General features: G+C 52.5%; 1 protein-coding gene across 6 annotated transcripts; it reads left to right on the forward strand.

The window, feature by feature from the left end:
- The first annotated feature begins 5146 nt into the window (after positions 1 to 5146).
- Positions 5147 to 41792, forward strand: LOC123025187. Of its 6 annotated transcripts, none has more exons than XR_006415072.1 (9): positions 5147 to 6619; positions 22222 to 22416; positions 27571 to 27684; positions 28075 to 28186; positions 28986 to 29151; positions 30868 to 30979; positions 33739 to 33880; positions 37611 to 37746; positions 40909 to 41792. XR_006415072.1 is itself a non-coding variant. In XM_044433707.1 (9 exons), exons 3-8 carry the CDS (start codon positions 22320 to 22322, stop codon positions 33834 to 33836), a joined length of 699 nt encoding a protein of 232 aa, XP_044289642.1. In that variant the 5' UTR covers positions 5148 to 6619; positions 21107 to 21432; positions 22222 to 22319; the 3' UTR covers positions 33837 to 33880; positions 34930 to 35302. The 6 variants fall into 6 exon arrangements, 3 of the variants coding, with proteins under 3 accessions (XP_044289642.1, XP_044289640.1, XP_044289643.1); XR_006415071.1 differs by lacking the exon at positions 40909 to 41792 and adding an exon at positions 39024 to 39222 and having other exon boundaries at positions 37586 to 37746; XR_006415070.1 differs by lacking the exon at positions 40909 to 41792 and adding an exon at positions 39024 to 39222.
- Positions 41793 to 61345: the final 19553 nt, after the last annotated feature.

The raw sequence follows: 61345 nt of genomic DNA on the forward strand, positions 1-61345 counted from the left end.
GACTGTCCTTTGCAAATGTGGGCGGACGGCAAAGCGCCCGCCTGTCCCGGAGTGGGGCACAGGCTCCATGGCTGCAGCTGGAGGAGAGCTGCACTAGATGCCTTGCCTGCAGAAGGAGGATTCCAGGGTGCCATCTCCATTCGAGAGGATTGGGCACCTAATCATGCAAAATGCCTTACTCCGCGTGAGGCTCCGGAGAACTTCAGCCAGTCAGAGCAGACGGGCCCTGGGCTAGGCGGACAAGACCTGGCCCGGGAGAAGGACTTTCCCAGTGTGCCGTGACCGTCTGTCAAGCAAATAAAAGCTTATAGCACAAGTCAAAGCACAAGCGTTCCAGGTTTGCCACCGGGAATGCGAGTTATAGAGGTGGCTGGCCGAGACCTGTGTCCATCTGTCTTCCCATCAGGCCGATATCGCACGAGTTCTTTGCCTTCCCATCTCCCGCTTTCCCCATTCTGGACAGATAATTCTTAACGGGCTGGAAAAATATTGCAGCCCACTCTGCAAAATACATAAATAAAGGGAGGGGGACAGAAAGAAAAAGGTTTATTCAATGAGATCCCCTGTTAATATTCGTCCTGCCCCTGCTTCTTTGGTACGGTTTAAGAACATCTGCTCTCGTGATGGAAAGCTTTCATCCCAGTGTAAAAACATCAACCAATTTCAGTCTGGCTATTTCAGCCAGTCATTTGAATTCCTCCCCTCAGCCTTTGCATCAATTCCATATTTTTCTGCATTGGTTTTGGTACGAAATGTAGAAAATTCTACATTCAGAAGAAAGATAAACGATGCCTATCTTTGCGTTCTCAAAACAAAAGCAAACCCACTACAAATATTCCCATTTTTTTCTGTTTCAGGGATGCTTCCCCCCTCCCCCCTTTGCTGTGGTGTTGGTTTCTCTGTAGATCTTGTGCAGAAGTTCGGTTTGTGCATCACAGGGAAGGTGTTTGGCCAACAGGCACGGTCAGGTTAATATCGCTACAGATACTTACGACATTCTGCTCCGAGCTGCTTATGTGCTGGTGCCCCATTCCTTCTACCAAAGCAACTTGGTTAGGCTGTACAGAAAGAGAGGGCTGAATCCCATCTTCCCTCCTCCCCAGCTAAAACATTGCATTACGACATGACTGACATTTGAAAAATAAATATTTAAAAGGGAATACAGAGACATTGGAACAGAGGACCCCACTTTCACACACTCGTGAATCAAGCAGTCTGGATTAATTGATTAATTGGATTAATTTGCCTGCAGATGCTGTCTCCCTCAGAGCCTGTTAATATCTCACTCTTGCTGACATTACTTGTTAAACACCCCACAAAACCCACAAACTATCCCATTGCCTGTTGTCTGCTCGGCAGGTCAGGAAGCGACTAAGTCGCAGAATTTGGGGAGTTGTGGGCTTTTCTTTGCCACCCCACTGTCATTTGATGAACCCATGTGGACATTACGTTACACGTTGGTTCCTGTTGATGGTTTGATACTTATGATATTTAAGGTCCTCCTTTTCTTTTTCTCAATGCAATACAATGTCTGAGTTTGCTAAATAAAAATGCATGAAAAGGCAGCCAAGGAGCAGTTCGCTCAATCCACAAGGCTGGTTAGCTGTGTGTTGTCCTTAGACGAATTGACTGTTATTAAGCCAATGAGAGAAACTGGTTCATTTTTCCATTCGAAAAGGTCCTGGTCGCCTTGGTGGCCATAACATAGGGTAAGCCCGTAACTGGAAGTGGTTCAATCAGAATGGGTAAAACATAAAACAGCTGCTTTTATGTAGTCACTTAATTTCGAATGGGAGGGGGGAATCCTATATTTCCCACCCTTGACTAAGTCCCATGGTAGGATCACAAACAGCCTATTTGCTCCCATAAGGGAATCCCACTGAAAAGATTTTGCGTGTGTCAGGCTGGAAACAAGGAAGCTAAAGCAGCCTTCCCCAGTGGGGGACCTTCGAAACGTGTTGGCCCATGTTGACTGGGACTGGTGGGGGCTGCAGTCCAAGGAAGGGGAAAGCTGATCTATTACATAAAAGCAAACCAGATCATTGCAATGCATGGCTGTGAGAGCTGGACCAGAAGGAAGGCTGAGCGCTGGAGAATCGAGGCCTTTGGATTGTGGGGCTGGAGGAGACTCTGCGAGTCCCCTGGACTGCAAGGCGATCAAACCGGTCCGTCCTAGAGATCAACCCTGACTGCTCTTTAGAAGGCCGGATCCTGAAGATGAAGCTCAAATACTTTGGCCACCTGATGAGAAGGAAGGACTCCCTGGAGAAGACCCTGATGCTGGGAAGGATTGAGGGCAAAAGAAGAAGGGGATGGCAGAGGATGAGGTGGCTGGATGGGGTCACTGAAGCAGTCGGTGTGAGCTTGGGTGGACTCCGGGGGATGGAGGAGGACAGGAGGGCCTGGAGGAATGTTGTCTGTGGGGTCGCGATGGGTTGGACACGACTTCGCAACTAACAACAACAACAACCCAGATCAGCTTCAGCGTGCAGTGACCGCAAAAGCTCCATGAAATGAGCTTTAATTAGGAGCCACTTTGGGTCATACATACATCCCTGATGAGCATTCTGCTTCTCTCGACTGTGGCAGGAGACACAATCACCGGGACAGATGAGCGACGACAGCAGTTGAAGGGGGTCCAGGCGGCTCGTGTTTGCACTAGCCCCTCTTCTTCACCAGGTTAGAGAGATTTGCTACGGCTCGGCTTCTTGCTGGCTTACTCAGCCGCCTGCCCCACAGCTGCAGCTGAGAGGGCTGCCCCTACTGTTGTTGTCCGGACCCAGAATATGTGCGGAGGTGAGGGCTACACAGGCAGTCCTGACCATCTGGACAAGCAATTGGCTTTCCATTTTCTTAGAAGCAGAGAGTTGTGGGTTCGATAGAGTGCCTGCTGGAAGTATAAGCCAGGAACTTGTCGTGATTGCATTGTGGCGTTGTAGGGCCAGGTCACACTGATGGAGGGGAACGCTGCCTCTGTGGAGGACTCCTCGGTGAAGAACCGTCTCCCCTTCCCCTCTCCCAGCCTTTAGTGCATTTGGTTTGCTTTCTTGGCATTTCTGGGTTACTTTTGTCTTTAAACGTGCCATTACTTGCCACGGTGACAGCCCTCCCTGGAAGGAAACAGAAATGATAACTAAGATAAATAAATCAAAACTCCCATGGCCTCATGATTCTTCCTGGTATGGCCTCATCTATCTTACTATGCTGGGAGGAGGATTTTCAAGGAAGATCACGACAAGTTCGGTATGTAAGGAAGCCACTTTGTGGAAAGACGGGGGAAGGAGCCGCCCTTCAGGACACGGCAGTGCAAAGCACACGGGCCTCTAGCACATCCGTTTACTGGGGAACAAATGCGCAGGCCGCAAGGAACCCCGGCCCTTTTGGGGGTAGGTCGGAGAGCCTTGTTGAGAGTGGCCACTCAAAACAGAATTAAGAGGAGGACGTGCATCACAGAAAGGGAGAGGATGAATGGGAACCTTGCGGACACGGTCAGGTTGCCTCCGAGTTGCGCAGCCTGTGAATTCGTGTCCCCCAGGCGCCCCTTCCTTGGCAGCCCTGCACCGCTTTTGCTCAGGCGAGTCTGGGGGTCTTTTCAAACTTTTTCAGTAGGGGGCCACTTGAAGGGCAGCGGTGAGGGGGGTGCCTGGGGATGCAGGTCGGTAAGGCGTTGGGCACGCGCAGCGGTGACTCGCTCGCTCCGAGATGTCCCGGTGAGTTCAAAACCATCTCCGAGCGAGCGAGCGAGCGGACGGCGGCACGGGCCAGATGACAGGGCAAGACGGGCCGGATCCGTCCCGCGGACTGCAGATTGAGGACCCATGGTCAAGGCCGTGGCTTCCTTGGTGGAACTGGTACCTCTCACGGTAGGTCCTCCTCCTCCAGCTTCAGTTTCCCCGGCGTGAGTCCCCTCAGGGAGTCCTCTCTTTTCACTATGTGCCCAAGGTATGATGGCCCTTGTGACCCTTTGTCTTTCTTCAAACCCACCTTGGACTGGGCAGTCCTGCAAACAGAGGACCAGCTGCGGACGCTCCTTCCGGTAAACTCTCCGCTGCAGAGTTCCAAGGTCAGCCACCCTGCACGACACCCCACGATCTCTTCTTTACCCCCACTGCTTTTTGGCCACCCTAAGGGGAACAATATATTAATTGCATGAATGAGATATTTCAGAAAGTGAAATGGCAGTAACTCTTTAGCTTTATCAAAAGATAAAATACAAAGTGAGGTGGTTATGCCGAAACTGACTTATTCTGAACGAGGAGGAGAGACAAAAGCAGGATAAATTCTTGTCTGTCTGGAAAACTTATTGTGTAGAGGCTGTGGAAGCCCCGTTTCTAATGATGTAACTCATTAATATTTGTTGTTATCACATTTTGAATTAAGTACATTTTGAATTAAGGCAGGTGTAGAATGTATTACTGTTGTGTATTCTAAAATGATAAACTTGACATAGTTCAGGTCTCGAGAAACGGGATGCAGCTGCTGGTGATTTGCGTTGTTTAAAAAGCCCAATCAGATGTGCAAACAAGCTATGATAGAGCTCCGCGCCACGGAGCCAGCATTTTATTCGTACTCTCTTCTATCCGCGTCCGGACGCCCGCTCGGACGGCCGCACGGATCTAGGCGCCAGACGCGACGCCTTGCAAGCCCCGCGAACGCGAGAGCGTCGGCACTGCGACTCCCGTGGTGCACCGCGCACCGAGCGGAGCCGTTTTCTCGCAGAGCGTGCTGGGAACAGTAGTCCCAGCCTCGGCCCCGCCCCCGGCCTTCCCCGCTCGGTCGCGCGGCCGCTTCCCGTTCCTGGGGCCGCGCGGCGGGCAGGTGCGCGGGCGCGTTCGCACGTGATGCCGGGCGCCCTGGGGTCGGGCTTCCACGCTGGCCCGTCTCCCCGCAGGCGGCGGCGGCGGCGGCTCCGGCTCGGCTCGGCTCCACGCTCCCCGGCTGTGGCCTCGGCCAGCTGCCGCTTCCTCCTCCCGCTGCTCGGCGAGCAGGCGGCCCGGCGCGGGAGCAGCGCTGCGGGAGCTGCACGGCCTGCTCGTGCCAGCGTGCCCGCGCTCCCACCCACCCGCGCACCGGCACCCCCCCCTCCTCCTCGGCTGGGCGCGTGCCCATGCACCCCCAGCTCCCCCGGCCCCGTGCAGGGCTCGCTCGCTCTCCCTGGAGTCCCCTCCACCGGCATCCAGGCGCGGAGGGTGCGTGGGCGGCCAGCGCTTCCCCGGGTGCCCCTCTGGGCCGCGGGCGGATTGCGAGGACGACGACGTCTGTCTGGCCCCGGGGCTTGTTGGCAGTCGCTGCGGGTGCTGGGCTGAGGCGGGAGGGGGGCGGCCGGGCTGCTCATGGCAGTTGCCCCGTGGCGATGCGTGCGCACAGCCCACGTAGCCCTCATGCAGAAGGGTGCCTTCACACGAGGAGGCCACCCGTCCCCCTAGATGCCACTCCAGCCAAGCGCAGCAGTTGGGGCGCCAAGCACGGTGCCTCTGCCGAGACGCCCCCTGCTGCTGGGACACCTGAGCTGCGGATCGGCTTCAGGAGGGAAGCTCGCTCGCGGACGCAAAATTCGCGCCAGGCGGCTGCCAGAACGTGCCGGGCTGTGGCACACGCCTTGCGGGGAAGGACAGGATAGCGGAAAATGCAGGCTGGAGCGTCTGCCGCGGTTGCAGGCGCTCTTGCCATGCAGCTTTATGGTGGGAGCGCAGGAGTCGTGCAGAAACAGGCAAGTGAGTTTGGGCAGGCGAAAAGCCAAGACAAAGTGCCCAAACCGTGCAGGAGCCGTAGTTTCTCTGAGTGGATCCGCAGAGATCGAACGCACCCAGCCCCCCATGGGTGCCAGGTTCCGATGCAACGGCGGGCCGTGCCTCCGTGGCCTCCGCTGTGGCTTGCCATTGCACGCGGCCCACCCACGGATTCCAGCCGAGCTGCCTCACAGGGCTGTCGTGAGGGCAGAATCGGGAAGTGTGCAAGCCACCTTGGCTTCCTTCTAAGAAGGAAAAATGAAGGATATGCATGTAATAATTACTATATTGTGATAGCGAGTTGCGTGTTCCTAATTGGGTGCCGTGATCTTGATCTGTTGTGCCCCCGCCTGCATGTGAAATGGCAGTCGGGGAGAGGTGCTCCGTCCCTGCAAGCGTGCAGCGCGCCTGCGTGGCCTTCCTGCCCCAGGCGCCGGCACGGCCTGATGGAGGGCCGCAGGGCACCTGGCTGCTGGGCAGGCAGCACTGATGCACAGCCTGTGGCTCAAGCTGCCGGCAGCGTCTCCGTTTTACTGGTGCTTAAGAGCTGCAACCGACAAGATGAAGGCCCCGCTAGTGGAGCGCTGTGCCCCCGCGGTGCCCAGGCGGGTGGCTGTGGCAAGCCCACGATGGGGGTGTGTGCGCTGCCGTTCTCTCCTTGAGGCAGTGGCTGCGTTTGTGTCGGTGTTTCACCACTGCTCCCCCACAGGACATTGAAGGGGCCCGGGAGTTTCCGTGCACGTGTGTTGCATCCACACAGACAAGCAGTCGCTGTCCCGGGTTTCAGCCGAACCCCGTCCAATCCGCTCAAGATGCCAGAGGCTGAACTCCGTGGGTGCAGCTTCTCATTCACGGACGCTTCTTCTGTAGCACTCTGGATGTGGATGCCGGTGAGTGAGCGTTATGAGGGGTGTGCGTCCTTGAACGTCTGTACATAAATGCCCCCCGAGGGTGGTGCGAGGTGCCCCATCGGCCCTGAGTCCACGTTCTCAGGACCCTCCCAAAAAGCACACGGGCGTGTATTTCATTTCCCCGTCTCCATCTCTTTCCCGCTTTCCCTGTGCGTCCTTAGCACTGAACAGCCTTTTCTCCTAAGGCCATCCCTGCGTGCGACCAAAGGAGGCCTGGATGGGGTAGAGGAAGGCACGGGATTTCAAGGAGAAAGAACAAGCAGAACGATTCAATGGGGAGGGGGTGGCAGGAGGCGAGACACGTAGGGCAAAGAGCCGGCCAGGGGGATCGGGGGCACGGACCAAGGATGCCAGAGGGTGAGGGAGGCAGGCAGGAGCAGGGAAAGGATCCGGGAAAGGAGCCAGGACATGCCTCTGGGGCAAGGGGAGGCTCGGCTGCACCACCAGCCCTCCCAGCCCTCTGCATCTCTCCCCCCCTCCCCTCCCCATCCCTTCGCCTTGCATGTTGAACCTCTTCAGACAGTCGTTTTTGCTAATTAACTGCAAGCCACTCTGGGAGAGCCCTTGGGCTGAGGAGCAGGATATACCGTGTTTTTCCCTCTATAAGACGCACCTGACCATAAGACGCACCTAGTTTTTAGAGGAGGGATCCATGGAAAGCTTCCTGATGATCACAGGCACATTCCCCATCACTTCCCCATGGGCTTCATTAAAAGACGGGTTGCCATTTGAAAACACGCACCGACCTGTGCTTGACAGCTCTCACCTGCGCCGGGGGGGGGGGTGGCGGAGCAGAGCGCGCTGAGCGCCTGCCGGCCAGGTGTGGTGCAGCCGGGCTGGTGGTGCTCTTCTGGGCGGCGCGGCAGCGGCGGCGGCAGGTCTTCCCGGGCGGTGGGGGTGAGCACTCCATCTCTCTGTGGGGCCAGCGGGTTAAAGGCTGCGGCTCCTCCTCCTCCGCACGCCTCCCCCTGAGCGGCACAGCTCTCACCTGTGCCGGAGGGGGGGGGCAGAGCAGGGCACGCTGAGCATGTGCCGGCCAGGTGGTGCCACGGGGTGCAGGCGGCCGACAGCGTCCCGGGCGTTGGGCACACACACATTCGCTCTATAAGACGCACAGACATTTCCCCTTATTTTTGAGGGGGGAAAAGGTGCGTTTTATAGAGTGAAAAATACGGCAAGCTCTCTCTCGTCTCTGGTCTTCTCTTGCACGTATATACCAGAGATCGTCGGGGCTCTGTACCTCTGTTTCAGGAAACATGCAGTACAGATAGCAGGAAGGTGGGGCAGCATGTCTCCCAGGGCTTTGGGGTGTGCCCCCCAAGAGCCCTGCTTCTCTGGCACTTCCCTGGTGCCTTTAAAATGCTTTAAAGAAGCCGTAGTGTGTATTTCCGCTGTCTGGACGGCTCTGCAGCAAACTAGCACGGCCAGCCGCCCTCACTGGAAAGGTGCAGTATGGGTGAGCGCACGTGGAAGCGGAACGGGGATTTGCCCGATGACCTGATAGGCCCCTTCCGGCTCCTGTTCTCTCCTCAACAGCAGTTCCCCCTCCTGGTGCCTTCCGGATGTGTTAGGATACAATTCCCATTATTCCCAGCTAGCACGAGCAGGTTGAGAAAGGCTGCCTGCTCGGAAGAGTCTGGTGTGGGTGGTGAACACAATTTCTGTGTGACTTGGCCAGCGGCTGCCTGGGACGTGCTGGGGGACGTGGGACTTGCATGCACAGGGTGGTGTCCAGAGAGGCCCTGGTGCTTTCGAACTCTGCCTTGGGGGACCTGCTGGACACCGGGGGAAGGTGGAGGGAACCTTTTCCGGAATAAGCTAACAGACGAGCAAACGGCTTGCCTGGTACTGTGAGCTCCTCCTGGTGCCCCTTGGGGCTGGCAAAATTGTGGAAGAGGCGGGAATGGACAGGCCTGTGGGTGCTTGAAAGGCTCCGGAGTGGAACAAAGCAGGAGGAAAGGGGGCTCGGCGGGACAGCAGCTCTTACGGTTGCCAGCCAGCCGGCCGGCCACCCTCCCTCCCAGGCAGCAGGGCTCCCGTGCTCTTACCTGTGGCCTGACGGACGGACGGACGAGCCAGCAGAAACTTGGTCGAGAAGCTTTTCTTGCCGATCCACCTCCCTGCCAGCTTTTGAAAGGGCAGAGCTGTGCCGCAGGAAGGTCACAAACAGCACAGCAACTTTAGCGCATATCCCGATCCGAGGGATCCATCAGTTCTGTGTTCTTGTGCAGGTCATTCATTCTGCTCCTTTTCAAAGACAGGATAGGAATGGGCTTGACGGGAGATCAAGCGGGGGGCCTTCAGCCCGGTTTGAAGGCAGACCGGTGAGGAGGGAAACGCATTGCCTTCAGATGAACTCAGTTGAAATGGAAGTGAAGACTGGCTATAGTGATATAAGAGGGAGTGGGGCGGTATTGACACCAGGGCCGCTTCTCTTTAAGTGATCTCACACGCTGTGTGTGGGCAAGGCCAGGTTTTGCGGAAAACGCCTGTTGGTGTCTACTCAGAAGTAAGTCTCATGGCATTCACTGGGGTTTATGCACAAGAAAGTGTATCCACAGGATCGCTGCTTTGGTAACTAATGTGTTAAGAGAGACAGAAAAGTTGCAAAAATTTGCCTAGAAAAGTAGCATGTGCTTTGATGAGAGACTGGCTATAGAAAGATTGGATCATTATGCTAAGAGGTAATTCTCCAGTGCCTTTTCATCATAATGGAATACAGTTCAGAAATGTGTGGAGGACTAGAAGTTGTGTATCACAGTAAAAACGTGGATTGCGAGCTTAATTTGTTCCAGAAACATGCTTGTAATCCAAAGCACTCATATATCAAACTGTATTTCCCCATAAGGTTCAATGTAAATAAGGTTAATCTGTTCTGTAACTTGTTTTTTTAATCACAAAAGGTTGCAGCGAGTGCGCTTGGAGGTGGGGACAATTGCAGTCGTGCTGCGGGGGAGACGGGCATGATAGCGGGGGCACTCGGGAGGGGGCGGGCATCATCAGGACACGCTGGGGGAGGCGGGTGCAATCCCGGCGCGCTCAGGTCGGGCGGGGAGACGCTGCTGGACTTGGACCCGCAGCGAGAGAGAGAGAGAGACCGGTGCTCAGTCGTGACGTGACGCTTGTACTGCAAGACATCGCTCGTTCATCGAGTTAAAATTTAGAAAAAAATTTGCTTATCTTGCAAAACACTCGCACACCAAGTTACTCACAATCTGAGGTTTTTTTTTAAATAAGTTTTATTTGAAATTATAATCCTAAAAAAAAAAAAGAAAAGAAAAGAAAAAACTAAAAACATCCATCATCAAAAACATTGGGCCCGCTGGGTCAGCCCTCACACCCTTCTTTTTCCATTTATGATAACTTAAAAACATATTTAAATCTATGCGAAGTCCTATTTCTCTAGCCAATAATAAAAAAAGTCCCAAGTTTGACAGAAGTCAGTATCTTCCTTCTCCTTCAATGATAAAAGTCCATCTATCCATTTCCGCACAGTCCAGGATCTTCTTTAGAGTCAGTTCATCGGTGCATGGCTTTTCACTTTCCCAGTGTTGAGCGAATGCAATCCTCGCTGCAATAATTACATGTAAAATCAAATACATTTCTTGTTTACTAATATCCTCCGGTATAATGCCTAATAAAAAATCTTCAGGTTTAAAAGCTAAGGGTTTTTGTAACATTTCCTTGAGCCATTTATGTATTTTAATCCAATACTTTATCGCAAGTCCACCACATATGATAAAAAGTACCCAATTTGTGTTTACATTTCAACATCCATTTGGCATATTTGGAAACATCTTAGCTAATCTATTTGGCGACATGCCATCTATAAAACATTTTATACAAGTTTTCTTTATACGAAGTTGCTAATGTTACCTTGATATTTCTCTCCCATAGCTTTTGTCACTTTTCTAATTCAATATTATATCCAAAATTTTGTGCCCACGTTATCATAATTTCCTTAACCTGTTCATCTTCCATTTTCCTATCAAGTAAAAAGTCATATACTCTTTTAATATTTTTTTATCTGATTTAAGCATCACTTGATCAAATGCTGTTAAATCCTTATAAAAACCCCACATTTTATAGTCTTAAGCATCTCTCGATTGTATCTGCACCTTATGCCACTAGGAAATATTAGATCTCTGTTCTTGTGTTTCTTGATTCAATTTCAATCCTCCATCCTTATCCAAAATGTCATCATAACTTATAATCCCTTCAGAATTCAATGCATTTGGATACACAAAAGCTTCCATGGGTGAAAGCCATCTTCGTAATTTATTATACAGTTTTATCTTTAACTTTTCTCACACCGACATTAATGATTTTCTAATATAGTGACTTAAAAAAGAACCATGTGACTTAGCCTTCTCATACCACATAAAAGCGTGCCAGCCCATTTGCAAATCATGTCCTTCAAGATACAAAATTCTCTTATTTCTTAGAGTTATCCGTTCTTTTAGCCATGTTAAAACAAAAGCTTGATAATACAGCATCCAATCAGGGAGACCAAAGCCCCCATTCTCTTTAGCTTCCTGAAGTATTTTTAATTTAATCCTTGGTTTCTTCTTTCTCCATATAAATCTTGACATTTGAAAATTCAAATCATCAAAACATTTTCTATCAATTTTTATGGGAATCATTTGGAATAAAAACAAAAGCTTTGGTAATATATTCATTTTAACTAGTCCTATTCTTCCCAGCAAGGATAATTGCAAAGTGGCCCATTTTTCCAGATCACTCAAACAATCTGAGGTTTTACTGTCCTTTCATTGAACAAGGGATATATGAAAGAGGCTGACTGCGGCCGCGAACCTGGGGTGTTACAGAGGTTTGTCTACGAAAAAGGCTGATCTTTAGGGAAACAATTCAAAATAAGTTTAGTTCGTGTATGTAACATCTTTTCTTGAGGTATGCCTGCTTTCTTTAAAAGAATGAATTGGTGGAAACGTTCATTTTGCAAGAAGGTGGGGCATTTGGGGGTCCTTTTCCTTGTGCTTGCCAAGCAGGAGAGTCGTATGGTGCAAGAACACTTAGCCTGTGAAAGGGAAAGTGACGTTACAAAGCGCATCAAGGATGCCATCCTGGCAGGCGGCGAGTTGGAGGCTTTATTTTGTCTAAAAACGCACAGGAGGTGAGAGATTTCAGGGCCAGACAATGCGTGTGGCTGATGGGAAGGCGGGGTTGGCCGTCCTTCACACCATTCAAGCCACAGCTGGTTCTGCCCTTTCCCACCGCTTGCAGCTGCAATCGTTTTGCTTTTTGGGAACGGCGGATCCTTTCCAAGGTCAAAAATGCAGAACATTCTGTTGTGGGAAAAAGCAGATACCACAGTGAAGGAAGGGCTTATCTCAAGGCTTGCAGTGAATTGGCAACAACTGTATATTTGGGATGTTAAAAATAAGAGAGGCTGAAAGGCACAGAATTGAGACAAGAAAATTGCCTCATGCCCAACCCCCCCCCCGGCCCCGCTTCCCAGCACGGCCCAGCCCTGACCAGTGCGCAGGTGCCTGGAGTCTGTGCTGCTGGATGGACAAATCCCAAAAAGTGCCCATTGCAGCCACCTGGTGACCGTTGGCCCACGACGCCCAGTGAGGGGTGTTACGGCTGACCGTGGAAAGGACAGAACTGTGTGAGGAGAATACCCTTGCTTTCTACCGAGAAAATCTGTGGGAGCAAAAGCCGTGGCAGGAGGCTTCTTCTGTTCAAAAAGCCTCCTGCAGTTCTGATACCTTAATTATTTTTGTATCAAGCAGCAGGCAAGTGTCAAACGAGATTTGTGTGGGAAGGGGATAAAATTGGTCTGAAGCGACTCAGATGTGTTCAAGCGTTGTGCCAAGGGAGCAGCTGCTGAACTAAATAATGGCTGACGTTTGCGTACAAACTTGGGGTGTTTTGCTAGTTGTGCATTTCCAAGCATGAACATGCCAGCTCGGTCCATGTGCAGAAAGGGTGGATGTGTCATGCTCGGTGCTTTCCTCCGTGGAGGCCTGCTAGGCACACGCGAAAGATGGGCAGCGTGCTCTGGAGTCAGAGTGCCTTTCCAGGATCTGGGCTTCTGCATAAGGACGTGGAGGGGCCGTGCCGCGGTAGCCAGTGGCTGGGTATCGCTTCCTCACCGCGCGCATTGAGATGGGTCGCAACCTAACAGCAGTCCCTGAGCTCCTGGGCAGTTTGGGGGCTTTGGACTGAAAATGGAAGCAATGAGTATGTGGCACTTGCTCGTCTCCCCAGCAATTCCCAGTTAAGCAACCCAGGAAATTTCCCCTGGATGAGAAGCCGGTAAGCGAATGAGCAGAAGACGTCCGGGCAGTATTTGCAGAGGGTGGGTGCGGTGCGTGCCGGTTTTTGAACACCCCTCAAGGGGAACATAAATTCATTGCAAGTAGTAATGCAGCACATGGGGAAGAAAGTCATGCTAAACCTTTGGTTGGGATGCTAACTTCCTATAAGGATTCTGAGTTGTGGGGAGGTCCCTCTCCCACTGCGTTCCCTTCCCCAGGGTGCCTGTGGGAGGCCCCTGAGTGAAAGAGCATCTTGCAAGCTGAACTCCCCAGAAAATAAGTCCTCATAGACATCTTCCTCCCGTGTGAATTCGTCTGACCCCCTCTCGAATCCATCTGAGTTGCTGGCACCTCTGCCTCTTGAGGTAGGGCATGTTCCCGAATTTAAGTATGCAGCCTGCAAAGACATACTTCCTTTTCTCTGTCCTGAATCTCTCACCACTCGGATTCTCTGGATTCCTCGTCTCTCAAGTTCTATGCGATAAGAGAGGCAGAAAGGTTTCTTCCTGTCTAGTTTCTCCGTGCTGTGCACAATCTTGCACCCCTCCTTGGCTCCCCTCCGCTCGCCCTTTTTCTAAGCTATTAAGCCCCACACCATGGTCCAGAAGTAACTTTGAACAGTCTCAGGGAGCCCGTTGGTTCGCTCCATGCTCCTTGTCAGGCCTGTAAGGGCAAAGGAGCACAGTCCTACGGAATTCTCAGAAAGAAGGAGAATTAAGTGCAGTGCGTTAATTATTCCCAGGTAATCCTCCGCAGGGGTGCCCCTCAGATCCCAGTGCGGGTTCCTTAAAAAGAGGAGAAAAATTAGTGTCGTGGGTTTTTGGAAGTAACAGAAGCAGTGACATTTCCACGTGCCTGTGAGAAAACACGGTGTCACTGGTCAAAGCTCTGGCACCAGGTGACTGGAGAACGAGCGGGTGGTTGTTGGAAGAGAAGAGGGCGAGGCTTAACCTCCGAGGTGCAGGCCTGCACGCCCCATTCGCCCATCTGCCCGGCTCCGCTTTTGTAATTTAAAAAGCAGACTTTTTAACAGCTCAGCAGCAGAGCACATTCTTCACAGGCAAAAGGCCAGCTTTAGAGAGGGTGTGCACAGAGAGGGCCCTCCTTTCCCGTCAGGCCCCTGGAGGATCACCAGAGCTCCTCACATGGTGAAATGGCGAATTCGGGTCCTTCTGCTGCCCTTCCTTCCTTGCTTCCTTCCTTCCTTCGTGGAATGAGGAGTGGCCCCGGAGATCATCCAAACGACATTCGGTCTCCAGGATCACCTCTCCCCCAGTGCAAGAAAGACCCGCTCAGAGCCGGGGGTCCGCGTGGCCCTCTCCCAGAGCCGCGCAGGGTGCTTGTAGGAGAGGCTGGACACGTGCGGCGCTGGAGGAGGTGGGAGGGACACAGATGTGGGGGGCAGGCAGGGGAGGAGAGGAGAGGCTGGAGGCAGATGTTGCAAGCCAGAGGAAGAGGAGCACAGGGTTGTTCCGAAGGGGATCCCACTTGGCCGGAGGCAATACTGGCAAATGGTTTGAGTTTGTGTAGGACAGCTAATAATTTTAGGCATGTGTCTGCTTTCTTCGCTTGGAAGGCAAGGATGTGGTACTAGGCAATGGAGGAAGCACCGTTTTTGCCCACAGAAATGATGTGCAGGGGCTTAAAACAACCTGCCCCTGCTTTCCTTTCTCTGCTCCATTGCATTGAGCTGTTTGCTTCCAGACCTGCTCACTTCTTGTACTGCAAAGCCAGGCTATTTAAATTCTGGTTTCCATGAGTTGCTCAACAACTTGGACATTTCTGAGTAGGCCTCTCCTGAACTTTAGGGCATTTTTATTGTTAAGTGAGTACTTTAATGTGTCTGTGTTCTTTGTAGTGGAAGATGGCAATGCAGCCCTTCCCCATTTCTGTCGATCATGTAACAATGGATCCTTTTACTGTGAGCAAATTCAGCCAGTGCTGATCGTATAGAAATGGATTCTTATAAAGCAAGCAAATTGCCCGCTGCGTTGCTGTGACTGCCGTTTTCAGCCACGCGCAGGCAAGACAGGCGGTTTCTCTTTGCAGCCGTTCCTTGCCCTTCTGGGACAGCTCAACGAAACTGCGCTCTTACATTTAGGACTACAGTGGAAAGAGTGATATAGACACCTGGAAGTGTAGAAATAGTTGCATCAGACACAACTTTAAATGTGCACATTAGAAAGCTGGCGCTGAATTTCCGGCAGTGTTGCCTTTCTCTCCTGGCGCTGTTGCCCTTAAGTGTGCATTGGGGTTTAGCTCTGTTTATACACCCATTTTCCAAGGTTTACGATGATCTTTCAATGTCAGTGGGCCGGTCTTGATTTGTAATATGCCACAAGGAATATTTACGTACAGGCTTTTCTCAGGGATGCCCTTGCAAAGACGGTGAACTGGGGACATTGCTAGAGCCAAACGGAACGAACGGGGTGATCTAGTCGGCTCCTCTTTCACCCCATACTGGTGCAACTGGAGTTACAGACCCTATCAAAGGGAACACGTTGGTTTAGCTTGCGTCTTTCTATGTTCTCGACTCCTTGTTGAAATGGCCTGTGTCCAACGTGTGAGAGTGGTGGCGAAACTTGTATTTTTGAAGTGGAAAGCTCATTTATTTGAAATAACTCCTGCGTGAAAAACGGAAGTGCAGAAAAGGCTACTTGGAACAATTTCTGAGAATTCACCTGTGAAAACGAGGTGGTACAGTCATAACCCAAAGGTTTTACTACCTCAGAAGCGAGTCTGCACATGGGCCCCTAGTCATGGATGCCCGTGGCAAGCGGTTTATCTCACACATCTGTATCCTGCCTTTTAGTTGTCCTGCTGCTAAGCATAATTTCACGTGCGTCTGTGCATTTAATATGCAATGGTTTGTTTTCGGAATTGCCTCAGGTGTGGGGGGTGTTTAACCCATTCCTCGCCCTTCTGCGGCCCCAGGGAAAATTTCTCTCCCAAAGGTGAGGAGCAAAGGCATTATACCAGCTTCAGAAAAGGGCTTTGCCTCCGTGGGGAACATGGCCTGGCGTCCCCTCCGTGCCTGCTGTGGTGCTGGCCGTCTTCGACCCGGTCAGCTGATGCTTACCTAGCAACAACAACACTGTGTGTTAAATGCAAAAAGGCGCACAGTCTTGTGTTGCGTTAGCCTTCCCCAATGCCGTGCCTTCTGGGTGCTTGGACCACTTTACCCCTGAGCTCAGGCAGTAGGGCATGCTTGTGGAGAATGATGGGAGCTGTAGTTCAACCTGGGTGGAGGGTGCTACTTTGGGGAAGAAATTGGAAAGAGGTGCTGGGGTAGGGGGTGGGGGGAGGAGGAAGGTCTCCTTGACCCGAGAGCCTTGGCTGCATGCTTTGCGTTACGGCTCCCGGCACTCCCGACTCTTGGCTGTGCTCACTGGTGCTGATGGAGCAAAAGTCAAAGCCGCTGGAGGGCACCAGGCTGAGGATGAGCGCGGGGTGCCATAAGGTCATGAAGTGCTCAAGGTTGGGGTCAGGGTGGGATGCGGATCGGTCAGGCTGTCGACCGAGGTCGCAGTGCTGAGGCTCCGAAACAAGTCTTCTCTGCAAGGCTTCCCAGGTAGGTGTGGAGACCCTGGTGGGCTGGGGGATGACGATATCCAGGCTGGTCTTTAAAACTGATTTCCACCTTCTTCTTACAATGAGGCAGGATTGTGGCATCCCTAAAGCTTTTTCCCTTTGACTATGTAAGTGTATTTGTGGGTAACAAGACTACCGACTCGAGAGACTGACTCTGAAGTCTTTGTTGGCATCTTTGACGTGGTGTTCCCTGTCTGTGTTGGGCTGCAGCTGCTCCCACCCTCTGTTTGTAGGGATTGGCCCCTCTTCCCTTCCCCCAAAATGCAGCATTCCAAGGCAGATGTTCCAGTCTCCGAATGTGAACTTGGAGAAGAGGTAGGGGTGGGGATGTGTAGCTGAAAAGCCAGTAGTGCTGAGAGGAGGAGGGTGTGACTCTCCCAGCCCTGCGCTCTGACATTAAGTCAAACAAGAGGACCCAGGAAGAACTGTTCAGCATTCCCGCTGCCTGTCTCACAAACAGGGTGAACCTCCCTGAGGGAGGAGCCACCTCCTTTTGGAGAAGAGAGGAATTCAGCTTGGAATCAGCTCCCAGTATGGATGAAAATAACTCCACAATTAGAGGTTTTTTTAACTTACTGGATGCCTCTTGCTAGGAACTTTTGAATTACTTTCATTGTTATCACACAGCTAGCCCTCCCTGGTGAGCTTAGCACAATAAAGATTTCACTTAAAAGCCCCTCCTTGTTATCCACTGGGAAAAGAAGAGCAGAGAGTTTGGTGGGGGAGATACAGACCCACCTTGGGTTCTTGGGAATGGGGAAGTGCACCATTCCCTGCAGGATTTTGAATCCCTGTATACCATCCTTCCAGCACCTTTTTCTAACCAAAAAAAGCTGCTAATGTTGTCACCTTCCAGGGCCGTGTCTGTCATGAGGCAAGTGGGCAGTGTAGCAGGAGGAATGGTAAAACGCAGCGCGTCTCCGTAGTCCACGGGGAGGCGAGGCAGTCTGCTCTGGCAAGAGAGAAGCTCTCGGGGCTCTCCGGACCACGCGCCCTCCCTGCTTCCTTCGTGCCGCACCCCCCTTGGTCACTGTGGGGTGCTGTGCAGCGGACTGGCAGTGCGGTACGACCCATGCAGCCCGCCCGACTGGTTGTGCTCTCACGAGACCCAGCCAACTGAGCGCCCGCGAGAGCCCCTCGACTGGCAAGGGTTCGATGCGGAGACAGAGAAAAGGCCCAAGCAGCGGCACGTATTTTCATCTTGGGCAGCAGGACACTTTGGCCCGGGGCTGTAATCTCTCCACCAAAGGGAGCTGATCGCATTTTGGATAGTGTGGAAAGCAGAATGGTGTGCAAGCTTCTAAGCGTGTTTGCACCATAAATATCAAGGCAGCTTTTTTTATAATTGCAGGCAACAGAGCTGGGCAAGATGGTCACCAGCCGCCTGCTGGCTGTTGCCAGTCAGAGCAGCCATACTAGGCTAAAGGGCACCATAGAAAGCAATTTCTGGTTTCTCTTCTGTCAAGTTAGTGCTATTTTATATGGCTCCTGAGGATCCTACAGGACCAAAGAGTGCTGGCCAATTTCAAACCAGGGCATCATACAGAAGCTGCAAAGATCAGGGGTGACTTCAGGAAAGCCCTCCTGGTTCCGGACGGGGATGGGCTTGTCAGATAACAATTTTCCTGCCTTCCAATTCAGGGTGTTTGCTTTTTGGACAGCAGCAAGTAGTGCAGCATTACTGATCCAGGCAAGCATTGGAGGCAGTGGCAGGATTAATTCACAGTGTGGAATTAATTAATTGATAGGATTAATTCTGCAATGTGCGTGTCTCTCTGTGTGCAAGAAATACCATACCGAGCTGGTAAACAGTTTAACCCTTTTACCTGTTCTGCAAAAGGGTGCTAGCAAAGCAGTTAATGAAAGCAGCAGACCACAAGGACCAAAAGATGATTCGTCTGTAGCACAGCCCGGTCTTCTTAGAATTAAACTCTTACATTTCTTACATATCATTCATTTATGATACAAGTAGAAAATACAATTGAGAAATACTGGAGAAACCATGAGTGTTAAATAAAAGCTGTAACTTTGGGGGACACGATATCTTCTTCCAGTCCTTTTATAGTCATGGCGATGCAAAGTCTGGGATGCCCATTTCTCAGACCTGCTAGAGGAAATATAATTCCTCTCTTTCAAATTCTGAAGAATATGGAGAACATGCATAACTCTTTAAAATGCTTCCACCATTTGTATGTCGAGTGTGGTTATGGCCTGCAAGCTGACTAGGACTTGAACGGAGCGTGTGCCTTGTTCTCCCGAGACAAGAGTTAAAACTGTGCAGTGGCTTATTGTCGTTCCACTAAGAGTGCGTGGTGCGTACTGCTTTCCCAGGCACTGCTTTTCCAGGCCAGCAACCACTCAGGTCTCCAGGCATGCGCAGGGCCATGTTTGAGGAGGTGGAACATGAGGCCCAGTGGCGCTGGCCTCTGGAGGACGCCATGCCCGCCCGGGAGCGGTCTCTCTAAGGACCGCCATCTGCGTTTCACTGGGCGTCCAGCCTATTCCATTTTCTCCTCTTGCCTCAGTAAGTGCTGGCCCTGCTGAGCCTCCTTTGGGAATGTGGGCAAGAGATCCCTCTCTGCCGGGAGGAACGTGGGGCCGTCCCCGCAGTTCTCGCCTTCTCTGGCATTTCGAAGGCATCCCTTCCACGCTGGCCGGGCCGCACCTGGAGCTCAGTCTGGCGCTCTGGGCTGCAGAAACCGTACCTTCTTAAGTAGGACATTTTCAACCCGGGTTGGTGTGGGGCTTGGAAATGGAAGCCATGTGCTCCTTCCTCTCTCGCTGCTGTGTCAGCTTACCGTATCTGACCTGTGTTGAGAGCCGCTGAATAATCTCACGGACTTGTCAAATTTCTAAACTTTTGTAAAAATGCAATGGCTGTTTTGGGGGCGAAATGATTTCTCTCGAGGTGAAAGAGGCCAGAGGAGCATTCGCGACATTGTTCGCCGGGCAAGAGCATGTGATGCACATGAGCGCAAACCATGTGGACAGAACGCTGCGCAAGCACAATACGCCTTGTTTCTCTGTTCGGTGCCGCGCCTCACCAGCGTTTGCGCCAGAAGAGCCAGCGTGCAGAGACTGAGCATGGGCCTGGGACGCGGGGGTCTGCGCTCCAAGTCCCCGCTCAGCGATGGAGCCCACTGGGTGGCCCTGGACCGGCGCAGCCTCTCGGCCCAGCCTACCTCGCAGGGTGGTTGTTGTGGGGAGAAGACAGAGCGGCAGCAGCAGAATGACGCAAGCTGCTTGGAGCTCTTTAACCAAGAAAAATGCGGGATAAAGATCCGATGAATAAGCAAACATCGGAAAACGTGCCAAGGGTGCCTCGTCCTCATACCTGGCGCAGCTCGGCTGCTTGTGGGCAAGCAGAGCGTACAAGAGTCGTTTCCCGGCTCAGAGCAGTATTTTCCTGCCGCTCCAACTTTTCCCCTTTGGTCTCTCCCTCCCAACCCGCTTCCTCACCCTTTCCCTCTCTTCCACTCCCTTGCCTTGTTTCCCCGCATCCTCTCAGGGCTGCTATTTCTGCCCCCGCATCTCCCCTGCGAACCCCTTTAGCTTCCTTCAAGTAGCCAGGCCCTCACAGCTGCGCTTATGTGGCTCTGCATCTTCTCCATGGGGGCTATTTAGTGGCACTGCCCACAGCTGCTTCTCAGGCTCCCAAATGCCCCCCCCCATCCAAACAGGTTGACCTCCAAGGCCCTGTGAGTCTCTGTAGTATGTTAGGAAATGTGCAAGCGCAGGATCGTGCCAGAAGCGCTTCCTCTCCTCAGGTTGGTGAATTGGGCTTCCCTTCATCCCTTTTCCGGAGTCCACAGGATTTAAAAGGCCGTCGATTTTGTAGTGAGAAGGCGCCTGCCTCGGGCTTCCTGAGTAAGGCTCAGGACGAACCCGGAGTCTGTCGTGCCTGTAGCCTCAGTGCCGAGTGCTGGTTTTCCGTGCTTTGCCTAAGGTGGTGCTTGCCGGATCTTCTTGAATTATCCATCCTCCCCCGCTTGTTCTCTGTGTTTTCTAATCTGGAATCAGCCGTTTTTGATTTGAATTTCGTTTTTGACGGTTAGCCTTGGTGAGATGGGGGCTGCCGTCACCCCGGTCGGCTGCTCAGTGGTGGTGCAAGCTTTGCACGGCAAAAGTCTCGGGGCAGCGGCGCCTCGGCTCACGAGCGCCTCGGATCATGAACAGATCGGGTCACGAACAAACATTTCATGGAAATTTTGACGTGGGTCGTGAACTCTGCGTTGGGTGGCAACCAAGATCGCAGCCATTTCCCCCCACCCCCAGGTCGCGTTTGTGCGGGGAAGGCGGGCGCGATCTCAGCCATCTCCGTCCCCAGCCAGCACGATCGCAGCCATCGCCCCCTCGCCCCAAGTGGGGGGGTGGCTGTGACCCTGCTGGGGGCGGGGGGGATGCCCGAGAGCGCGCCCATCTCTCCCCCCCCGTGGGCGGGGATGATGGGCGCGTGCAGGGGTGCAGTCCTGCTGGGGTGGGGGGGGAGATGGGCGCGATCTTTGCTGTCCTTTGTCACTTTGCTTCACATTTTTCTGATTTAAAAAGTGGTTGCAGAACGGATCAACATCATTTACATTGACCCTGATAGGGAAATTTGACTCGGCTCACGGCCGATTTGGGTCACGACCAGCGTCCTGGAGCGGATCGAGTGTGTGAGCCGAGGCGCCGCTGTATATCGAACCCGGAAGGCTCGTGGGCAGGAAGAGGCCGCCAGTCGAAGTGGAGAGCGCTGGGCGAGACGGGGCGCTGGGTCTGTCTTGGTACAAGATGCCTTCATGTGCTCGCTTGCCAGCTGGCCAGGCCTTGTCTGAAGAGGCGCTTACTCCTCGCAGAACAAGCCTCGCGTGGGCACATCAGTCTGTCAGCGCAGAGGGACAGAACCTTCTAGGCGCCTGCCGGACGTCGACTCGATAGGTGGCACACTATTTATTTATTTGTTTAAAGTTTTTGTATGCCGTCCCCTTGCTATATAGCCTCAGGACAGCTCACACAAATAAATAAATATAATACAAATACAGATAAAACCTGGAAACACCCCGGCTGCACAATTTAAACTTACAAATATTAAACATTGTTAAAATATTGAATAAAAAGGTCTTGGCCTGGTGCTGAAAAGCAAATAAGGACGGCACCAGGCGGACCTCTTCTGGGGAGCGCAAGGCATAGGCGGGGAGCCACCGCAGAGAAGGCCCTCCTCCGAGTGCTCACCCTCCAAATGTCCTTCACGGAGGGCTCCCGGAGGAGGGCCCCTGCCGCCGATCTCAGGGGCGGGAGGGCAAATACGGAGGCAGGCGTTTCTTTCGGTATCCAGGTTCTGGCTCTGGCTCTGGCTGCCTAGCGCCGTTTCTATTAGGCTTACCTGTTCCAAAGTCTTCATAATGTCTAGGATATTTTGCCTTAAATGGAGATAGAGGTATGTCTTTGCCCAGTTCTTTGCTCACCACCCTATGGGCCTTTTGATCTACAGTGCCTGAAAGAGGATAGCCACTTCCAGTCCTTTATTCAACTCTGGCTGCAAAACCTAGGCCACCCTCATACCTCAAGCATTTCTTGATGCTGCACTCATGGAAGAGGGAAAGCATTTTGCCATCCTGCTGATGCAGGAAACCTTTAATTCTGCCTCCATAAAACAGGAAAAGTTGGTGTTTGGCTTAGGAGTTATTTCGACGCAGCCTGACTTCCTTGGTTCCTCATTTCTCGCAGATACATCTGTAAAGCAGTCGGAAGCCGCATCTCTCCTCACCAGGAGCATGTCCTCCCCTTTTGCCCACGCTGCCAGCCAGCCACTCCCATAAAAGAAAATGAAGCTTACGGATAGCGTGGGATTTAGCTCTGCAGAAATTAAGGTTCCAGCAGCCACGGTGGCCTCCCTGGTGCTTCTCTTGGCCGATTTTATTGGTAAGTGGAGTCCTGAAATCTGCCAAAATGTGTTTTCATGCCTACTTTTTTCAGGCAGTACGACTTCAGGATTGATTCATTTCTAAAATAATGATAAAATATGTCTAAAGTAACATTGCAATCCTAGAGAGTTATTCGTTGAAGCTTCCAGTGGTTTCTGTGTGTCAGCTTAGGATAATGCTCCATCCATCTTATAAAGTGGACTCGAGTCCACAAAACCTTATGCAGTTGCAAACATCCTAGTCTCCAAGACAATTGGTTTGAAATTGGATCTCTCTTGCGCCTTCACTGGATGTTACGTCTTTGAAGAAGATGGCAATTCGCGCTTCTAACAGAAATTAGACAAAGCGCATGTGTGGCTGCAAGAATTAATCAGCTCGATCAGTGCATGGCTGGGTTAAAATGTGGCCATCGAAGTTCAACTGGATCCTGCTTCTGTGGACTCTGCCTGGTGTAAGCTTCCTTTGTGCATTGGACTCGGGCAGTTGTCCAAGAGGGTTCCCACAGCACGAGGTGGCTTGTGTGCTCGGCCGAGAGAAGCCGTGAGCTTGGCTAAGGCCGCCATCCGCCGAGGGAGCCTGCCACCTTCTCTGTTCAGAAGGAGAGCGCAGGTGAGCCCAGGGGGCGCACGAGGGCGGGACGTGGCCGAGTCCAGCCGGCCGCCACTTGTGGCCCTGCTCGCAAAAGGGTGGGCCGAGGTGCCACAGGGATTCTGCACGGGCCCCGCTCTGCCCCCCGGCAGCTCGGGACGGCCCTCCAGCACGTGCTCGGGAGACTGTTTGTCATGGTTTGCGCGGAGAGCACTCTGTGAGCTGCCCGGGTCGACGGGGGGTCCTCTGAACCCAGTTCCTGCTGTGGTGTCGGCGGGATCAGCAGTGGGGGTGTCGAGTTTTCCTATGCCTGGCCAGGCAGCCCACGCCTGCCAGCCAGCGCACACGCCCTAAGCAACGTGATGTGCGATAATATGCGGAAAGCTAGGCGGTGGACTGACTCAAAATGCGGAACTGGCCCAGAGACATCGAGCATTTTGATTCTGGGCATTGCTGGGTTGTAAAAGGCAATCGGCTTAAGGACAGATGTGCTCTTGCGCTCGAATCCTTCAGCACTATAAAGTCATGCAAACCTCCACAGGGAGAGTGGGAGCAGCACGGAGAAACCGACGGACACAGCGCTGGGATGTGCGCTTTGTCGGAGCTGTGTGCTGGCTCCGCCGTCTGACGCGGCACGATGAAACTCGCAACAGATGGCGAGTACTCCCGAGGTGCCAACTCGGGGTCTGACCCCATGTCCTTTCAGGGAGTCTGTGATCGGGTCCCTCGCGGTGCCGTGAGCCGAGACTCCTCCTCTGAATCACCAGCCGCTGGCTGTTTTCCGTGCAACTTTATTGTTCCCAAGGACCAAGCGCCCAGGGCGGGTCTCTGAGCATGCACAGAGGGTGTCCGGAACCCCACCTAGTGTTTCCCTCCTGGAGCTCTCCTTATGGAAATGCCTGGGCCCCATCCCCTTGGGAGGGGCTCTCTGAGAATGCGCTCGCCTCCTCTGCATGCACTGCTCATCCAGGGGGCTCTCCCATCTCTGCGGGCGCCTTGCCACAAGGGAGCAGGGACCTGGCCTGCCTCCTCCTCCTCCTCCTCCTCCTCCTCCTCCTCCTCCTCCTCAGAGACCCTTCCCACTGGCTGTGCATCTTGACTGCTCCCACACTGCCCAACTGGCTGGAGCACCTGCCCTGATACAGCCGTGACCGAGCTCAGCCCCCCCACTTCATTAGACGCCCCTTTCCTGTTCCAGCCATCTGGCATGCAGCCGGCGGTCCAGAGGGAGGGTCCTCCGCACCACCAGCCTTCCTGCTCCCAACACGTGGCTTTCTTCAGAAGCACAATCATCTTGGAGCCCGAGTGGTCAATGCTTCCTGGAAATCTTTGCTCCCCTGTGCCGTCTCCTCCTCCACCATTGACTGAAAGGCCGTCTGGCCCCCAAGGACTTCCTCTTTCTCCCCCCCCCCAAATAATGCCAGCTCCGTCTTACTCCAAATCCGCCCTCAGCACTTAACTTTAGTAGAGCCCCTTCCTCAGAGCACATCAGGGACATCGTGGGAACCGCGGACCAACACACCAGGCCTGGAATTGCCTCGCCGCAGTGGTTATGCCACCTAAACTCAGGCATGTGGAACTAAACCTAAACTAAACCTAGTGCCTCTTGATTTCCTCCGTCTTTTCTGTGATGCATTTCATATATAGTAAGCATCTTGCACTAGATCTATCTGCGTAAATACGGAGACTGCTGTAGGGGAAGGAGGGCTTCGGTTCCTGGGAATACAGGCGTTCCCTGGGTTATGAACGAATGGGTTACGAGCAACCCACGCTCATGAACAAACTGCCATTAATCTAAAAATGTGCATTAAGGACCCTCTGTGTAAAATTGCCGTCACCACAGAGAGAGGGGAAGTGAAAGGGGAGAGGGAGGGCCCCCAAAGCATCTCTATAGAGCGCATGCCTTCCTACCCTGCCCATGTGGAGAGGGAAATCTTTCTGGCATTTCCTTGGTGCAAAGAGGAGGTGCTGGCAATGGGGGTGGGGTGGGGGGGTCTGGGTTGCAGCCGTGTTCTCTGTTTCTCCTCTTTTCTGGGGGCCCGGCACCCTGAACCCTGTGAATGCAGAGGGCTGCCTGTACGTGATCTGACTTACATTCAAATTCAGCTGAAAGAGGGGCTTCCATTTTCTCAGGAATGGAACTGGTTGGTCACCTGGGGCCCACCTGCGCTCTTCCGTCTTGGAGAGCAGTACGTTCTTCTCATGGAGCACATCCAAGAAGCACTTACTCTGGGAATCTGGCACGGTTGCTCCTGGAAGCATGGTTGTGAGGCCCCCGGAGGCGGTGTCCTTGCGGCACTTTCCCACCCTGCGTGACCGAAGACAGTGTGACGTGCGGGAGCCAAGGCAGTTTCGGAACGGAGCGAGGTCAGTCCACGGTCAAAGTGCTTCCCGGCCAGAAGGCTCACCGGTGGCCTTGAAGCAATCCCTCTGCTGCCTTGCAGAGTTTTGGCGAGGATGAAGACAGGGTGTTTGGGTGTTTTAGTGGCGGGGCGGGATGAGAACCTGAAAAGGCTTAAGGGGAGGGTCCTGGTGACGCTGCAAAGGGTTCTGAACTGCAGTTGGATGAGAAAGAGCATCATCCCCAGTGAAGGGCTAGCGAAGCAGCTCCCACACACGAGCAAGAGTCGCGATCGAGCATCACCTCCCGCCTTGCAGAGCCTGCCAGGATGCGCAACGGCAGACTCACCTGTGTTTGAAAGATGGGACATCCCCTGAGAAGGCCACCATTAAACATGAAACAGAATGACATTTTAAGGAAAGGTGCTCAACAAATATTTGGGGTGTCTAAATATGATGACACTTTGAGCACGTGTACACACCACAGCATTGGCCAGTTGCCTTTCTGGGCACCATAACTACACCCAGTGCTTTTCTGGTCATAGAACGCACCAGAACGGAGTTCCGGCAGCTTTTTTCGACAGATTTCCCAAGTTTTAAAAGTGACTCTTGAAAATTGGATGTTTGGTCCACATGGATTTGAATCGCCCTGTCGAGCGCAGCAGGTCGGCGGCAAAATCATTAAAAAGGTGCATGTGGGCCGCTTGCGTGTCGAGTCCGATGCGTGCGTACTCCGCGCTGGTTGCGATGGTGCTGCTCGGCTTGCGGCGCTGCTCAGCTTGTGATTGTAAGCTGCAAACTTCTCCATCATGAAGGCAAAAATTAGAACTGCAGTGCAGGACGATATGAACCTGACGCATGCCAGGGCCTGATCTGAAACGCAGCGAGGTCAGTCTCCGAGAGCAGGAGTGCCGGGCAGCGGAGAGGGGGGACTGAGGAGGCCAGCATGTTCCTGTGGCCTGAGCGCTCCCTGGGTGGGTCACACTGCAAACAGAACAAAGCAGTTCAGATAAAAATAATAGATAAAACAATGACAGCCCAAACCACAGATGCATAATACAGTAAAAGGTACCATGCAAACTGCAAATGGGAAGGTGAGCACAAAACAACAATAAAATGATAGACACAATCAGGGCTTTCTTTGTCATAGAACGCACTGGAATGGCATTCCGGCACCCTTTTTTGACGGATTTTTCCAAGTAATTGTGAATCGCCCCGTTGGGTGTAGCAGATCGGCGACAGAAATCATTAACCTAGTGCCTGCGGGCTGCGTGTGTGTCGGCGCTGATTGCTGGCGCTGCTTGCGAGGGCGCTGCTCGGCTTGGGATGCTGCTCGGCTTGGGATCGGTCGTGTGGTTGCGCGCTGAGTGCTTACTGCTGGCGGCAACCATTGTGTAAAAGTGTGACCCCAAGTGAGATCCGGCACCTTTTTTTTTACAAAAAAAAGCACTGAAGAAAACAATTATTCAATTTCTCATTGGAGCAAAAATGTACCCTGTTTCCCTGTATCAAAGCTATTATTGGGTCTCCTAAGTGATTATTTTCAAGCTTATAAAGTCAGTGATACATCTCCCCATTGATTCATCCTGTTACCGGACTGAGCCAGTCAACAGCTGGGGCAAACCTGGGTGGACCCCAGACCCGAGTCGAAAGGAGCCCGAGACGAGACTTAGAGCCAAATGCAGCTTTATTCTAGTGCACTGTAGACTAAAGGGAGACGAAGGGGGGCATTCGGCCCAAAGCAGTGTCTCGAAAGCTGCACCCCGGAACATGCGTTTTATACCCTGGGTCACCCATCAGGTCACCTAATACACTTCTCGTGCATCAGTACATCAGTGTAGCCACACCCCCAGTGCTGCTAGCTGCAAAGAGTCTGTTCTTCTGTCAAGGGCCAGGCATTTCCCACGCCTATTTCTTATCTGCCCGAGATTCACACGGGCTTGCCGTGCTCTTTCTCCCTGCACATTTGCAACTTCCATGGCGGCTGCAACCCGTTTCCACTGTCCCTTTGATTTCTGTATTCGAGGTCAGGCTGGTGTGTCAGCTGTGGGTTACACAAAGTTCATTTTGTTCTTATCCCCCCTCCCTTCTGGGACAGCATAACTGTGGTGTTTCTACTATGTGGCCTTCCTCTGTCCAATTTTGGGGAGTTTTGGGGTGCTGCAATTGGCAACAATTCCACACATGGCATTAAACATAATCCTGTCAAATCTTTCTCTTGCAGTGAAAAAGAAAAGAAATTGGCATAAGCAAGATACTGGTCAAACTACCGAAGTCAAACCAGCTCAGAATGGTAGTCGGGCCTTCATTAAGGGATTCGACGTCAAACATTCCCCAGGTAAGTTGTGCTATTATGGCGAGAGTCTGAATGGGGGAGAAAATGGCCTAGAAAAAGTGGTGTGCTGGTGCGGCCACGGGAGTGTGGCCCCCAGGGAAGGCTGCTGGGGGTGGGGGAGGATGAGGAAGAGGAAGAGGAAGAGAGCTGCTTGTGAAAGGCACGGTCATGACAAGCCTCCATTGTGCGTATCGTCGCCATCGCAAAGCCATTGCATTTAAGAGAATCACCATCAGTCCAGAGGCAAAGAAGGGAGGAGGATAACAAAGAACACGGGAGAAAAAGGTTTTGTGAACGACATTATGTGATGTCGAGGTTAACAGTGACTGAAGGAAGGATGCCAGTTCCAGAAACACCCCCGGCTGAACGTGTTGCTGTTCCTGCTCTCCACAGATTGTACCCATGGGGAAAAAATCAGCCCCGCACACACCCTTTCCCTTGACTTTTCGGAAAAGCAGCCGGGGAGCCTGCACTTGCGCACCTTGATGAGCACCCGGCGGCCCCGGTAGGTCAGTCCAAGCCGACGAAAGCCCCTGTTAAGCATTAGGCGCGTGAAGCGGGCTCCGGATGTGGAAGGCTGTGAAGCCACGGCTGGTCTCCCTGTCTGCACATCTGCTGGCTCGTCAAAGGAAGCCCGTGTGCAGAGGGCCTTGTCTTCTGGGGCCCTGCTGGCCATGTGGAGACTCTGCCATGAGACCTCCCTCTCCAGATATCCACAACATACAGATGTTCGGGCCATGGCTAGTCGGCAAGTGGCTCACAGGGGCGGGGTGAGCAGCGCTGCCCCACAGCTGCACAACCCTCTGGTGTGTGGCGATCTAGCCCTGTGAATCACAGTGTCCTTTACCTACTTTTAGCTGACAGCAAAACAACCTTGAAACGGGGAAAGAACTGATATGATGCCTCAGCGTGTTCTCTGAGTCATTATTTGGCATTCTTGGGCAGATAAGGTAAACCTGCACCCTGCACGGAAGGAATCTCTGGCCCTCTCCGGATGTTTTGTAAACCGGTGCTGACAAAGGACGCTGCAAAACAGTCAGGCTGATTCAGTGAAACCCCTTGAGAAACAGGCTGTAGACGAATATAGAGGGTTTTCATTCACTTCTGCATGGCTTGCTCATCAGTTCCGTAACCTTCTGTTTCTACCTTCACTGGCCGTCCCATGAAGGTGAGCGGAATCCACAAAACGAGTTGCAGTTTAGCGGAAGCAGAGAAGAGGGCAGCCATGCAGCACCCTAGAGAGTCTTTCGTGCTTTGGAGACACAATTCTCTATATCCTGGGAACTATTTTTCTTTGTCATCAGATATCCTTTGTTGCTGGAGCCGCTCCCTGAAAGGCACTGCCATGTTATATATGCACCACCAAACCCTGCCTGGCAGTTCCTTGCATCCACGTTGGTTCAATATCTTGCTTTCCCAGGATCTGGGAAAGACCCACAGATGATGGACGCTATGCCTGGCCAGCCCAAGGTTAGTCAAATTGCCAGCACTGTCCTCTTCACATCACTGAAAGTGGACACAGAAGCATTTAGTTCAGACGCAGAGTATTGCTTTTATACTTCTTAAATATCCCGATTCAGGTTAGCACTTCCTTAAGGCGACTCGGTGCTCTGTGGCTGTATGAGGGCTGTGGTGAAGGCCACACTCTGTTCACACTGAATGCCCATTCCTTTAAAATATTCAAAACGGTGGGCCAAGCACAAGCCACTCGTCATGAAGAATGGCCTTCAGGCAGCACTCGTTGCAAACTGGTGTGCAGGTGCAGCGTGTTAGATTGCCCCCGGGGAGGCATCCAGACCTGCACGTGTGGGGCCAGTGTGGGGCACAGGAAGCCAGAGGTTCGAAGAAACGGCAGAGAAACAAGGGGAAACTCTCGCTCCCCGGTCCCAGCTGGCCAGCAGAGTCCTCCTGTGCAGGGGGCCCAGAAGCAAGCGCCTCCACCTCTGGCTGCGGCCGCGTTTCTCGCTGCTGGGTCCCCACTATTATAGTATTACTAGCTATAATATGCTATTTTGGGCAGCCCTGGATATTGCGCACAGAGCTATTCACATGAAACCATATCTTTTTCATTCCACAGTTTGTTTGTTTCCAAAAATTGAAATATTTTTAGTACCCATCATTTTGGCATTTGAGAAAAACATCATCCAGTGGTTTGGGGTCGGATCTATCTGGCAGCGGCAGGAAGGGTTCCACCGGTGCGAGAGAAAGCCGCTGTGCAGCCCCCTGCGCAAGCACCACGTCAGCTCCTCAGCCCTCCGGAGCAGATCCGAAGGCTGCGGGACACGGCCGCTCTTCGGGTTCGCGAGAGTGTTACGAGGACTCCGCTGCTTTCGCTCCCTTTGCTCCGAAATGCTCCCTTGCTTGCATGCGGGTGACCAACAGGCCTGGCACCTCCAGGTGGAATTTGGGGCTCCGCCATTTGCATCTATTCTCTGTCCGTCTTCTGTATGCTTCCAACCGTTTGCTCTCTTGTTCTGCCTCCTGGACGCATTTGCTGCTTAGGGACTGAGAGGAGCACCTGAGCCTTTTTAAAACGGGGGGGTCGCGAGATGCTGCTTTTACCTCGGGGGGGGCACTGAGATGCGTGGAACGGAAGTTAGACTAAAACTGGATACGGCCCCTGTGGCGGCTCTTGCCGAACATTCCCTTGGGCGGCGTTTGCCGCCCCTCCCGCGGGGAAAAAAACCCTTTGGGGCACCCCCCCCCCCCCCCCGCTTGCCAATGTTATCAATTCCTCCACGTCTATCGATCTCTGGCCTCACCCCGGCCTTCCTGCATACCATCTCCTCTAAGTGGCTCAGTGCCTTTAAATCAGGGGTCCTCACACGTTTTCAACAGGGGCCAGTGGAAAGGTGCCAGCCACGGGCTGCCAAGGCGGCGCCTACGGGGATGCGTGGGGCGAGTGGGGGCAGGGGGCCCGTGGGGTGAGGCACCGGCTTGCTCATGCAGAGATCATTTTCTCCAAGCATCCAAAACGACCTCCTTGCAAGCAAGCTGCATGCACACACGCGACGAGTGCAAAACCTCTGGGGCAGGCTGGTTAAATAGGCAAGGCGGTCCGGATCCGGCCCACGGGCTGCAGTTTGAGGAGCCATGCCTTAAATGCACGCGAGACAGATTTGCTTGTACGTAATGTAATTTCTGCATCTCCTGAACCTACCCATTGACACTGCCTCCTTGAATTAGTCCTTCAGGTCTTCCAGAGTCACCAAGGCTGTGCATGGGAGCTACATGAACATCAGCAGCAGCAACTGTGCACCAGAATTCCTACGCTATGAAATAATCTCACAGCATAACGGTAATTGCATGCTATAAAATAATCTTGCCCAGCCTAGTGGAAATGTTTTCTTTTCCTTGTTCCATCTGCTGCCCAGGTGGGTTTTACTACATGACCTGAACGCTTTGTAGCATCTGCTGGCAACTTCTGTCTGGCAGCTGAAATAATTTTGCCCTTTCCCAGGAATACTCTAATCAAGAGCCAAAGGGTGAAGTAACACAGCGGGCTCTTTGGTGCGCCAAGGCAGCCCATGGACCCATCCCTTCATGACTGACTGCAGAGTTTTGTAGCGTGGGCGAGGGGTGTCAGAGGTTTTGGGTCATCCAACCAGCCGGTAACCCAAAGGACATCTCCAACAATGAAATCACATCTTAATGAACGCAGCCCGTTATTATAAAACTCCAAACACTGGCTAGTAATGATCAGGAAAAGAGCAGCTGCACTGGCTTAGCATCCTACACTGGAAGTCCGAGTTTCCTCCACAAATGCAGCCACCCCTCCCTAAATCATCTTGCCTTGTGTATAAGGTGCCTTCATGCATCACGGTTGTCCTGTGAAGTTTCCTGTTGAGCCGGAGTTGAGTTTACTTGGCTGCATCTCTTTCTGGAGAACTGAGCAGACTGATTTTCAAAAGCTGATCCTGGGATCTGTTGTAGGACGGCATCTTACGGGATTTAGTTGGCCCCTATTTCTGTGCTGCTTTGGGTGATGTGAATGCCAGCAAATGTTCAAAGGAAGAGAAACATGCTTGTAGGTGCCGCAGCTTAACACTGAGAAAACGGAGGAAACACTGAGAGGAGAAATATTTCTTTCCTTTCTGATGTGCATTAACTTTCTAAATGAGATTCTTCTCTCATTCACTTGGCCTTGGGTTGGTCTGTTGCCACCAAAGTATTGCTGAAGAGCCGAGACACTGGAGGCCAAATGCTATTTTTACAGTTTTCCGAATGCTTCTGAATATCTGGGATGCTTCCGTGGACACATCCACTCCCCAGAGGGGGCATTCTCCATAGCAGCCCATGTGGATGATGGGATAAGTGTTTTCTAGAGTACTACCCACCCCAACCTCCTTGTTGTATAACAGGGAGAGGGAGAATAAAATATGTATTAAATAAAAGAAACATTATATATTGTTATTTATTTTATATTGTTAATTTTAGATTGTTATTTTTGTATTTTATTGTATTTTATTTTGTGCTGTGAGCTGCCCCGAGGCTTCGGCAAGGGGCGGCATAGAAATGTTTTAATAAATAAATGAATAAATATGGAAAATAAAAGCAGTACCAGTACCAGCCGGCACTTGGACAAGTTTCCTTGCGCTGGTAGCAGTGTATACAACTACGCACCCTGCACTATCCCCAATATTTATTTCCGCGAACTCTTACACAGATGACATCTCCTACTCCCTTGGCTTCTGCACTTGGATGTGGGAGAAGATGTATTAACTCGGATGCAGAGAGAGAGGGAATGTGTATTTAGCGATACCAATGCAACTTTTAAAACAGCCGTACTTCCGAGTGCGTGCGGATAGACGCATACCCCTCGGGCAGAAATGGCTCCGTGTCCGCGGGAAAAGCTTCTGAAGCCTTGTCTTCACACACTCCTTTCATATCAGCTTGGAAAATTTAATTAGAAACTAAACGAAAGCATTTTTACTGAATTAGCAGCACTTAGTGTTCTTCACAGCAGCCTGCAATTTGTACACTTTGTTCTCAATACTATATGTAGGTCCTTTGCAACATGAAAACATCTCTTTACATTATTTCTAAATGTAATAGAAACTACGTCCTTTTGAAAATGATCAAGTTTACAGAACCGTTCATACAAAAAGGCATGACTTTGCGAGGCTTGGCTTAGCTCCAGAGATGACAGGAAGGAAGGAAGGAAGGACGGACGGACAGACAGACAGAAGCAAGGCGGTTGGAGTTTTTTTGCGCTGCTGCCGCAGTCCCTCCCGTGCACCAATTTTCCCTGCTTGGATCTCAGGGCTGCCGAGCCTCAAGCCACGAGGGGCTCCCAGCCCACTGTGTGGCCCCACTCTTTCCCCAGTCTTTGGGCAACGCTTCCTCCGTTTCGTTTCGACAGGCCCAGCCTCTGGCAGTGAGAGCTCTGGGCCTGGGGCCCAACCATGCTGGCTTGAGTGGCCCCCCCAGGAAGGGCGCCTGACACGCTTGCCATGGCCTTTCCCATTGCAAGTACAAATGTTATTTTCCCAGCCTTACAGCTTCTCTGGATTTTAACTCTGTTACTGTTTCATAGTCCACTGTTGCTGTTTGTTACTTTACTCTTCTCTTTTAAAGGTTTATATGTATTTTATGCTTGCAATTATGGAACACGCTCCCCAGAGAGGTCTGCCTGGCGCCATCACTGTATGTTTTTCGGCACCAGGCCAAGAGCCTTATATTTCACCCATATTTTAATATGTATTAATAGTAATTGGATTTTATTGTTTGTATTTTATTAATTGCAGCCAGCGTGGAATAGTTGATTTATCTGTTTTATTCTGATTTATGTTATTAGCCGTCCAGAGACGCAAGTAATGGACAGCACACAAATTTCATAGACAAATAAATAAATAATCCTCAGCCACCCAGAAGCTTCAGTAGCAGAGACCTTTGCAATGGACTTCTGCCCTTGGCTGCGAGAAGCTGAGCACCCTGTGCAGGCGGGCCCTGGAGAGCCCGTGGGTTGTCGGCTGCACTCGGCTCTTCAGTGCCCGCCTGGGCCCAGGATTGTATTCCTGTCCCCCAGAGATGCCTGTCTTTTCTTTTTCCCCCAAGGCCAGAAAGGAGGGTTGATGTTTCCGATGTCCACCAGGCGGAAGGACTGCATGATGGAGCTAAAGGAACACGTCGATGATTCCAGCAGCACCAACTGAAAAAGAGCTTGCAATGCAATTAACTTGGGATTTTCCGACACGAGGTAAGATGGAAGAGTAGCTTTGTCCGATTCCTCAGACTCTGAACCACTTGCACCAGCGCTTTCTGTAATAAGAACACTGTTTCTCTTGTAACCCCCTGAGTCCTGTGTAACGAAAAAAGCAAATGGCTTGGCCAGACAAATAATTCAACTCTGCACTTCTGTTTGCTGAAATTTCCTCCGGTGGGCAATGCTTATGGGAAGTGATGAATGTATGATTTGCTGAACCTCTGAGTATTTTTAATTTATTTATTAAGAGCTTTTATATGCCATCCTATTATGTAAAAATCTCAGGATGGCTTACAATGTTTAAAAGAACAATTAAAGCCAAAACAATTTCTAAAAAATAAATTGAAACAGAATAATATATAAGACAAAGCAGTAAATCACAAAACAAAACAAGAGCAACTGAACGTTAAAGGTAGATTTTAAAAAATAGCGTTTAATTACAGAGGTTTTGGTGTGGCGCTGAAAGGAGTATAGGCTCGGCGCCAGGTGTACCTCTCTGGGAAGCACGTTCCAGAGTCTGGGCGCCACCACAGAGAAGGCCCTACTCCGAGTAGATGCCCTTTTTACCTCCTTCAGGGAGGGTTCCCGGAGCAGGGCCTCTCCCGCAGATCTTAAGGGGCATGAGGGCATATAAGGAAAGAGATGTCCCTTCAGGTATCCCGGTCCCAAGCCGTTCAGGGCTTTATAGGTTAATAGCAGCACCTTGAATTGGGCCCGGACTTCAACTGGGAGCCAGGGGAGCTGACGGAGGACCGGCGTTACGTGAGCGTAATGGGTAATCTATAAAGACACAAAAAGATTATTATGGGCAGGAGAATGCCCTTCATAAGCAGAGAAAAGGACGAGTTCTGGCAAAAAGAAATAAACGCTGTTCTAGCAGAGAAGTCCATCTTGCTGGGCAAGAGGAAGAAGTGCTACTTAATGCAGATTAGAGACACGCTGGAGTATAATTGCAAGATCATTTATTTTGCCATATCCATAGCTCTCTAGGCTGCATTTTAATCATTGTTTTAATAATGTAACCATCTTCCCTTTGCACGCAGGATCAAAAGCAATTCCAAAGCTCTGTGATAATAGGCATTTTTCAATGGATACTTTACAGCTTTTTCTCCAGAAACAAGAACAATGGGAAGCATTTTATTCTTGGGGACTGTTGGAACTATCCGCATATACTGCTGATTCAATTGTCGGCTAGCAAATGTTGTATTTTTCAACAAAGACTGTGACATTTTAACAGGCTCCAAAGCTCTGTCTTGACACAGAGCGTACATGGCCTCTGTTTATACTGGAAGTGTTTCATACTTAAGAACTCAAACCAGAAATATTTAGAAAGTAAAAACAAACACATGTCCACATCTGTTTATATAAGCTGTTAAGTATCCAAGCCTTTGGATAAATAAACTTTCAGAAAACCGATAGTGCTCTTCCTTTGCCCTTACATCCACTCTTGGGTGATCAGTGAATTTGACTTTGCTGCTAAACAGTGAAAAGCAGTTCCACGAACAGTCCAGGTGGCGCAGTGGGTTAACCCGCTGTGCTGCTGGGCTGGTTGATCGAAAGGTCGCCGGTTCGAGTCTGCACAACGGGGTGAGTCCCCGTGGCTCCGTCCCAGCTCCTGCCAGCCTTGCAGTTCGAAAGCATGCAAGTGCAAGTAGATAAAAAGGTACCACCTCGGTGGGCAGGTAACAGCGCTCCGTGCACTTCGGTGTTTGGTCATGCGGCCACACGACCACAGAGACTGCGGACAAGCGCCGGCTCCCTCGGCCAGGAAACGGAGGTGAGCACCGCCCCCGAGAGTCAGGTGTGGCTGGACGTAACGTCAAGGGGAAACCTTTACCTTTAACCTTTTAAACTTCTTCAAGGTTCATTAGAAATAATTAAACTAGCCTCGTGCTTTTCCATGATTAGCAGGCTGATTGAAAGTAGCTCCAACACTGCATTTTAAACTAAACCGAACATTTTAATTTCATTTTGATATTTTAACAGAATGTCCAGCTTTGTAGAGTCTCTTGGTATTGTTAAAAAACTTCCTTGGGTGGAAAATTACTGGCCTGATGCTGCTTGGCTGGGAAAACCCAACACGACCAAATACTGCCTGAGCCGCGTGAAGGACGGCTGCACAGGTTTTCCCGGGGACTCTGGTGGAGGCTCTGCCTGGCACCACGTCCCGAAAGCAAGACATTTATCCTTCATTGACTAGCATACCATATTTTGGAAGTTTCACAAGCATGTCCTGCATTTCCAGATCAGTTGTGCCGTTCAAATGCGGGTCTGAAAGCAAAATATGAATAAACCGTCAGCAGCGTTTGACATTCAGTATAGTGACCCTTCTGGAGTAATTCCCAAAGTAACTCGTGCAAGGCCATAATATACGATCTTTCCACATAAATTAAGGAGATGATTCCAATATTAAGGGAAGGGAAGAAAGAGCAGATATGTGATTTGCATATATCAGGCTCTATCGAAACACTAAATCGGGGTAGCCAAACCGAGGATTGGGAGCCACGTGTGGCTCCTGGAGTTTATTTGGGGCTCGCTGCTGCTCGCTGCTCACAGCTCACTTGCGGCTCTTCTGCTGCACAAGTCCAGCCACCTGTACTAAATATTTGCCTTCGGACGGTGAGTACAGTCCTTCCTGCCTTCTGTGCCGAATCGTTGGTTGGCTGGGAGGCAGAAGCGGTGCTTGTGCTGTCTTCCCTCCCTTCAAGAGGGGAAACGGTTGGCGCACCCCTTTGCGGGCAGAAACGATTCTGTCCTGGCCAACGAGGGCAATCCAGTCTCCTGCAGAGCTGAACTGGCCTTAGCCTGCTGTAATACTGGTGTTGTTCAGATCTTCAGGCAAGAACTGAGGCATATGGCACGTAAGCACAATTGTCCTTGTACGAAAGATCCTCCTGCAGCCAGTAAATCTATTTTTGTGCAATGGTTTGATGACAGTGCAGCTCAAACCTGACAGCTGCTTTTTACTGGATTAAAACCAGAAAGGACTTTCTAAAGATAGCAAGGACTAATACAACCTTTCCCAGCAAAATGTCCTCCAGTTCTTTTGGGCTACTATCTCCATCATGCCTCAGTCAGTATGGCCAATAGCTGGGAATGATGGGAACTGTTGTTGAGCTGATCAGAAGAGCACCAGGTTTAGGAAGGCTCTTTGCTTAGGCTGACTACTTTGTAATGAACCAGAAGGTGGTCATTTTGAAGGCCTGGTGTTGTTTGTATGTAAATGGTATCTTGATGCATTTATTTCCTGTACCAATCAGGTGCGTACCCGGCTTTTCCGCATATACCGCTCCAGCTGGTTAACGATAATAGATTTACCCCTACAATATCACCTGAAATACAAGGGATAACAAGAGAAGATAGAAAAGAGGTCGCACACAGAGACACTTGAACCCCGAGGTCCAGATTCAGTTTTAGGGCAGCTGTTGGGGGTCGCCTTCCGTTGCTGGATGGAGAGCAGGGCAAAGGGGTGCAGACAGTGGCAAGGCAGTGGGGCTGAGCGTGCAGACAATTCCGGCGTGTCGCAATTTGATGCTCGCCGAGCCTTTCAAGCGGCAAAAGAGACAAGGCAGCTCAACACGTCGAAAGTTGGAATGGAAGGTGGGCACGCCCCGGAAAAGCCCACCAGGTCTTCAGATTCGGGAGGCAGAATCGTGGTTTGCCTCACTGTGTATAACCGGAGCATCGTTTCTGTTTCAGGGAGAAAAATATTTTATCTCCTCAGGCCAGCCTCTGAGGACATTTCCCTCTGCTAACGCCGGCAGTCCGCGGCGAATCACAGTGAGATGTTTCTTGCTGGTCAAGTTGATAAGTGTGACCAACGTACCGTTAAACGGGGACAAAACTTTTCATCCCATCAGGTGAGAATACGACTATAATTACAGTGCAGAACAGACACTGACAGAACGCGCCTGTTGCTTTGAGTGCTGGAAATACAGATCACACATGAGGTGCGGGAATATGAAGTTATGGCTGTGTGGCTGCATTTCTACAGAACCGCACGTCAGTCCTTTTCCAAATGGGATTGAACTGCTTTGTTCTGTGTCTGTGGCCAGGGCGCTCCATCCGGACCAGATCAAACAGCACCGCACCCGTGAGAGTGTAGGGAGCTGGCATTTTGCAAAGGACCTTTTCCCGTAGAATGAGAATGCACAGAATTGCATGGAGGAATTTATGTGAAATATCCCGAATATGGCAATGAACGACTATCCCCACTGCTGATTCTTCTTGCACATTTCCCCCCAGAGGCCAATTTTGATCTCTCTCTCACCATCGCCCGACTCACGCACGCACGCACACTGACACACTCAGGGCTGTGTGGCCAGAGGTGTGATGAGGGCAGAGCAGCTGACAAGGGGGACCGCAGGGGGACATTGGTGGCCCCCTTCATTTCACCCACCAGATTTCCCCTGCAAGCCCTGCCCCACTTCAGCGCAGCCCCCATATTCTGCCATGTCCGGCAGGCTCAGATAGTGGAACTCACACAATCAAGAGTTATTCAACCGTGAGAGTGGGAATTTACATGGGATTAAGTTCCTGTGCAACAGGAGGTGTTTGCCACACACAGACTTCATAAAGAGCCATGAACCAAAAAGTCCCCAGTTCAGCTTTCTCATCTGTCACATGCTCACTGGGAAGCCATAAACAAACCGGGTGGAGGGAGATGCTAGTGCATTTGCAAGACTGCGGAGGGATATGAGAAGATTGCTGGGACAGTGCCCCTGAGGCACTTTCAATATTAGGAAAATGCCTTTTGCATTAGGCCACCTAGGTCACTGGCCCGACTGATTTGCAGGCTATGTAATTGCCAGGTGTGTCTTGGCAGATGCTGCTGGTCTGTTCCAGCAAATGGGGGGCCGTGTCCAGGGCCATCGCATGCTGGCATAACCGGCATTATTAGCACTTGCAAGGTAAGGGGGATTTCTCTTTGTCTGGCACAGTAATGAAGCTGCACTGGGGCTGTTTGTGCACCAGTGGCAGAGCTGTGGAAGTGCTGGAGGTCACCCCAGGCGATGGAGCAATAACTAGTTTGTGTGTGTTTCCACGGACAAATGCCGCTATATCAGTAAGTGCATCAACAGAGATGTGGCGCATGGGCTTTAGGAGACATGGGTTCTTCCTTGTGGCCTCTGCGCAGGAACGCGTGCTGACTGGATCCGCACACAGCACCGCCTGGGACATCCTGGAACTGAGGCCGGCATGTTTTGGCACAAAAGGCCATCCGTGCTGCTCCGCTTGCCTGGATCTTGACCGCCGAGCAACGGCACCGGATAGGCTTCTTTGTCCGTTTTTCCACGTGAATTAGGTCTACTGCCATTAAACAAAAAGTTTCCGTGTTCTTCCTGTTTGTCACTTGCTACAGTCTTTTACATTTTATGGGTCTTTTCCCAGCCTGGGCAAGTGCTGGAGTTTTGTCTTGCTTTCCAGAATCCCCAAGCACTGTTCTAATAAAAGCAAGGGGAAGGAAAAATGGAAGAAATATTTTAATGAGGACGATTTTGTGGAGATGAAGCACACTGGGACCTGTAGGGCATGGCAGCAGCAGGACTTCCATAGACCTGCACCTCCCCAGTTTTGGGGAGAACTTGAATATTAACTGCGAGGTTCAATAGGCCATCGGTTTGTGTTCAGTGCTGGGGAAGAGAGATATAAGAGGATAGGCCAGGAGCTGCCAATGAGCAGGTCTCAGAAAATAAAATAAATATCAGGCTTCCAGGAAACAGCATTGCTGAAAGAGATCAAATATCAGAATGGTCAGTTACTCTGATTTGCATCATGACATGAAGCAGGCGTTAACTTCTGTTTGAAGCTGCTTTATGGGATGAAAGCAATGGAACCATGAATGGTTTGTACTGATTGTTAAGGAAAATTCTTCTTCTTACCCTGGGTCACAGTATCGATAATGAACACGGTGCGTAACCGTCGTTAAGCAGCCACAGAAGGTGAATGTTAAGCAGACGGAGTCACCAAATGTGCGACGTGTCTACAAACGACGCACCTGTGGGGGCCTGTTGAAGGGGAACCAGAGGAAGACGGGGGGGGGCACTTCCAGGCTGTCCTCTGTTCACAGCATCGCACCTGGAGGCTCAGGGCAACCAGCGCCGTCAAGGCCGCTCTCATGGGCAACCGCCGCGCCTGAGCTCACTGCCTGGCTTCAGGCCAGGCAGGACAATAAACAGGTTGCAGAGTTAGCAGCGTTCTTAGATTTTCTGTCATACGTCAAGAGCTGGGCGCCCGATACAGTTTTATTTACTAATTTAAAATGTGGAGAGTGACTATAGTTCATTCAGTCCCAAGGAAGGGGACATGCTGTGTAAAAGGATGTAATTCTCTGGTGCCGCCCCCTGAGAGAGAGCCAGTGGCTAGAGGCTCGGTCCGGCCACGCGGAGCCCTGATTCAGGCGCTGATGCATCGTCCGTTGGGCAGCGAGTCCGGCTCTGAGAATCTAGGCCAGCAGCAGATGGCTGCCAAGGGGGTGGGGGGAGCGGGGTGGGGTGGAACGCCCCATGTCCAGCGCTGAGGCCTTCTCGAGGGTGGCTAGCTGAGCCCTCCCGGACCCGCCCTTCTCGCCCAGAGCGGCTCTTCCCAGCAAGCTCGTAGGCCATGAGCTTGCCATAACACGAGGACCTGTGCCATAACACGAGCCGGGAGAGGGGCTGGTGGGGGCCAAAGACGAGTGAGGGACGGGGCAGCCCCTCCCTCTGATCACTTCTCTGCTGCACGTCCAGGCGCGTCTCTGCCCTCTGACATCGTCTTGATCCCAGCTTGGGCTCCAGGCCCAGATCTACTTCCAAAGGCCTATGAGGAAGCCCCAGGCCCCCATTACCTCGACCCAACCCACACTTCTGGTTCAGCAAATGAAGCGGTGCCTTCGGATGACTTCTTGGGGCTCTGATGAATTGTTCATGGGAAAGGAGTTCCAACTGAATGAGTATAAAGGAACCTGGAGGGGGATATTCAGGATGCTTCTTACGCGATCGGTGGCTGCCTTTCGATTCTAAAATTTCACCTGTCTTTCACAGGCTGGATTTAGGCAACTTTGACCCCCGTGGAAGGCCTCGCCTTCGCACTGCACTTCCTGCATAGCTTCAGTGTTGAAATGCAGGTGAGGCAAGAAGGCTGAACTCGCTTTGTGCTACAATATTCAGCCATATCCAGTTCTAGAGAGACGGTGGGTTTGATTCAGATCTAGATGTGTGCAACGGGCTGGCAAAAAGAGGCCCGTGCCCCCTCTTCTCCACAGCCGCCCCACACGGGCTAACCAGAAATCAGGAGGGATCTGCTGTTGAGCAGGGGCTGAAGGCAAAGAGGGGACCCCCAAAACTACGTAAGCACCCTTCACCTGCAACGCACACATCCCGAGCCACCTCACTCGGCAGTGTCCCCCGATCCCCGTGCAGCACCCGAGGTGCGGAGCCGGGAAGGAAAGAGGAGGAAGGAAGTCCGTTTCTGCCAGTTCTGTTGTCTGTGTCTGAATCCAGATACAAAATTATGTATCTTCTTTGGGATCATTGTAGAGAGACTAGAAATACTAATACTGGATTGTAGAGCTAGAAAATGTTTTCCATCATTCTTTGGAAAAAGGAAATAAATATTAGTTTCTCTGATTCTCAAATGATACCTAACTTCAATTCATATGCTTTTGATGAATTAGCATAAATGCATCCTGGAAAAATCAGGGAAACTAAAGAAGTGAAAAAGTAAACTATCAATTTCCATTATCCTAAATTTTGTCCAAAAACTTTGTATACCTTTTCACAATCAGTACTCCTAGTCCAATGCACAATGGACTGAAAATTTTATACTGGGCATCAGACAAAAATGCATTTTAGGGTGCCATGATACGCATTAGAGGTGCTCCCCCACGGTGTCTTGTTGAGCAGCGTGCTGCAGAGCTATCAGGTTTTTCCTGAAAAGCAGCGAGTACCAATGTACGGAGTTCTTCCGTTTCCAAATGCGCTGGCCATTTTGCAGCAGTTGGCAGCTTACGACCACTCGCTTGAAAAGAAGCACCTAAAGCCACACGACGGTTATGCTATAGTGCAGTGGTGGGAGAGGCCTTGCTTTTCATTTGCAAAGCTGCTTGTCCCCCGTGCAACTGAAGCACCTTCTTGCCATGTATCATGGAGCATATGAAGTTGAAAGGCGATTAAACATGGTCAGCTTAACCCTGTTCCAGACCTTGAAATGGGATCTTGGCACACAGGGAAACACCTGCTAGAGTCATGTAGAGATAAATACAAACATGTCTCCTCTTTTCCATTCTGGAATACACAATACCACAACCACAATACCACACAATGCTTAAACTGGTAATCATGCTTGGACATTTTTTAAAATAACACACCTCTGACTGGGAAAACATGCTTTCAGGTTCCAATAGAACTCCCTGAAGTAACTTTTTAAAAAAAAATTATGCAGTTTAATTAAAAAATGCTCATGAAGCAGGAAGGGTTTAGGATGTCTGGGGTCAATAGCAGGCACATTGTTCATAAGCACACTCCAAAGCAAAGCTGATCCCTTCCAAAATGATCCCCATTCAGAGAGTGCAGCATGATAGAAATAAACTCCAGCAGTAAATTTTCCCAGGAAAAATACACCATTGCAACATATGTGCAGGCATAAGCATTACTTTCACTGACTTCAATTAGGTACATGTTCAGAACAAATCCGCATGAAGTAGCCTGGCTATTTTCACTGGATTGTCCAACACAATCCCAAGATCCCTTTCTTGGCCGGCCACAACTAGCTCTGTCCCTGTGACCTTGAGGGAGGTGCAGCTGTGTCTGTATTCTGCAGGCAGCCTCCCTAGATATCACCTGCGGGGGCCCTTCACCTGTGGGGCCCCTCATGTCTGAGAGCAGCAGCTGGAGGCCAGAGGCAGCTCCCACCTCAGACACTCTGTGCTCACTACAGAATCTATGGGGTCCCACCTTTGCGGACTGAGGGCCAAACCCGAAAAAGGGAAGGGCTGGCCATGGAAGGACAATCAGCACCTGTCCATTCAGGTGACTGGCGTCCCCGTGGGTCTGTGCTCCGGGTCCACGGCAAACAGCAAGACCATCCAATTCATTCCAGGTCCCTTGCGGTGGCCCCACAATAGTTTGGCTGACTAACTTTAAGAAAGTGCAGCAAAGCTTCCTTCAAAGGATTTTACTCCTTTTGGCAGAAGGTTTTGGCTAAGATCCTTCTGTGTGCAGAGAGACCAAGCTCATCCATGCTAATGAATCTGCCTTGGTCGCCCTGTATGATGACCTGTGCAGGGAGAAGGACAGGGGGAGTGCGTCTTTGTTGGTTCTCCTGGACCTCTCAGCGGCTTTCGATACCATCGACCCCGGTATCCTTCTGGATAGGCTCGCGGGATTGGGGGTCGGAGGCACTGCTTTGCAGTGGTTCCGCTCCTATCTCAATGGCCAGTTCCAGAAGGTGGTGCTGGGGGACTATGGCTCTGCGCCATGGCAGCTATGCCATGGAGTTCCGCAGGGGTCCATCTTGTCCCCCACGCTCTCCAACATCTACATGAAACCGCTGGGAGAGGTCATCGGGAGTTTGGGCTGCGGAGTCATCAGTACGCTGTCGATACCCAGCTCTACCTCTTGTTTGCATCTGCTCCAGGTGAGGCAGTGGCTGTACTGAGCCGAGCTAATGGGCTGGATGAGGGCCAATAAACTGAAGCTCAATCCAGACAAGATGGAGGTCCTGCTGGTGGGTGGTTTGGGCTTCAGGGGAGGGGACTGGACCTTGTCCTGAATGGGCTTGCACTCCCTCTGAGGGACAGGGTCCGCAGCTTGGCAGTGCTCCTCGACCCGGAGCTATCGTTGGAAGCTCAGGTGACAGCGGTGCCAAGGAGCACTTTCCTTCAGCTTCGGCTGGTCCATCAGCTGCGCCCCTACCTGAAGAATGGTTGCCTGGCAACAGTGACACGTGCATTGGTAACTTCCCGATTAGATTTCTGTAACGCGCTCTACGTGGGGCTGCCCTTGAAGACGGTCCGGATACTTCAATTGGTGCAAAACAGAGCTGCCAGGTTGCTGATGTTGTTCTCATATAACCCCAGTTCTCCGTCAGCTTCACTGGCTCCCCATTGAAGTCCGGGCCCTATAAAGCCCTCAGTGGCTTGGGACCTGGTTATCTAAAGGAGCGCTTGCGTCCCTATATGTCCTCCCGCCCCCTGAGATCGGCAGGGGAGGCCCTTCTCTGGGAGCCCTCTGTGAGGGATATTAGGAGGGTGAGCACCCAGAGGAGGGCCTTCTCTGCGGTGGCGCCCCGTCTATGCCATGTGCTCCCCAGAGGGGTTTGCCTGGCGCTGTCGTTATTTGTTTTTCGGAGCCAGGCCAAGACCTTTTTATTTAAACGATATTTTAATTGTTAATTGTTTTAATTGTTTTTATTTACTGGTGTTATACTATTGCCGAGATGCTCCGGATTTTTAATGTTTAATCTGTGTTTGCTTAGTCTGCTTTGTGAGCTGCCCCAAGGCTTTCTGCAACGGGGGTGGCATAAAAATGCCATGATAGATAGATAGATAGATAGATAGATAGATAGATAGATAGATAGATAGATCAAGCAAGCAAGCAAGCAAGCAAGCAAGCAAGCAAGCAAGCAAGCAAGCAAGCTCACATTCAATCCTCAGTTCCGGCGATGGAGGCCCCTGAGCATGTGCTGGATCCCCTCATGCACCCCCTGAACTGCCGACCAAGCGCCAGAGCGCCCACAGCCCGATGTGCCCTCAGGAAGGGTCCCCGCAATGTGAGGATGGCTCGGCACGGAAGGGGTTCCTCCTGTGTTGAGAGAGGATTGGGTCGGGTTTAACGTGGATCTCTGCCGCCTCCCTGTGGCCATCGGCGGAACCGCAGAGCATCCAATTGTGGCCTCGAGAGAATAAGTGTACGGCAATCATGCAATTAATGTCCATTTGTTTCTTACTCGAAGGGAAGTCACGCCCCGCTCAAACAGTTGGGCGGAAAAGGCGATGGCCCCGGTGTCCCCAGGAGAACTGCAGAACCCCCGCATGACTGCGCAGCTTCGCAGCTGGCCCCTGGCACACGCAATGCAGGTGCCTGGCGAGCCTTTCTGTGGAGGCCCTTCCATAGCGGGGGCCACCACTGAAGAGGCCCTCTGCTTGGCGGTCAGCGCATGAGGCACCCACGGCAGGGAGCGGCCTCTGGGACGGCTGCATGGCCTGGGCAAAAGCCCGGTGCTTAGCGTGCCGTTGTCCTACGCACACCTTGGTGCGGATCGGCCGCAGTGTGTGCCAGGGCGCGCAGCCGACAGCGCAGCGTGTCGGTTCCCGTGAGTCCCCGTGTCGTTTCGTTGCCCAGCTCTAAGCTCGTGCTGGGGCTTCCGGCACGGGGGGCAGAGGGGCGACGCCTGGTAAACCAGACTGGCTGGAACGGGGACTGTGCTTGCTAAGGGGGCCCTGAACACAGGGGCTGCCCTCCTGCCCCTCACCAAGACTCCCATGGATCTCGTGCAGTATCCCCTTACGTATGTTACCTTACTACTCCTACCTGGGGGAAAATGTTCTGGTGCACCGAGACTGCTGGTTGGAGAGCTGCGAGGGTCCGTGAGCCAATGTGCTAGCGTCATTCACGCTGGCAGAACTCAGTGGCATTTCTTTGACTTATGCCCCACCTTTTCCGCACAAAGAGCTCAAGGTGGCTTAGCTCCTCCTCCTCCTGCAGCTCTCAGTCTGATCCCCAAAAGAGCAACCCTGTGAGGTAGGCTGGGCTGGGAGGCTTTACCTCCCGCGGTCGCTCCATGGCCGAGAGGGAGGGGACCGGGACTCCGGTCGCCAGCGCCCCAGCCCCGTGCGCTCAGCCACTCCGCCGCTCCGGCCATGCCTGACTCCGGGGGGCTGTGGCCGCGCTGTGGCCCCGCGCGCCGGGCTCGTCGCGCATGCGGGTCTCGAGCGCCGCGCATCCTCCCGTCCGCGCGGCGCCATTGCGTGCTCGGGATGCGCCGCCGGCACGTTGCGGGGTCGCGCTCGCCTCCACCGTCCGCGGCGCGAGGGCTGCCCGGCGGGGGGCCCCATCCCGGCGGGGGGACCGCGACGGCCCTGCTTCCCCTCCCTCCTTCCCTCGCTTCTCGCCCTTTCCTCCCGCTCCAGACCCGGGTGCCGCTCCGACGCGCCCTTGCACGCGAGCGCCGCGCCTGCTGCAGGCAGGTAGGTTGCGAAGCCGGGATGCGCTTCCGATTAAGGATGGGTATTCGAAACCCGGGGGGCGACGGGGGAAGGGCTGGGGGTCGCCCCCCGCGCCGCGCCGCGCCGGATCTGGGTTTTGCCGTTTGGTTTTACATGGCAGGTCACCGCGCCGGCTTGCAAAGCTAGTCTTGGCTAACGAACGGACGTAGCTCCGTGACCGCGGCTCCTGGAAGGGGGTAGATAGAGGAGCAAGGCGTTCTGGAATCGGGGAGAAAAAGCGGAGGAGGAGGAGGAGGAGGAGGCGTGTTGCAGACGGAAGCTGCAATCTTCGCTGCGGAGAAAGATGGCCGGGACCTGGGCGGCTTCCCCGCTTTGGCGCTGCACCAAAATTCAGGCTGCGTGACCATCGCGGAGGTAAGAAATGGCCGAAGATGCTGCGCCGGCTCTTGAGCGCTGCCGCAGACCATCAGGTGCGGTGCTTTCTGCGGAGGATCGGGCGGTCTCGCTGTTGCATCGTGGTCCCGATCCTGTATCATGCTGGACTTGAGGGGCGGGGCAAAATGCCATCCCTAAAAATAATGCTGGTTCCATGTATTTGCATTTATACGGCCGCCATATTCCCTGTATCCATGGAACGACTGCCGTTCTCTAGCCCCGTTTTGCCCATCCGGTGGAAGGCAGGCCCACCAGTCCCCCCTGCCCCCCCCCGTGTAGAAGAGGCCCATAGCTGAGCCCCACCCCAGCAGGTGCGGAAAGGGGGGCACAGTCCACCAGGACATGCCTGCTTCATCCTGGAGGAGGATGGCCCGTTTTCCATTCTGAGCCGGACCCTGCACGAGCTGTGCAAAGAAATGCCCACCTCTTCAGCCTGAGCAACACTCACAAAGTGCCCTGGGGCTACGGACTTTGGATGGCAGGGCCAGGAACGAGCTGGGTGGAGCCGGGCCGGATCAGAGGGTCAGGGCGAGGCGGGAGGATTCAGCGGCACTGGGATGGGGTCAGCAGGAGCCAGGCAGACCGTGGGGAGTGCCAGCTTTGAGGCATCAGTGATCCAGTCCTGAGGGCTGCTGGCCTGGGCGCCTGTGGAGAGCAAGGATCTCACCCAGGGGACAGGCCGCAAAAGCCATTGCCGGGTCTTGGCAGAGAGTGGGCTCTCCCTGGCATCCCGCCTGCCAGCGTGCCAGATGTTTCCAACAGAGGCGTCTGTGGGCCAGCAGACCAGTCCGCTGCTTGGGGGCCGGCGGCTTCATGGCCCTCAGTTTCCAAGCACATGACGATTCTGAGCCCGCAGAGAGTGTCCTTCGTGCTTGGACTGGGCATATACCAGCTGACTAGAAACGCCGAAAGGACGGATTTGGTGGCAGTGACTGTTCAGTACATGCGAGGCCCACCGCCAGCATCCAAACAGATGGTCCTATGCAAGTGTCTCATGGAGACGTGCGTGGGCATCCTTGTCTGCATTTTACCCTCACAGCAGTCCTGCAAGGTAGGCTAGCGGGAGAGTCGGTGACTAGGCCAGAGTCACTCCCGGTATGTCACGGCCCCGTGGGTGTGGGGCCCAGGTCTCTCAAGCCCCGTCCCACACTCCCCACCACTGCATCACTCCAGCTGGAATTCTGTGGGACGCAGGTGGAGTACGAGGAACACACGTCACAGGAGGCGAGGCGTGGACTAGCCTTCTTTTCCTGCCAATGGCACCACCGGCTTCTGTTTTCAGGCCTCCGGCCTCTTGGTGCAGATCTGTTCTGTTCATTGATCAGGCGGGCTCCTCTCAGTGGGATTTCAGGCCCTTCCCTTGGCTCAGCTCACCAGGGGGCTAATTCAGAAGGAACACTGGGTTGTTCTTAGGAGAGTTTAAAGTACTCAGACTTGGTGGTCGGAGACACCCCAAAGCTGCGGCCAACATGCTTTTTGAAGTTGTGTTTTGGAACATGGGTAGAAGTCGTGGCAGATGGTATTGCCAAAGGGTGTTCAGGCCGTGTTTCTCCCCGATGGCTCTGCATATTGGCAGCCGTCTGCGTCCACTGAGGCGGTGGTGGCGAACCTCTGGCATGCGAGCCGCAGCGGCACACACAGCCCTCTCTGTCGGCACGCGAGCCCAGTCGCCCCAGCATGGCCCCAGCGGCTGAGCATCGGGTAACAGCGCACATGGGGCCATGCGCAGGCTGGACAGGAGTCGTGGCGCCAGGCGACGGCATCACGAGCTGCGACTCATCGGCCGCGACTCGTCCGAGCCTTCGCTGGGCCGGTCAGTGCGCTGCCAAGGGTAGATATATTCTGCCGGGACTGGCTGTGAGGAGGTTTTTCTAAACGAAACCCTGTTTTCAGGTTTCATTGCCGTGTTGGCTCTCTGCGAGAAATGAGTGGGTTTTGGGCTGCAGTTTGGGCGCCCGGTCTCTGAAAGGTTCGCCATCACTGCATTAAGGGGTTGTTTTCTCACCCCCCGCACCCCACACACCACTTGAAAGACGTTCCCAGGCCACTGAAATGGGACATGGAAACTCAGTGGCAAGGCTGCAAAATCTGGCGCCTATTTGGGTAGATCCTGTGCAGTCGATTTGGGTTGCCAGCCCAGCCCTTGGAAACAGTTTTGCAGTTTAGGATTGTGGTCATTGAGGATACGAAGTCAACAGATGTTCCTCTCATCTGCTTTCCCCTTCTTTGGGGCACAGAATTCTTGCTCCCCTTTCTCTGGGTGACTGGCAGGGTGATCTCTCCTGGATTAATTTCCTCAAACAGGAGCTCAGCAAAGAGGGCACCAAGGATAAATTCATCCCCTAAATTTAAAGGGAATGGGGAGGCAGACCATTGTTGGCCTCACCTGTATCTAGCACCTGTATAATGCCCTGCAGCCTGAATTGTGAGGAGCTGCATTCAGGCTGCCGCTTGGCCCTGGAGCACCCTGGGGGTGCTCAGGCCAGTCAGTGACCCCGTCTGCACATGATGGGTTGTTTTATTCAATCCATGGGTTGTTGATTTTGGGGATGTGCGAACCCAGGGTTGTTAGCATCAGACAACCCAGAAGCAGAACCTGGGACTTGCTGAAGGGTTGTGAATTCTGGGTTATTTAAACCACGGATGGTTGCTATGTTTGAATGCAGAACCACGTGCTGTTGATGAGTTGTTTTGCCAATGGGTGGACAAGAGTGATTTGAAAACAAACAGAACAACTATTCTGCATGCCAGTCCTATAGTACCGCAAAGGTTTGTGGGATGCAGGGAGGGAGTCGGCCAAATGAGAGGGAAACAAATAATCCAGGGCCTAAACAAACAAGCCAAGGTTTGTCTGAGGGTCTGTCAGACAACCTCAAAGCAGGGCACAACCCTCAGGTTAATCCCTTGGAGTTAAATGTGAAACCTCTCAGTGCATCTTCCCGGATGCTGCGAGTGGGGCATGCTGGGAGCATATCTTCATTTTAGGTTTCGGGGGATAATGGAGTGACAGAGACTAGTTTTTAATAGTTCCAGCAACACTGCCAATAAACCGTTCCTTCTTCGGGGTGCAGGATGCGCATGCCCAGGACACGATCCCCCTACTTGTCACCCGTCGCTGGTCCCTCGTGGTGCAGGACCAGGCAGTGGGGCGGAAGCGGCTCTCTGCCCGACCCCAGCGGCTCCTTTGCCCTCCAGGCGACTGCGTGCAGGTCGTTCGGGGCCCAGGCAGAAGGACGAAATGCCGGGCAAGCCATCGGCCTTTGCCAGACTGCAGCGGGGACTGCCCAGCCCATCTCCATCCACTGGGCCTCCGCGCTGCAGCCCGCCCAGTATTTCCGGCTGGAGGGAGGAAGGAAAGGGACTGGAATGTGGTGCAGGTTGGAAGTCAGAGGAAACCACACAAGTGGTGAAGCGTGTTTGCCCCTGAACCCAGCCACCCAGCCCAGCTGAGAGGAATGGTGCATATTCCAAGAGGCAGGAGCGAAGGAGAGTTGCCAGGGAGTGACCTGGAGCTCAGCATAGGATCTTTCTCCTGCAGCAGAGGACAACGAGGTTCCCACGCTGGTATCACGCATGATCCTTGCACGCACCCCGTCCCCTGTTGCTCTGGAACAAGCCAGAAATGCTGCTTGCTTGGAAAGGCAGGGAGGGAGGCTGGGCGACAGGCCGTGGAAGGAAATGGCTGCCGCCATGAGCCTCCGTTGCAGCCGACGACCTTGGGCTCTGGGTTGCGACTTTGCAACGGCACATTCACTCCGAAGCGAGTCCTTCGGTGCCCAGTCCAGCTGACGCACCGCTAGCTGTGCTTCCCCTGCATCCTTCATCTCCAGCCTGGGGAAAGGGTGGGGGGTTTTCAGGATTGGAGCCACAAGCAACCAGTGCAGTCCAGCCGTGTTGGAGAGGGCCCTTCCTCTGAGCAGGTCCAGAGAGCTGTGTTCTCGGCCACAGGTAATACATGCAGTGCTGGGTAAATGCGTAGGGACCCAAAGGGCGGATTGTCCGGGCCAGGCTGCGGCAGGGAAGCCTGTGGTGCAAGCTGCTGCTGCTCGTTTGGTTTGCGCTCTGCACGTCGCTGGAGCGGCCTTGTCCTCTGTGGCAGGGGAAAACCGCTTTCAGCGTTCTGGCTGGCGGGTCCAGTGCTTCTGGCGCTTCTCCCTTCACCAAAGGAGCCCTCCTTTGGCACGCAGTGCCCAGTGCAACGCACCAGGTTCCAACGGAGGCCGCAGATGGCGAGTGCCTGGCCACGCAGCGGGTGATGCAGACACCTCCAGCGGAGTCCGACCACCAAGGCTGCCCATTCCCTGCTGTCGGGGCACGGTTATGCTCAGGCGGGCACTGCCAGGGCCACTGAATGCGGGGCCTTGTGTGCCAGTGGTCCTGTGTGCTCGGATGCCGATGCCGCCTTGGCGCCTGGAAGACCCCTTGTGCTCCATCAGTCTTCAGGCTGCCAGCGGGGCCCACGGGTGGCACTACGGTGGGTCATGCTCATAAGGGGGGCTTTCACTGGCCTGTAAAAAGCAAAACGAAAAGGGAAAGACCCTTTTTCTGACTCCGGAGCAGGAGCAGGAGCAGAGGGTGGCAGGGGGCAGCTGGAGGAAGACAAGGGCGTATTTTCGGGAAGGCAGAGGAGGAAGTTCGTTCCAACTTCTCTCATGGCTGGATGTGTCCTGTTGCTCGTAACTGACGTGACGTGAGTTGAGCTCCTGGGTGGTGCAGCGGTTGCAAGTCAGGACTGGGACTGAGGCAGTCTTAAGTCGCGTCTCCATGTGGCCTGGAGCTCACGTAAATGTACACGAAGTAGCTGGCTTTGGACTGAATCCTCAGCCAACCTACCTGACACGGTCGTTGCTGTGGGGGTAAGATTTCCTTCCTCGGAAGGAGAAGGCAGAATATCAGTATAATAATCAAATGGGGGTCCTATTTCTCAGCATGTTTCCTTAACTACAGCAGAGTTGTGTTTGCAGAGTGTTGCACAAGCACCACGAGCAGCGAATTAATCAGCCTCAGGTGCGGGGGAATTGTGCTCGTGTGAAACGAGGTGCCACTGAGGTTTGTGCTGGCCGTGCCGCTGTGCGGCGCAAAGCAGGCCGCGCTTCCCCAGCATTTCGCGCCCCAGCCCTTGGCTGCGGTCGGTGAGGAGCACCCGCCTTGCCGGACGCCGGGGCAAAACATGGCAAGGGCAGTTTGAACTCGGCACAAGGATCAGGCAGAGGAAGAGGCCGTGGCTGCGGGTATTTGGCTGCTTTCGCAACACTGTTCTTGTTTTGCAAGCAACGCTGCCCTGGTACGAAGGATAAAGCCAACCACAAGCAACCTTCTAACAAAAATGCACACACGTCTGAGATGCCCACATCTCTTTTCCAGGTGAAAGTTACGGGAAGCAAACAGGCAGAGAGGTTCTCTCCCCATGGTTTCCCCGTCCATATCCACTCCTGATAGGTTAACAATTGGCCTCTGGTAATACGTCCCCTAGGAAGAGATCTTGCGCAGCTTCCGGCTGGCCTAATGCACATGCAGTCAGGCAATGCATGTGGGCCCCCTGTGCTTAGGAACTGCTTCACTCCTGCCTTTGTACATAAATATTGCAGGACGCGTTACAAAGAAATGGTTGCACAGGAGTAAGCTCACCCCAGAAGCCCTTCTAGAATGTCCTGCCTGTGTTACATACTGCCAAGTCATCCCCGACTCCCTGGGAATGAAATCTCTCCAGAAGGTCCCCCCAAGAGAGGATTCCGGGCGGCTCCTGGGTCGGTTGGTCTCTCAGGGTCTGCTCTGTGCTACTTGATGGAGTCCCTTGAAGGTTCAAAGCCCATGTGTAGGCGAGTCCGCAGGGAAGGCCCGGGAGAGCAGTTTTCTGCTCGATGGATTGAATCCAGTTGGTTTCGGAAAGGTCTCGCAACGGAGGAGAACTCAGGGAGCCAAGGTTCACTTTGGATGCCGGGAAGCACTTCCTGAGAGTTGGGACCCCGAGGGCATGGACTGGGCGTCCCCAGGAGGTGGCTGAGGCCCCATCGGTGCGGGTGTTCAAAGATAGGCTGGACATGCACATGGTAGGCCTGTCATGAGCGGAGCTGCCTGGAGCCGGGGGTGGGGGTCAGACTAGATGGCTCGGGAGGCCCCTTCTGACTCACTCTGTTTCTAGGCTGGATGTTTCTATGTTAGTGGATCAAGGCCAACTGGAACGGATTGCAATCTGAGCCAGTGCGCCAGGACACCCCCCCCCCCCCCCCCGATCCTAGCTTCACTTTTGATCTGACCGGTCTCTCATCTTACCTTGACCCTGGGGACCTCCATGGGAACACCCAATATTATCCTTGGAAACCTTAATTGAACACGTAGCAGGACGTGGGTATTCGGGAAAGGCCCCAGCTGAGATCCACGCAGTAGCTGAGCTGGCACTTCTGCGTGGTGCGACTGGAGGGCTGGGGGGATATAGCGGCCACCCCTGGATCTCCTGAACTGTATCGTGGCTGACGAGGGTCTCTGGGCATTTGGCGCCACATTTTGGCCATGGGCCTGCCTTGAGCCCTTTGCTTGCTGGAGCACTGGAATATTTGAATTGAGAAACCCGCTCGGCCTTGTGCTGATTTATCTTCCATGGTCGAGTTTTTGGTCTTTTTGCAAAGCTCCTGATTTTTGTTTCTTTATGCTAAATTGCCCTTTGCAATATTCAGTCAGCTTCCGCGGTGCTCTTGGGAGCCTGAGCGGAGCCCTCGAAGTGAGAGCTGCCTCATCGGCATATCCTAGTATAGTTCTTCGTCGTGGCCTCTGTGCATCACACATACAGGTGATGTGCCTGCACAGTGTGGGTAGCCAGGAATGTTGCAAAGCTTCACGGCTTCGGTGGAAACTCCGCACCCCTCCCCGCCCCAGTATCAGAAGGCGGAGTGCCCGCCAGTTCCCCAGTCCTCTGGCGGCTGCCGCTCGCTGCGCCTCGAGCTTTCGCCTCTCAGTCCGTTGCTGTACCGTTGTATCTAAAGCCTTTTACTGTTTTTCCGTCTCTACTTAGTTCTCTTGTTAAGATTTCCAAGTTATATTACCCTCCCCCTTAGAAGGTTTTCTAAATCCCTTGTTTCTTCCCTTTCCCCTCCCCCCACAAAAAAGTCTAAACCTTGCATCGCCTTTTCCTCTTGCTTTGCTGTCTCCCCTTTTCTCTCGATGGCTCAGCGTGCGGCTTCCCGCAGGTGCTCTCAGTGTGGGGCCAGCGTGTCCCCTCTGACCCGCACAATCTGTGCCTCCTCTGCCTCGGGACGGTCGCGGAACTGACAGTGCGGCCATTGCCAGGCCTGCGCTGAGCAGGCATGAAAAACCAAGCGAACCGCCTGCGGGAGCTTCTCCGGGACCGGGCCTCAGCCGCGTCTGATCAACTCGCGACTCGGTCCGCCGGGCGGCCTTCTCCCTCGGCTGCTCCTCCCTCTCGCCCGTCGGCCGATGGAGTGACTGTGCTCCTCCAGACCGCCTCACAGACGAAGGAGAAGAGGAAGCACAGCGGCTCAGGCAGGTCAGTCCACAAGAAGGCCCAGAAGCACAGGGTGGACAAGGCGGCCCGTAAAGCCAAGAAGGCCGGCCGGCCGGCCGCACTGCCACGGCTCGGGATCATCCGCTCCATCGGTCCCAACACCAACTGGCTCAGCTGGCCGTGCAGGTGACCCCACCAGGGTCTCCGCAGTGGAGTGTCCCTTCGGCCCTGTCCTCGCCGGACTGTCCGGAGGTGGCCCTGCCGGGATCGCTTTCGGGTGGAGAGATCCGGAACTCTCCACAAATGGCCCTCTGATGGCATGCTCACCTGCTCCGCAACCTTCGCCTGAGGTTTCCCCGAGGGTCCTGCCTCAGCAGGTGCGGCAGCAGAAGCTCGTCCAGAGACTGGGTGCAAGAGCTGTATGGTTTTGCTTCCTGGCAAAACTGTTAAGCTTCTGGATCCCCCCGGCTATAGGCAGTGTGCAGGCGCAGCCCCCGTATGTGTGATGCACAGATGGCCGCTCAAAGAGCGACAGTTACAGGTGAGCAATCTGAGCAACCTGCCTTTACGTGGCTCCCCACGACTGGGGGGGGGGGTGGAGATCGATGTGGTTTAACTGGTGAGCACTGAATCGATATGAAGGCTGAGCTGACCGGGAGCCACAATGCAGCCCGGATTGGCCCCTCTTGGTGCTGGCACTCCATTTGCAAGATGGCCGTGCCTGCTGCATCGGACCCGGAGGGAGGGGCCCCTGTATCAGTTTTCCGCCCTATCAAGCCCCCAGTTTCGGAGACCAGCCACTGCGAGGCCGGATGCAGGTCCCACATCCAATCCGCTCCCTGCAGACTGTTTGGGGACCCACAGTTTTGGACATTTAGGGCTGAGCACGCCACCTGCAGAACAGGAGGGCCTGGCTGCAGGGAGACAAGCAGTGCCTGGCCATGCAGGTGGCCAGTGTTGCCACAGTCCCGGGTTCGTGGGCTACGGCTAACAGCAAGATGATCCAGCTCACTCAGAGTCCCTCCCGGGAGCCCCCCCCCCCAATACTGTGGCAGACGATCTTTTAAAATGCACAGCAAAGCCTTCCTTCAAAGGATTTTACTCCTTTTGGCAGAAGGTTTTGGCTAAGTTTCTTCTCTTTGCAGAGAGACCCAGGTCATCAGTGCTAATGCTCACTTTGGATCCTCAGTTCCAGCCATGGAGGCCCTGAGCATGTGTTGGATCCCCTCATGCACCCCCTGAACTGCCGACCAAGCGCCAGAGCGCCCACAGCCCGATGTGCCCTCCGGAAGGGTCCCCGCAATGTGCGGATGGCTCAGCACGGAAGGGGTTCCTCCTGTGTTGAGAGAGGATTGGGTCGGGTTTAACGTGGATCTCTGCCGCCTCCCTGTGGCCATCGGCGGAACCGCAGAGCATCCAATTGTGGCCTCGAGAGAATTAATGTAATTTGTTGTTGTTTCTGCCATGAGAGTGGTATCATCTGCATATCTGAGGTTGTTGATATTTCTCCCAGCAATCTTAATTCCAACCTGTAATTCATCCAGCCCCGCCTTTCGCATGATGTGCTCATATAAGTTAAAATAGGCAGGACGACAGTGTACAGCCTTGCCGAACTCCTTTCTCAATTTTGAACCGATCAGTGGTTCCGTGTCCAGTTCTTGGTGTTGCTTCTTGACTGGCATATAGGTTTCTCAAGAGACAAATAAGATGGTCTGGTACTCCCCTCTCTTTAAGAACTTGCCACAATTAGTTGTGATCTACACAATCACAGGCTTTAGCATAGTCAATGAAGCAGAAGTAGATGTTTTTCTGGAACTCCCTGGCTTTCTCCATGATCTGGTGTATGTTGGCAATTTGATCTCAAGTTCCTCTCCCTCTTCGAAATCCTGCCTGTGCTTCTGGTAGTTCTTGGTCCACATACTGCTGGAGCCTAGCTTGTCAGGTTTAGAGCATCACTTTGCTAGCATGTGAAATGAGTGCAATGGTGTGGTAGTTTGAACATTCTTTGGAATTGCCCTCTTTGGGATCGGAATGTAAACAGACCTTTTCCAATCCTGTGGCCACTGCTGAGTTTTCCAAATTCACTGGCATATTGAGTGTAGCACTTTTACTGCATCGTCTTTTAGGATTTTGAATAGCTCAGCTGGAATACTGTCACCTCCACTAGCTTTGTTGTTGCTCAGATTCCTAAGGCCCATTTGACTTCACATTCCAGGACGTCTGGCTCGAGGTCAGTGACCACCCCATCGTGGTTATCAGGGATGTTAAGCTCTTTCTAGTATAGTTCCTCTGTGTAATCTTGCCACCTCTTCTTAATCTCTTCGGCCTCTGTTAGGTCCCTGCCATTTTGGCCCTTTATCATGCCCATCTTTGCATGACAGTTCCCTTCATATTTCCAATTTTCGTGAAGAGATCTCTGGTCCTCCCTATTCTATTGTTTTCTTCTATTTCTTTGCACTGTTCATTGAAGAAGACATTCTTATCTCTTCTGGCTATTCTCTGGAATTCTGCATTCAATTAGGTGTATCTTTCTCCTTCTCCCTTGCCTTTCGCTTCCCTTCTTTCCTCATCTATTTGTAAAGCTTCCTCAGGCAGCCATTTTGCTTTCTTGCATTTCTTTTTCATTGGGATGGTTTTAGTTGCTACCTCTTGTACAGTGTTGCCAACCTCGTCCATAGTTCTTCAGGCACTCTGTCTATCAGATCTAATTCCTTAAATCCAGGGCTTTTTTTGTCATGGAACACGCTGGAACAGCCTTCTGGCACCTTTTTTTCAATGGATTTTACAATTATTTTGTAAAATCCATTGGCCTAGCAGATCGGCAGCAAACATCATTAACATAGTGTCTGCAGGCTGCTATTGTGTCTGCCATCTGCTATCTGATCTTGAGAGATGGCTGCTTCCCTGCTCGGCTTGGGATTGGTGTGTATGCTTACTGCAGGCAGCAACATGAGTTCCGGCACCTTTTTCTTTTTTTTACAAAAAAAGCACTGCTTCAATCTATTTGTCACCTCAACTGTATATTCAGCAGGAATATGATTTATGTCATACCTGAGTGGCCTAGTGCTTTTCCCTACTTTCTTCAACTTAAGCCTGAATTTTGCAAGAAGAAGCTCATGATCTGAGCCACAGTCAGCTCCTGGTCTAGTTTTTACTGACTGTACAGAGCTTCTCCATCTTTGGCTGCAGAGCACATGGTCAATCTGATTTCTGAGTTGCCCGTCTGGTGATGTCCATGTGTAGAGTCGTCTCTTGGCTTGTTGGAAAAGAGTCTTTGCTTTGACCATCGTATTCTCTTGACAAAACTACCAGCCTGTGCCCTGCTTCATTTGTACTCCAAGGCCAAACTTGCCTGTTATTCTGGTTATTTTTTGGCTTCTACTTTAGCATTCCAATCCCCCGTGATGATGAGGACATCATTTTTTGGGGTGTAAATTCTAGAAGGTACTGTAGGCCTTCATAGAACCGGTCAACTTCAGCTTCTTCAGCACCAGTGGTTGGGGCATAGACTTGGACTCCTGCGATGCTGAACGATTTGCCTTGGATTCGAACTGGGATCATTCTGTCATTTTGGAGATTGTATCCCATTCCTGCTTTTCCTACTCTTTCATTGACTATGAAGGCTACTCCATTTCTTCTGAGGGATTCTTGCCCGCAGTAGTATACCTGATGGTCATCTGAATTAAATTCACCCACTCCTGTCCATTTTAGTTCACTGATTCCCAAGATGTCGATGTTCAGTCTTGTCACCTCTTGTTTGACCACGTCCAGCTTGCCTTGATTCATGGACCTTTCATTCCAGGGTCCTGTGGAGTACAGATCTTTGCAGCATCGGTCTCTCAGTTAATGTCCATTGGTTTCTTATATGCAGGTAAGTCACGTCCCGCTCAAACAGTTGGGCAGAAAAGGCGATGGCACTGAAAAGGCAGTTTAATTTTGTCTTTACTTTCTGCAGCTTCCCTGCCCCTACCCCCAAAATCCTGATGTCCCCAAGAGAACTGCAGAACCCCCCCTCCCAAATGTCTGCACAGCATCCCAGGTTCCCAGTCCAGCAGATAGACTTTCATTTCAACTCTACAAAATGCTCTGATGGAATAAATTGAGGAATCAAAGTAGATAGGCAGATAGGTAAAACTGTATTACAGACTGGTAAAACTATATTATTAAGTATATTGCAAGGAATCCCTGGAGAAGCTTCTAGTGCTGGGAACAATTGACAGCAAGGGGAGAAGGGGACGGGAGAGGAGGGGGTAGCTGGGCGGAGTCACTGGGACCGGGGGCGAGGGCTGGGTGGACTCTGCGGGATGGTGTTGGAAGGGAGAGCCCTGAGGAATGGTGCTCACGGTGTCGTGATGGGTCGGGCGTGACTTTTCGACTAACATTACGTAACGTCAATTACTTGGGTAAGCGGAAAGGCCCTAGATGAGACCCATAGAGCAGGTGGGCTGGTTTGTGCTTGGTGTAATTGGCGGGTTGGGGCATACAGTGGCAGCTTTAGATCTCGCGTACTGCAATACGTCTGATCAGCTTCTCTGGGCGATTAACGCCACATATTCCCCATTGCCCTTCATGGAGTGTTTGCTTGTAGCCCCAAGCTAAACATTTGAATTGGGAAACCAGCTCGGTCTTGCGCTGACCAGACTTCCAAGATCGAGTTTTTTGTCTTTTTGCAAACGTCGTGAGGATAGTGTTTGATAGTTGATTGTCAGATCTTCTTCCTTGCAACATTCAGCCATCTTCCACGGGGCTCTTGAGTCCCCTCTGGAGTCCTTGAAATAGCAGCGGCATCATCTGCATATCGTTGTACGGATGGATGCCCCCCCATGACTGTGGGGGGTGAAAATCGATGTGGCTTAGCTGGTCAGCCACTGAGTTGATATACAAGATGAGCAAAGGTGGAGCAAGAAGGGAGCCCGGTTTGATCCCTTTGGGTATGGGAACAGAATGTCTTGGGGGCCCACGGGCGCTGCATCTGAACTTGGGGGAGGTGCTTGGTTAGACGTCTTCTGCGGGGCCCTTCACCTGTGGGGCTCCTCATGTCTGAGAGCAGCAGCTGCGAGGCCAGAGGCAGCTCCCACCTCAAATGTGGTCACTATGGGCTTTATGCGGTCCCACCTTTGCGGACTGAGGGCCAAACCCGAAAAAGGGAAGGGCTGGCTGTGGGAGGACAATCAGCACCTGTCCATTCAGGTGACCCGTGTCTCTGTGGGCCTGTGATCGGGGGCCCCAGTGAACAGTAAGACCATCTAACTCCTCATCTCTCCTGGATGCCCTGCACTAGTTTGGGGGACTAACTTAAGAAAGTGCAGAAAAGCCTTCCCTCAAAGGATTTCATTCTTTCGGCAGAAGGTTTTGGCTAAGATTCCTCTCTGGGCAGAGACCACGCTCATCAGCAAGAGGCGAGCGCGTGGAGACGGCTGCGAGGCTTAAGGTAAGGGCAGCTTTCCATGGGATGCCGCGAGGGGAGGCCAGAGATGGGTCCGTGGCCGGCTGAGTGGGGCGCCTCCCGTCCCTCCTCGCCACAGGGGGAAGAAGCATGACGGCCGTTGGGTGGCAGCGGCTTGCTCTGAGAAGGCCGCAGCCAGGGGACCTGGCTCACACAGTTCAAGGTAGATTTTAAAGATTATATTTTTCTCACCTTCCATCCTTTTTCGGTGTCTTCGTCTCTCTTCCCACCGCCCTCCTCCCTCCTGTGTTCCCTCTCCGTATTCCCGCTCTGTATTCAGAGCCAACGCATGCGTGCCGCAGGGGGAAGAGCCGGCGCACCCGCAGGTGAAGGGAGCTGCTACAATTTGGCGCGTGCACCGCCTCTCTGCTCTCTCAATTCCCTCTCACTCACTCAGGCGGGGATAGCGATGGCTCTGAAAAAGGCAGTTCAATTTTGTCTTTACTGTTTGCAGCTTCCCTGCCACTACCCGCAAAACCCCTCGTGTCTCCTGGAGGACTGAAGAACCACAAACTGACTGCACAACATTCCAGTTTTCCAGTGCCCTGGAATGATGCTCATTGAAACTCTGCAAAATGCTCCACAGGAATCAGCTGAGATAGTAAAGATAGAAAGAAAGATCAAACTGTATTCTGATCAAAGACCAGCTCAACTCAAATACATACAAAAACGAATCCCAGCCACTGTGCAGGGATGGGTCTCTTCAGCCTGGAGAAGAGGAGACTCAGAGCAGATCTGTTGGCGACATGCAGGTATGTGAGGGGGTGTCACATGGAGGCGGGTAGAGGCCTGTTCTCCCCTGCAGAGGAAGGCAGGACGCGCCCCAACGGAGCAAAGCTCAGGGAGCCAAGGTCCCATTTAGATGCCAGGAAGCACTTCCTGAGAGTTGGGACCCCGAGGGTGTGGAATGGGCTTCCACGGGAGGCGGTTGAGCCCCACTGGTGAGGGTGTTCAAGGATAGGCTGGACATGCACATGGTGGGCATGTTGTGAGCGGAGCCGGCTGGTGCTGGAGGTCAGACTAGATGGCCTGGGAGATCCCTTCTGACTCGCTCTGTTTCTATGTTTCTGTTTCTATGCCCCGCTTGATCCTGGATTCAAGTATTATTTGAGTGGACACCAACCCCATTTTTGACTGGAGACCTCTCTGGGGACACCCATGACTGTTCTCAGAAATTTTGATTGAACGCGTTGCAGTACTTGCGTGCTCGGGAAAGTCCCCAGCTGAGATCCACGCAGTAGCCAAGCATCCTCGGAAATAAGACCGAACTGGAAAATCGGCCCTAGCGTGATTTTCCAGGATGCTCGTTATATAAGCCCTACTTTGAAAGCCCCAGGTAAGATCATCAGCCAGACAGGAAAGCGGGGAAATCCGTCCATTGCAACACATGAAAGACGCATTGAAGAATAACATAGGAATGTTAATATATTGTTAAATGTAAGTACATAATATCATTGACATAAATACCAAAAATATATGATAATGTATTTTCTAATGAAGTATTTGCAAATACTGAAGTGGGCACCTTTGGAGGAGAGGTAAACACCTGTGGAAAACAAGGAGCATGAGCCTTATTGTCGAATGACCAGTCAGAGTAGACACAACGTCCAAATAGCACCGATGCGTCTTGTGTTGCAGCGGACGGACTTCACGCACGACGCCCAGCGCAGGATGGGTGAAAAGGAAAGAGCTATTCCGTTGAGAACAAGAAAGGAAGCAGGGAGGTCTCTTGGGGCGAGAATCTCGCGGCTTTTGTTGGAATAAGACATCCCCTGAGAACAAGCCCGATGCGTCTCTCGGAGAAAAATTGACATAGAACCTGGTTGTACATTCGGGGAAACACTTTCGTTCTTTTGCTTTGTATTACAGGAGGGCTGGGGGGATATAGCGGCCACCCCTAGATCTCTTGAATTGTATCGTGGCTGACAAGCATCTCTGGGCATTTGGCGCCACATTTGGGCCATGGGCCTGCCT

Source organism: Varanus komodoensis, unplaced genomic scaffold (assembly GCF_004798865.1).
Source record: "Varanus komodoensis strain SLA01 unplaced genomic scaffold, ASM479886v1 scaffold26, whole genome shotgun sequence".
Classification (NCBI taxonomy): domain Eukaryota; kingdom Metazoa; phylum Chordata; class Lepidosauria; order Squamata; family Varanidae; genus Varanus; species Varanus komodoensis.

Bases quoted from the DNA above. Each gene is read 5' to 3' on its own strand.
- LOC123025187 (XM_044433707.1), top strand. From the start codon at position 22,320: ATGAAGCTTACGGATAGCGTGGGATTTAGCTCTGCAGAAATTAAGGTT. The intron at 27,685-28,074 runs GTAAGTTGTGCT...TGCTCTCCACAG, and splicing joins CGACGTCAAACATTCCCCAG to ATTGTACCCATGGGGAAAAA. The intron at 29,152-30,867 runs GTTAGTCAAATT...TCCTTGAATTAG, and splicing joins CTATGCCTGGCCAGCCCAAG to TCCTTCAGGTCTTCCAGAGT.